The sequence below is a fragment of the Haliotis rubra genome, unplaced genomic scaffold, assembly GCF_003918875.1.
Source record: "Haliotis rubra isolate DU_JTF1 unplaced genomic scaffold, ASM391887v1 Scf11, whole genome shotgun sequence".
Classification (NCBI taxonomy): domain Eukaryota; kingdom Metazoa; phylum Mollusca; class Gastropoda; order Lepetellida; family Haliotidae; genus Haliotis; species Haliotis rubra.
This window is the reverse complement of record NW_025765003.1, coordinates 2,428,268-2,485,241: the sequence shown is the minus strand read 5'-3', so window position 1 is coordinate 2,485,241 and position 56,974 is coordinate 2,428,268. Positions and strand designations below refer to the sequence as shown.

General features: G+C 40.5%; 2 protein-coding genes and 2 long non-coding RNA genes across 4 annotated transcripts; 1 reads left to right on the top strand and 3 right to left on the bottom strand.

The window, feature by feature from the left end:
- Positions 1-14,265: 14,265 nt before the first annotated feature.
- On the bottom strand, positions 14,266-17,656 carry LOC124285655. The gene is made up of 3 exons (XM_046721922.1): positions 17,412-17,656; positions 15,179-16,072; positions 14,266-14,438 (listed from the first exon to the last, which is right to left on the bottom strand). Exons 1-3 carry the CDS (start codon positions 17,446-17,448, stop codon positions 14,374-14,376), a joined length of 996 nt encoding a protein of 331 aa, XP_046577878.1. The 5' UTR covers positions 17,449-17,656; the 3' UTR covers positions 14,266-14,373.
- A 5,139-nt stretch (positions 17,657-22,795) lies between these two features.
- On the bottom strand, positions 22,796-23,733 carry LOC124284489. The gene is made up of 2 exons (XR_006900568.1): positions 23,659-23,733; positions 22,796-22,843 (listed from the first exon to the last, which is right to left on the bottom strand). It is a non-coding gene; the product is annotated as an uncharacterized LOC124284489 (long non-coding RNA).
- A 95-nt stretch (positions 23,734-23,828) lies between these two features.
- On the bottom strand, positions 23,829-56,243 carry LOC124284475 (vacuolar protein sorting-associated protein 4A-like). The gene is made up of 12 exons (XM_046720557.1): positions 55,901-56,243; positions 53,926-54,064; positions 52,117-52,216; positions 50,344-50,414; positions 48,940-49,056; positions 45,202-45,239; positions 41,005-41,123; positions 38,863-39,069; positions 37,308-37,445; positions 36,179-36,275; positions 26,437-26,562; positions 23,829-24,998 (listed from the first exon to the last, which is right to left on the bottom strand). Exons 1-12 carry the CDS (start codon positions 56,141-56,143, stop codon positions 24,900-24,902), a joined length of 1,494 nt encoding a protein of 497 aa, XP_046576513.1. The 5' UTR covers positions 56,144-56,243; the 3' UTR covers positions 23,829-24,899.
- On the top strand, positions 26,814-45,616 carry LOC124284495. Its single transcript, XR_006900569.1, has 3 exons — positions 26,814-26,828; positions 31,075-31,077; positions 45,400-45,616. It is a non-coding gene; the product is annotated as an uncharacterized LOC124284495 (long non-coding RNA).
- Positions 56,244-56,974: the final 731 nt, after the last annotated feature.

Genomic DNA, 56,974 nt, shown 5'->3' with positions numbered 1-56,974 from the left:
CACGAACCATGAAAACAGGTTAACCCCATCCTGAACCAAAACAGGTGACATTCGTCACAAACATATTCAATTCAATGGCAAAAGACACGGGAACATTTGGTACAGATCAAAATTGAAATTCAGGAGACAACTATTTGTCAGTGGTGTGTTATATTTTGAAATGTTCTCCACATGTGTTCCACAATCAGCTTTGGAAACGGTTCTGAGGCTTTGAGTGGTTAAAGCGTTGGCTCGTCACGCCGAAGACCCGGGTTCGAATCCCCATATGGGTACAATGTGTGAAGCCCATTTCTGGTGTCCCCCCGCCGTAATGTTGCTGGAATATTGCTAAAAGCGGCGTAAAACCAGAACTCAGTCAGTCTGAGGCTTTGGGAGTTGTAACACTGCGTGTTGTGACCCTGAGTTGTGACCCTCATCACTATTGAGCAAGACACGTGTGTCACTTATTACAATCTGCGTTGAAAGAATGTGCTCGCGATTGTTTTATCTCAAAAGTTGTGAATTGTGGACATCTATGGCCAGAGCTGATGGAATAGTGGTCGACATTTTGAAAAGCTGAAATCATCCCTCAGACCGTACAGTTTTCCTTTACAGATAAACTGTTTTTGTCACACCTGATCTTTGCCTGTTGAAGTATGCGAAAGCAGGGTAGCCTTATGGATAAGACCTACGCTCGTCACACCGATGAACCGAGCTTTCCGCACATATTTCCAACACAATATGTGAAGCCCATTTCTGGTATCCACAGCAGTGATATTGCTGGAATATCGCTAAAGACTGTGTAAATCTCTACCCACTCACTCACTCATTGTTGAGGTTAACCGCAGTATATCTGATAGGAATGTCCATCTTGTTTTTCTTAATAAGTCGTTCACTGTCCCAAATCCAAATCAGGTCATGGGACAAAAACAAGCTGTTTTGTTATCTACGTACACACTGTAGATGTGGTTATTGAATTACTGCCTGAATAACTGCTGATAAGTGAAGGATGGTCTGTCTGACTCCAAGCAGTCTTCAGTTTCCGCCATTGCAGCCTGTGCCAAATAGATGCTAAGAATGACGTATTTGATACAAATTAATGAGTAGTATTCATATCAACTTTAAAACACAGACGCACACGCCACTACCACACACACTACCGCAACCACACGCACCCGCACACTAACACATACGCTCCACGCCGCCACCACACTCACACTACCACAACCACACACTCACGCACACTAACACATACGCTCCACATTACCACCACATAAACACTAACGCAACCACACGCACCCGCACACTAACACATACGCTCCACACCACTACCACACACACACTACCGCAACAACTCGCTCCCGCACACTAACACATACACATCCACACCACCACCACACACACACTACCGCAACGGCACACGCACCCGCACACTAACACATACGCTCCACACCACCACCACACCACCACACACATACACTCCACTCCACCACACACACGCACCCGCACCACCAACACATACGCAACACCACCACCACCACACACACATACGCAACAGCAACGCACACACAAACATACGCTCAACCACCACACCCGCACACTAACACACACCACCACCACACACACACTACCGCAACCACACACACCCGCACACTAACACATACGCTCCACACCACCACCACACACACACTACCGCAACCACACACACCCGCACACTAACACATACACTCCACACCACCACCACACACACACTACCGCAACCACACACACCCGCACACTAACACATACGCTCCACACCACCACCACACACACACGCACACTAACACATACGCTCCACACCACCACCACACACACACTACTAACCGCACACTAACACATACGCTCCACACCACCACCACCACACAAACACTACCGCAACACACACCGCACACTAACACATACGCTCCACACCACCACCACCACACACTAAACAACCACACACACACACTAACACATACGCTCCACCACCACCACCACACACACACCACACACTACCACATACGCTCCACATACACCACCACACACCACTACCACAACTACCGCAACACACACCCGCACACTAACACATACGCTCCACACACCACCACACACACACACTACCGCAACCACACACACACCCGCACACTAACACATACGCTCCACCACCACACACACCGCAACCACACACGCCCGCACACTAACACATACGCTCACACACCACCACCACACAACCACACCACACTAACGCACTAACACATACACTCCACACTAACACATACGCTCCACACCACCACACACACACTACGCAACCACAAGTACCCGCACACTAACACATACACACAACACCAACACCACACACACAATACCGCAGCCACACGCAACCGCACACTAACACATACGCTCCACACCACCACACACACACACACACACACACTACTACAACCACACGCACCCGCACACTAACACATACGCTCCACACCACCACCACACACACTACCACAACCACCCGCACACTAACATACACACCACACTACCACCACACACACACTACCTCAACCACACGTACCCGCACACTAACACATACACACAACACCAAGTATCCACTTATTATTCATATTTGTGTACATATGGTTACCAATACGGTAACATATATTTTGTAACACCGGTACATTTGTGAAGTATGTTTCAGCTAACTTAGTATTTTAAAACCTATAAAACAAAAACAAATCTCGTTTAAACGCCACAGCCGGGAGGTGTGGTAGCCTAGTGGTTAAAGTGTCCGTTCGTCACACCGGAGCCCCAGGTTCGATTCCGCCCATATTTACAATGTGCGAAGCCCATTTTGGGTATCTCCCGACATGACATAGAAAACTGCGTAAAACCACACTCACTCAGAGATGACCACAATGGCCCACCAAAACGTGTACAATCCTCAGATGACCATGAGTATGTTTTGTGGACCAGCCAACAATGTCAACCTATATTGATTTATTTTTACACTGCATTTTAACAATTACATTGAAAGTCCTTAATATCTCCTGGATATTCACTTTAATATTACATATTTTGAGGGAGCACGGTAGCTAATTATATAAGTAGTCCATCAGATATCGGCCTTTCCATCAGTACGACGAAACCAAACTCAGATACGGCAGCCTTACACCAAACTCTCCTAGTATATTACGTGTGTATATCAATTGCGGCGACAATCACGTACGTTTCAAAATATACAATCAATTGGATACATTTCATTTATTCCCGACATGTGGCAGGCACGTGATGTTTAAATCTTTAGTAGGGGTGGTGACATGTTGCAAAAATGCAAAAGAATCAACTAAAAAGGAAAGCCAGGAAAACACAGAGCGCGGCGGCACAAATGCGCCCTTTTATTGAGAATGAGTGTTTATAGGAATCGAATGATACACTGACTACGAACATACGTTTGTAAAGACATGGGTGTAGCTTCGTTGATCTTTATTTCTTTCTAAATAGTTTTGTATATCTCTGTTCAGATGTAGACTGAGAATCATGTTGCAACAACACTCTACTATAAACTTGTTTGTCAGCTTCGTGGATGGAGCTCACATAATCAAAGATACACTTACGAGTAATGTAATAATTTAATTATATTTTTTCCATAAACTGTTTTCATTGGGTCCGACCTGAAGTCCACTTAATGAATTTAAGTGGCATACGATGTTTGGATACCAAGGAAAGAAGGCTCTTGTTTAATATCTCTCCGCTGATACCTGTATCACCTGACAACGCACAAACACGAGGGACGGGAGGCTAGGAGGCTTGTGTCGGTCGTTAAATGAATGTGTCACTGAGATGATGTACGAGTTCCACTAAGCCTTGTACAAATAGGTGGTACATCGGTCATATTGGTGTACGGATATTACAAGTATGCTATACGCAGTAGAAAGTTATTTGATTTTTGTACTGACTCTGTTGACATATCTAAAGAATGATAATCATAGTAATGTACATGGGCATAGTTTATACATTACGTTTGTATTACACAGTCAATGGATCAGCGAGAACTTGGGGTTTTTTTCCTAGCTGCCCAGTAAACAACATACGAGGTGATAGAATATTAACAGTCACATTGCCATCTCATCCTACCGGGTACCCATTCATTGCTGGGTTAATAAAGGCATATTTCAAACACAAAGCCACTTGCCTTATTGGAGACGCCACATGCGAATGTAACATGTGCTTAGGTGTGTGTGTTTGTTGTTTAACGCCACACTCAGCAATATTCCAGCTATATAGCGGAGGTCTGTAAATAATCGTGTCTGGACCAGACATTAAAGTGATCAACATCATGAGCATCGATCTACGCAATTGGGATATGATGAGAAGTGGCAACCAAGTCGGCGAGCCTGACCACCCGATCGTGGGTTAGGTGTGGGGCGGCATCGAAGCCTCGGAAACTTTCAGCAGGTGCCAAGCTTCAGACCACGGTCACCCACCAAACTACTCTCCGCGGCGACCAACGTTGGTTAACGCACCTGATTTGTGATCTGTACTTTACACACGAGGCCAAGTGCCGCCAGGTTTTGATTTCACGCGTCATACCCATGTGAGGAATGGAACCCGGGTCTTTGGCATGAAGAGCAAACGCCTTAACTATTAGGCTACCTTCCTCACTCACTCCTTCGAAGGAAGTTTCTTTTGTCTGGCGTTTCAATGGAATCCTTCCCGACAGACCGTTAATGGCTAATATTACGATTAACTATTTAGGTCACTGCGTGAGATAATACGAACGCGAAGGCAAACCGTCTTGGAAAAATAATTCTGCACAAGGGTTTTGTTGCCATGACCACAGTTGATGCTTTAAACTCAATGAACATTTCCTTATTCAACAGAATGGCACCGTGAGATGTCACTAAACCTTAAAACAGGGGGGCCGGGGGTAGTCAAGTGGTTAAAGCGTTGGCTCGTCACGCCGAAGACCCGGGTTCGAATCCCCACATGGGTACAATGAGTGAAGCCCATTTCTGGTGTCCCCCGCCGTGATATTGCTGGAATATTGCTAAAAGCGGCGTAAAACCAAACTCAGTCAGTCAGTCTTGAAACAGGACTTTCCGTAAGGGACATTATGTAAGGACCATGGCCTCTTATCATGCGTTGGACATTTTACTCCACCAGGACGACATGCGTGGCCTTCAGAACGGATTGTGTCGAAATATAAATGGCAACCAAATCGTCGATAAACTGAGAACATTTCAGCGTCTAAAAGCCTAGAAGTATAAAGAAGGATCAGGGCCCCGTTCCTCAAAGCGATCGTAGCGCTACGACAGTCGTAAGCCTATGTTAAAGTATGGGAGTTACAATCATCTTAGCTCTACGATCGCTTTGAGGAACGGGGCCCAGAGCGAATATCGGGTTCGGGCCAACGGTCGCAGCTTTCTGTCACGCATCAAGGGACGTAACTCTACAAGTTAGATTGCTGGGCTTTAGAGAACTGTGCCAGCATTGGTCCCATCCCGGTACAGTACATACCAGCATCCATTGGGAACGAGACACCATCTTTGTCACCTCTTGCAACCTCCGTCATCTGAGTTCACTGTTTAACGACTTCTGCGCACCACCCACAGGGATATTCAAAAGAGATAGCAATAACACCCAAGTCTATATAGGACACATATATACAAGATGTCAGATACGGGGTTATAAATGGCATTGGTCATATCCAAATAGGGGAGGCGGTGAATGTGGACTATTTTAGCTATGATTCAGCAATATTACAACGTGGACAATATCAATGGACTTCAGCATTGCAGCATTGTTTCAGGTCTAAAGCGTAACGACAGAACGATTTAACATCCATGCTGCCTCCATGCTCCGCAGTAAGAAGGGAGCCCGAACACTTTTATCATCCCAAACTGTGTTCCACTAACAGGAGATATTGCTTTTGGGAGATCATACGATATCTCCTAGGACATATCATTTTGACAGTAGATTTTGTACAATGCCCTGACAATGCTATGACGTCTTGCACTACAAGTCTAATGGTAGTACCGTGTTCAGAGATATACATTTTTCATTAAAAACTAATGAAGAGTGATTTTTTATGATAAATAGAATCTCACCCTCGTGTCTACTGATATCAATTATATCAACACTCGTTGATAAAAGTAAAAATATCCTCGACAAGCTTCGGATATTTGTAACTTTATCAACGAGTGATTTTTATGATAAATAGAATATCACCCTCGTGTCTACTGATTACAATTATATCAACACTTGTTGATAAAAGTAAAATATCATTTTCGTGTTGATTGATTAATTATATCAACACTCGTTGATAGTAAAATATCCTCGGCAAGCCTCGGATATTTGTAACTTTATCAACGAGTGTTGATATAATTGTATTCAGTAGACACGAGGGTGATATTCTATTTATATCACAGAGATCGCATTTAGTCTGGGATCTTTCTTCCCAACATCGTACAGCTGTAATGCTGCTGAAACAAATATATACTCATCCTCGATAATCTCCAGGGTATACGTTCCGATAAATGCCCGAACGTATACCCTGGAGATTATCGAGGATGAGTCACAATTGTCACAATCGACTCTGCTTTTAGCAGAGATTTCTTATGGATGTGGAAAGGGTTTTGTCGCTTCTATTCTTTAAAATCCCGAAGCATGTCACTCCACAATTTCAAGATTAGTTAATTCATAAAATCTAAGGGACAGCCAAAGGCCATGACAGCTAATTGTATAATCTTAATAATCATACATATATACAGCATGGTATGCTGAAAAAGAGCAATTTAAAAGTTTAAAGAACATTGGTTTATGGAAATATGTCTTAAAACGTCATTCCTGGTTATTGATGAATTAAATTTAATCTGCATTCGAACATGAATTTGGAAATACTCTATCAGAGGTTACAAGTCGCAGTAACCGCGTCGATTACTGCAATTTCCTAAAGTCGGTCAGTTTCCAGGAGGTAAAACACCCGGGCTCAGTTTACTGACTTATCACAGCGAAACAGTTTGTACCTATGACCCAAAGTGACCAGTCTTTGAATATTGTCTCACCTGTAAATACCAATCCCTAAAAGCAATCCAACGCAATGGTTCCCCTTGTACAGGAAATTCAAATTCATAACTTACTCCATCCCTGATAGCAATGTTGGGCCAACATTGGCCAACGTAGGCCCAATGATGGCCAATGTTGGTCCAACATTGGCCCAACGGACATTGCTATCTGGGATGTAGTTCGCTATTGCCCTGTAGGAAATCATGACAGTCTAACGTCTATCATAAAGTTTGCTTGTTGTTTAACGCCGCACTCGGTGATATTCCAGCTATATGACGGCGGTCTGTAAAAATATGTGCAATAATCTTGAACGTGGGGTAAACCATAATTTTACCCAAAACTGAACACAACGAGGCTCTGAAAGAACTGTGACTGTGGTAACAACCAGAAGATATAAACTGCTTCTATAAAAAAACGCCACTTTTCCGTGACAACAATTTATTCGGTTATTTAAGTTTTTGAGTTCATTTTGTATGCGATTACCTGTATAATAGGCAAATAGGCCTCTGATGTAGTTGGTGTGTTATCAAGCCACGCTGTTATGGTCTTAGCTATGGAATCCTGGAAGGGACATTGTCGCGTTGGCGCCCTCTCAAAAACAAGCAAATGCGACAAGGCGACAACGCGACATTTCGGTCATTTGTCGCATTGTCGCGATGTCGCAAGTTGCGTTTTGAATAATATTTTTCTATTCCTCCAAAGAGCGACAATGCGACATAGCGACAATTTTTAAGGTCAAAATATCTCGCGTTGTCGCGCATGTTTAGGTTTTTTTACACATCTTAAATGGGGCGACAACGCGTCATATTTTGACCTTGAACATTGTCGATTTGTCGTCCTTTGGAGGAATAGAAAAACATTATTCAAAACGCGACATGCGACAAATGACCGATATGTCGCGTTGTCGCATTGTCGCGCTTTGGTTAATTTTGCCTCATTTTGCTTGTTTTTGAGAGGGTGACAACGCGACAACGCGACAATGTCACTTCCAGGATTCCATACTTAGCACAGGCGGTTGTAACTTTGTGCTACCTGATTAATTCCTAAACTGTTGATCCAGATATACCGCACATGATGACTCCACTGTACACTGTTGCTACTATTTCTTAAAACTCACGGATGTTCTGGTGCATTTTGTACGTTTTGCATGTGTCACAGAAGAATCTTTAACTCGAATATATACTAACGGAAAAAAGTAACTGAGCATATAACATAAAATTGCACAAAATGAAAGCTATTTGAACAGTTCTTTAAAACAAATCCTAAATAAACATGTAGCTAAGCACTTTGCATGAAATTTGATGTGCATGAAAATTATTGCGCGTGGCACGTGCACTTTGTGCGCAGTGAACTTACTCACTTTTTGTATGCTTTTTCACACACCTGATATTGAAAACTGAAGGACGGCTGATTATTTTCTAGCCTCTGAATGTTTTATAAACACGTTAATTTCAACCTAAGTTGCGCGTACGTCATGTCACGGCTTACAGAAAGTCAGCGTCTCCACGCCGTGGGTGTGCTGGAGGCTGGAATAGCCCAAAACAAAGTGGCCAGGCACTTTGGTGCCGATCGAAACACGATCTCATCTCTACATTTTCAGCATAATGGGAACGCGAGAGGTTTGCCTCGGACCGGCCGTCCACGCTTGACGTCACGTCAGCAAGACAACCACATTCGGCTGACCCAGGTAAGGAATCGATTCCAGACTGCCAGTTTGACCACCCTGGCTTACGCCCAATCAGTTCCAGGACCGACTGAGGGAGCACAACATCCGACCCCAACGGCCTGCAATACTTCCAATTTTGCCCCAACGTCATCGACAGGCACGTCTAGCCTGGTACTACGCATCTACGGTACCGGAGACAAGATTGGGATAGTGTTTTTGTTCACTGACGAGTCAAGATTTCACCTGGACACTTCAGATGGCATGGCGGGAAAGGCTAATCCTCGTGTTGAACGAGAAGTCCTGAAGACTGCAGACGCTCTTGCTTGCAACAGCATGTGGTGTGATTGGTTGGTTAAAATAATCAATAGAACAAAATGCATGTTGAGTTAATTCAACATAATCTACGTCACCCAAATAAACTGCAGGACAAAACAGTATACACTTTGAATATGATTTGATCAAAAGATTACAAATCAAAACTTTACTCCGCAAAAATAGTTACTGAAAAAAACTGCTACAGTATCCAAACACACAACGAAGGTATCCGTCTACCTTATTTGTTTTAGCTTATGGGGAAGATAGTATGTTTTCGACTGTAAGTGTAAAGATATTCTGGAAATTGTTATCACAGTTAGGGAACTGAATGTCAATAATAACAGATAATTTCAGCGAATAAAAAATGTTAATGTTAAGAAACATCAGCAATATTACAGCTACACCAAGGGCGCCAAAAACGATGTAGTTCAAACGTGTTATTATTTTAAGTGCTCACGTACGACAATCCTGTTTTGCGTAAAATACTTTCGGAAATGGAAATAGCGGTAACACATGCTTATCAAAGTTATATACGTACTTTATCTTGATTTCCACACTATTCAATATATCTCCATGGAAACGTGCGAAAACAGCACGTGTTCGTAAACTTCCTGACATAAGCTTGCCTGCTGGTGTCAAGTGACTGTGACCTTTATTCAGAATGGACATCTCTCTGATTTCTTCTGAGAATACAGCGTTCAAGAATTTTTGTGATGAACATATCCTTTGTAGATTTAAAGCTTAGATTTGATATAAGAGATACACATTTAGATCTTGGATATGTTATATATGTTTTACCTGAACCTTGGAAGAAGACTATAAAGGAATATGGATACATAAACATCAATGATCTCGATATAAATTCTCTCCAACAAGATTTCATATCCCCAAGGAAAGGTTCAAGATTATTCTATGATAAATTGTTATCTGAAAATGTTAAACCTCATATTTGCCCAAAATGGGAAACATCATTTGATTGTATTGATTGGCATATGATTTTTTATATTTCCAGAAAGAATTTAAGAGTTGTGACACTGTTAGATTTTCAATATTAATTTCTACACGGAATTGTTTATACCAAAAAAGAAATGCCTATATATAATGAATCTTGTTGACAATACAATGTGTTCTATTTGTAATATTTCTAGTGAGACTTTATGCCATGTATATTGGGAATGTGGCGAAACCAAAACTTTTTGGAAGAAACACGAACAGTTGAATACGGAACGTATTCAGGAACTTAATTTGATAAAACTTTGATTTGGTTTGGCATTTTAGGTAAGAACCCATAACTGAATTACATAATCGTCTATGCTAAAAGATATATTTACACTTGCTCTTTGAAAAAAACTCCAAAAATTCCAAAAGTTGATAATTACTTAAGGATATTGAAAGATATATTCACCACTGAAACATTCATTTCCAGAAGAAATACTAATTTTGAAAGCTTTTCAGCCAAATGGTTTCCTCTCATCCCAGAATGTAATCCTGAACTATTTAACCAAACCATATTGCGGTTGATATTGATATTGAATGTATTATATCTCTATTGAACCCACAAGCTGTACACATATTTTTGTGTATGCTTGTATTCAACCTATTGGGAACAATAAAAAAGTGACTGTGACATCGTTACATTGTTTCGGGTCAGAGAAACTATTTTAAAAAATAATAAAACATTAACATCTATTGCATAATATATTCTAGAAATACAGCTGGGAGTTTGCATCTTGTCAGAAATGGAAGGTAATGCAATTTTTAGGATCATCTTATATAATCTTTACCACAGTAAATATTGACATTTCGTTCAAATGCCGGTTAATTTTGAATATGTAGAACAATAAAGGCAGTGGCGCATTAGTTTATATACAGTACAACCAGAAATTATTGAGAATTTAAAGATTGTAATTTTTTTATTTTTTTCACTCATTACTCACGTATTAAATGTGAATATTAGCAGAACATAACTCCAGATTCAAAGACAGGTGAACAGTTAGTATTTTGTCAAGTCACCATGGGCAGCAATGCAGGCTTCAATGCGGCGGGGCATACTACTGATCAAAGAAGTTAGAAAGTCGTGGTCCATGCTGTCCCATTATCGGACCACCTCTTCTTTCATTTCAGCAATATTTGTCAGATTTTTCTTATTGACACTTTCCTTCATAAGTCCCCAAACATTTTCTATTGGATTTAGGTAAGGGCTATAGCTTGGCAATTTTAAAGTCATATTTTGGGTCCGAAACCAGGCCTGTGAATGCTTTGAACGATGTTTTGGGTCGTTGTCCTGCTGGAAAATCAAAAAATTTCCATAGAACACGTGAGCAGATGGAAGTAAATGTCCCTCGAGAATATCTGTGTACCGCTCACTGTTCATATTCCCTTCAAATACACAAAGGGGCGTTGCCCCTAGCACAGATATGCCACCCCACACGTTAAATTTCGGACTGTAGTTTGGGCGCTGATACAAAGGTTTTTCAGTTTGTTTGGTCCAGAATGTCAGTGTATTAGGAAACAGCCACACAGAACTTTCATCTGAGAAAATCACATTGTCCCAGTTAAAATTTCTATGCTGTAAGCACCAGTTCAACCTTCGCTCCTTTTGTTCAGGTTTCATGATCGGTGATGGAATTCCTCGACTTTTCTGCCAACCCATTGCATGCAGCTCAGTTCTAATTGTCTCCTTACAGACAGCCACAGTTTCTCTATCAATCATAACCAGCCTTAAGTTTTCTAAACTCCTTCGTTTGTTTTTAGAAACAAGAATACCAAGCCGCCTCCTGTCACCGACAGTCAATTTTCTGGGCCTACATGCGCCTCCCTGGTGCTCAATGCCATATCCATTTGCAATATTTTTCAAAACACGATAAACAGTGGACAAAGGGATGCCTGTTCTACTTGAAATCACTTTAGCTGATCTGATGTCCTTGTTATAATACTCTAAAATCAACTTCCTCTTCTTTAAATCATCCATACTGAGGATCACTGAAAATGGCGTCTGCTACCAAGTAAACAAAGGGGGATAACTCTTCACAAACTAATGGAAAAGGATTAACGGTGTTGTCTCTCTTGAATGACACCAAGCACTTGATAGCTGGTCAAGGTTGTTTATAATAGAAATCCAATTAAACATATTCCTAAAATTCTCAATATTTTCTGGTCATACTATATATAAAAAATCAAAATTGTATATGTTTGTATTGTTGACTTTATTTTACATTACGAGAATCTTTCTATAAACATAAAACAACAATCACATAAGATAAACCAGCATCTAATGCTGTGTTGTTGGGCAATGAGTTGTTGCTGTGGTATTGTCGGCCATACTGCGGTCGTTCTTTATGACCTCTCTGTTGATGAGGGGCGATGGGGTAGCCTAGTGGTTAAAGCGTTCGCTCGTCACACCGAAGACCCGGGTTCGATTGTCCACATGGGTACATTGTGTGAAGCCCCTATTTCTGGTATCCCCGTCGTGATATTGCTGGAATATTGCTAAAAGCGGGGTAAAACCATACTCACTCACTCACTCACTCGTTCGTGTGGAGAGTGGTACTGATGTGTCGCTTCTCCATTGTCCATACGTCACAGGCTTGTACATGCTATGTCCAATACAGTCCATCAGCTCTTTGCGGGTTTTTTTTAAACCAAACTACCTCCTTCATTCAGTGGCGATCTGCTACAGATAAGGACTTAAGGTTATTTCAAGAAGTGTGGAGTACTTTCATAACGACACGCGAGTGGGTTGCACTTTTGTAAACAACTTGTGAGGTGTGTCTGACAAAACCAGGAAACAAAGCAATGGATCATTCATTCTATATTTCAATCGATGTACCAACAGATAATGTCAGCAATGTTTATAAAAAAGTCATTTGAAATTGGACGTAAAATATTTTTCTTCACATCAATGAATACATAGACATCTCCATGAATCCTATGTATTGTTACCAGAAATTATGTTCATTTCTGTAAATGGTTTCTGTCCGATTAAAGATTGGACTTGAATCCATTTTTCAATCTCGTGCATGTTTAGTCTTTCACCACTAGCTGGCCCAAACTCTGTAGTTCTTACCAAAACAATTAAACTTTCACATTTTCGTGAAAAGCGTAAAATCATTCACAACTTGTTTTAGAAATATGTAGCCCGGATAGTCTACTTCTACATGTATTTCAGGAATAAACTACATCTAGCACATGCCATAAATGGAGAATAGAGATCGTTACCTCTCGTCATTTGTCTTTGGAAAACTTCAACATCCTGTGGAGCTAGGCACAGGGACGATAAACCATTGCGATCAATCGAATGAAGCAAAATGTGAAATGCCAATATTGGGTAATTGCAGTTGAGCTCTCCACTTCCGGGTCTGAGTCGTTGACAGTTTCTAGAACGCTTGATCCACCTGCTTGTAAATAACAGCGAGATGAACGACTCGACGATGTCTACGATCTGATTTGTGACGTACCTACATTCCAGTGCGGACGGGATACCTACCAGGAAGGATAGATATTACTGTCCGCTTCAAACACTTTCCTGGAGTCAGGAACGGTGCACATGCGTCTTTGAGTGAGTGAGTGAGTTAAGTTTTACGCCGCTTTTAACCATATTCCAGCTATATCACGGCGGGGGACCACCAGAAATGGGCTTCACACATTGTACCCATGTGAGGAATCGAACCCGGGTCTTCGGCGTGACGAGCGAAAGCTTTAACCACTAGGCTACCCCACCGCCCCTGTGTCTTTGAAAACATTCCAAATATTCTGGATATTCGTGAAAACACTGATTTGACTTCTTGCAGCTGCGACGTTTTTGACTCTTTGCATTGCCCTCGTTGGTTTGATTTGTTGGATACAGGTAGTGACCACTCTGCTGAGTATGTATTCACTGGTATATATACCATTAAAAAAGGATTGGATATTCCATTTTTCGAGCATACCACTAGCTAATGCATATGAGAAAAAGTAATATATATCCATACAGATGAAACATTTCCAAAGGAATGGAATAAATTGTCACATTTTCCCTTAATTTCTCTTCATCCTCTGTTTCCTCCTTGGCTTCATCATTTGTATTTTACTAATCTTGTAAATCCAATATCCCTACTTTTTTTGAATGGTATATCAGCCCGTGTTGTATTGACGACGTTGATGTATTGAAACTTAGTGAATGACAGATTGTGCGACACGGTTAGAATCCTACTCGTATCATATCAAAGCTTTGTTGTACTCAACTCAAGGCAATATATTGTATTGTTTTATTTCGCTTACATTGATGAAAATATGACATGTTCACGCATATTATTCTCACTTCCTTCATACGAAGTCTATGAGTTCGCCGAATGTTCGACTTATCCAAGCAATCGGTTCATCACTTCTATACCCTCTGTAATCAGATGCAGGACGGCATCGCGAGCTGAAACAGATGCGTCAGTGTCATTTCATAATAGAATATTTCCTACGAATATTGTCGGCCTTTTTAGATAATATTGAAACACATTTAATGTTGTCTGATTGCAATAAATGTGAGTATATTTTAACATATTTCGATTATGTTCAGTTCCAAACATCTTTTGTATATCTTACGATTACTATAAAAAAACAATATCAGCCAAGCCAGGGACGGTGAGGTAGCCTAGCTATCGTCACGGCAAAGACCCGGGTCCGATCCCTTGAATGTGTCTTATGCGTGAAGCCGATATCCGTGAAATTGCTAAAACTCACTCAGCCAAGCTAAATCGTGAGTGTATCAGAGTGTATTCCAAGCATCACTGAATATTTGACAAGAGTAAGACGTTTACCACTGTGATAATAACCCATGAGCACGGATGTGGGGTGCCGACAAACCTAGAAACATTATCAGGGTGAATTGATTCTTAATATACTGAGAGAAACAAATAAAAGAACACAGGAAAATTCAAGCATCCCTTTAATATTTTCCAGTTTTCATCACCCGTTTTGAATAGCGCTGTGGGAGGAAATCTGAGAATAAATACAGGAACGCTGCCATGAAGTGGTGTTCTCTTATTTGTTTTCCTCAGTATCCGTTTCTGCCAAGGATTGCACAGCGTATTCCGGTTCCTCCATGACACACCTTTCACCCTGAAAATCCATCTGGATTTGAAACACATCAGGAAAAGACGGGTGTACTCTTACCTTCAGCGTTACCATTCGGGCTGGCAAACGTATCGTGCATGCTTGGGTATTTCACTCGGACTTCTTGAAGGACGTGAATAATGTCAGCATCATCGTCAGAGTCGAAGCTAGAAGTGGATTCGTTCACATCCGAGTGCTTCGCCTTGTTGTCTGTTATCATGTACTTCTTATTGTTCAGCTTTGGCGCATTGTCCATAGCAAACCGGAAAGATGAGAAGTCAAGGCCTAGGAAGTACTGCATGACCTTTACAAAGTTGATGGGGAAGTTGGACATCGTCCGGAAGGCTTTCTCCAATGGTCGCCAGTTGGCAACGAAGAATTCAAACAATTCCAGCAAATGCCTGTTCTTTCGTTTGGAACTTCCAGCAACAGCATATTTGTCGGTGTCCAGGATATCGCCAGTGTCCAGCTTCTTCCCAGTAATCATATTCCAGATGTTGGTTATGTTTGGATGTGGTTCCTTCATCTTGTCCTTAATCAACTGGGCCTGTTTGTTAGCGGTAGCAGCATTGTCCACAGCATTGAACATGTTCTCCGACTTCATGGTGGCAAGTTTAAACAGGTCGAAGAGATTTGGAGTCTGTCCTTTGGCAAGAGCAAGGACGATCCTGAGTTCTACGTTTGTCTTGGCCGCGTCATCAATGATTTGTCCACATATTGGGCAGAGTTTGAAGACATTCTGTACGAGCTGGCCAATGAGGTTCTGCTCTCCCAGTAAGTGCTGAAGCTCTGTGAAGTCGAGGCCGGATTTCTCTACCATGCTCTTCAGGATTGGAATGTTCTCGAACGTTTTGAGTAGGTTCGACACCATAACGTTACCCCCGTTGTTGGCATCATCATCCAGAGCAGGAAGGACACTTTGCTTTATGGGAGAAGCTTGGATGCCACTGCATACTGTAAGATATGAGAGATATTAAGAGAAAACGGTTTTCAAAATCACCAAACCAAGATGTTCAATTTTTAATCATCTTTGCATGTTCCATCTTTTATACTAAAATACTAGACCCATTTTCATCCACAGCTTTGTTCTCATAGCTAAGAGAAGAACTCGCACAGAAATCTTTTGGGAAGTTGAATTGATAACCATCTTAGCGTCGTACTCAAGATGGAGTTTTAGTAGCGAATAGGTCTATTTTATGTACTATAGGAGACTGAAACCACATGCTGTGTGATCGGGGATATTGTTATATTACAGAAAAAGATACTTTTCAAATCAGAATAAGACTGAGACTGAGTGAGTTTGATTATACGCCGCTTTTAGCAATATTCCAGCAATATCACGGCGGGGAACACCAGAAATGGGCTTAACACGTTTTGCCCATGTGGGGAATCGAACCCGGGTCCTCGGCGTGACGAGCGAACGCTTTAACCACTAGGCTACCCCAACGCCCCAATCAGAATAAGAAGCAACAGGCTCCATGGGTCGAATGTTTGATGGATTGTTCACTAGGGCTACTGGGATATACTAGAGGTGAGGTGAGGTGAAATTGGGTTTAACGTCGTGCTTGAGAATATTTCGTTCATATGACGACGTGCATGCGTTTGTATGTGTATGTGCGGCTGCTTGTACTAGCCAAGACTGAAGCTGGTTTTATAGTGCTAGCCCACTGAGATACCATGCCGCAGTGAAGCATGAATACCCCACTCAGACACATTATACTGACTCCGAGCCGACCAGTCCTTGATGTACCCATTAATGCCGAGTGCCAGGCAGGGACCAACAAGTACCATATTTCAACGTCTTTTGGTATGACGCGGTCGGGGATCGAACCCGCGACCTTCCGCTCTCCGGGCGGACGCTCTAACCACTACACCACGAAGGCGGTCAGATATACTAGAAACTGAAGTACTGTCTACAGCGATGAGAAGCCCACGATGACAAGGATCAGTGGCATCAGGTGAAACAGACGGAAACGTGGATCGCAAACCAAGGATGATAGTCGGGATTTACTAAAATCTGTGATTCAAACCCATTAAAAAGCACATCCAGCACTATTAAGGAACGCAACTCGCAGATTGAACAGCGGCCTGTCATACCACTGGACCATTCATGCATCAAGAACATGCAGGGAACAAACACATAAATGACTAAGTGCTGCGATTAATTGCATTGAACAATATATAATGTACGGCCTTGTAAAACTATGGACATACATTATTCAAAATCATTTAATCCTTGTCAATAGAGACATGTGAGCTTGCACTGAACACAGCCACTTCAAGATATACATACCGATCAAGCAAACAAGTGACACCTGAAAGAACCCCATCCTGGAGGGACAAGATCAATGTCCAAATGGAAGCAAAAAGTTCCAAGGCTTAGTTAAATGTAAGTGACATCCAAGGTTAAGGTTAATCTATCAAGGTGGGTGACCCGTGTCTTTATCGCGTAACACCTGATCACTTCCCATAAAAAGGTTTTTATGTGTTTTAGTGGAATTTCGAGAATATAATGCGGTGCAAGTTGTCTGCTTTGAAACCATGACGAACTCACGGTGTTGCTGTAGCAGTTCATACAAAGCCATTAACTCACGGCCCATTTGGAACATGCATGTAACCGTCGCCGCTGGAGGGCATTATGCAAAACTAGAGAGACATTATACACCAACCAGAACATGGTTTAGGGAGAGAAAACACTTGTATCTGTATACAGATTCCGGTATGAACAGAATAAATTGAACATTGATAACTCGATTATTTATTCGTTAATATACCACGCCGAGTCGACAAATACACTTAAGTTTTTCACTTTACGTAAAATCCTGCTGTTGTCATCGCCTGCACGGTTTATGAAGGCCACGTGGTCGTATGCCCACCAATTCAAATAGAGAACGTCAATGCTAACGAATACCCAATCCTGGAAAAAAATAGCAGTGAACATTATATGAATGGATAACTAAAACTGAATGGATAACTGAAACTTAGCGATGACGCAAAGTGATCGTGAAAATCTCAACGCAAGATGAGTTAACTAAATATGAAACAGGTATTATTCCAAGGAAAAAGCATAACCGCAACTTGAAAGTCTGGCAGTTGCCCAGGTTGCCCGATCGCCAATAGAGCTGAGTGACGTCCTTTGTGGTTGCTGCGATCCGTCTGTCCAGAGTTGCCTGCCTTTGGAGTGCCAGAAGCCGGGTTCAAATCTCAGATTTGCCCTGATCACGTGGGATTCACCAAAGCAGTAACTATCTATTTGCCAGCTTTAATTGTGACCCACAGAGTAAAAGAAGCACATTGGCTTACGGAATATTTGATTGCACTTGAATTTACCGTTACCATGGGATCATAGCTTGTGACATCATGTTTGCAACTGTTTGCAGCCGTGACCCTAATCGCCATCACACAAAGTCAGCTATCTAAAAATACAGCCACCGCGGCTTTGTGCGCTCGCGATTATTCTGACTGAGTGAGTTTGGTTTTACGCCGCTTTTTAGCAATATTCCAGCAACATCACGGCGGGGGACACCAGAAATGGGCTTACATACATACATACATACAAATATTTGTAAAGCGCTTTTTATCAATCTAATTGCTCAAAAGCGCTATCTGAGTCCACTTTATCCATGTGCAGAGGTGAATAGGTGCGTCTTGAGTCCACTTTTAAAATTTGACAGTTCTGTTGGAAGGGTCCTGCTCTAGAGAAAGACCTGTCCCCATATGACTTAGTTCTAGTTTGTGGTATTTCAAGGAGAGACTGGTCCCTTGAGCGGAGTGATCTAGTTGGGTGATATGGTGTAAGGAGATCCGAGAGGTATTTTGGAGCTAGACCGTTTAGACACTTGAAAACAAGGAGCAGGATTTTGTAGTCGATTCTGGAAGCGGATTGGAAGCCAATGTAGGGTTTTGAGGGGCAGGAGAGATGTGTTCAGTCCTTTTAATTTGACAGATCAATCGTGCGGCGGAATTTTGTACCTTCTGTAGCCTGTAGAGGACTTGTTTTGGCACACCAGACAGCAAAGAGTTACAATAATCCAAGCGGGATGTTACATATGCTTGAACTACAGCTTTGTGCAGATTTCACATCAAGTATCGACGGATCAAACCAATGTTGCGCAGATGGAAATAACATTGGCGACAGACATTGCGAACATGGGGTTCCATGCTGAGGGCAGAGTCAAAGATTACACCAAGATTGCGAACATGTGGCCGAATTTTTATTGCAGATTCACCGATGCAAAACTGTGGAAGCAGAAGCTTTTTCTGAAGTCGAAGAGGGTGGAACACAATGAGCTCAGTTTTATCATCATTTAATTTAAGATATTTCGATGACATCCAACTCTTGATACAATCAACACATTCTTCTACTCTTGAAAAGGAGAACTTGGTTGAAGATGCGTCAGATGGCTTGAAGGATAAGTAGACTTGCGTGTCATCAGCATAGAGGTGCATACTCAAGTTGTAGGACCTTACAATATCACCGAGGGAAGATGTGTAGCATGTGAAAAGTAGGGGCCTAGGACGGAGCCCCTGAGGCACTCAAACTTCAAGTACGTTGCCTCTGACCTTTCACCCTGGATGACAACTGCGTGCCTCCGGTCTGTTAAGTAGGAGACAAAACCACCTCAATGCAAGATCTTTGACATTGAACCTGTTTTCAAGGGTAGAGAGTAGCACAGAATGGTCAACAGTGTCAAAAGCAGCTGAGAGATCCAGCAATACAAGAATGACCGCTCCATCGGTGTCTATGCCTCTTAGGATGTCGTTCTGAACCTGCAGCAACGCAGCAGTTTCCGTGCTGTGGAAGGATCGGTAGGCAGATTGGCACTCTTCATAGAAGCTGTTTCTGCTCATATGGTCTCTGAATTGAGAAGCAACAATGCGCTCAATCAGCTTAGAAATGAATGTCAAATTGGATATTGGTCTGTAGTGTTTTAACAATTCGTGATCGAGATTCTTCTTCTTTATGAGGGGAGTGATAATTGCTGTCTTCAGTTGATCAGGCATTACACCTTGGCTTAGCGAACTGTTGGTGATATACGTCCAGATAGGAAGAAGAGATTGAATGGTTTGTTTCAAGACCCACGTTGGTGATGGGTCAAGCAAACATGATTTCGCTGGACATTTGGAGACAAGTTTGGACATTTCATCTTCCATCACAGATCTAAACGAGGACAAAGGAAGGGAGTTCGTGATTACTGGAACTTCACACATTCTGCCCATGTGGGATTCGAACCCGGGTCTTCGGCGTGACGAGCCAACGCTTTAACCTTTAGGCTATCCCACCGCCCCGCTCGCGATTAGATGACTGACTGAGAGTGAGGGTTCGAATCCTGGATGAGACTCAACCCAACAAAAGAACTAGAATCTGTACTTTACTGAGAAAGTGTAATCCCAAATATAACATCCGTCCAGCACTGGTGGTGTTCGTGAAGATGCTGACAGTTCTGTTCTGTTGACATGCCTACCAACTAAATGATTATTGGTTTTAAAATGGCGAATAATTTAGACTTGAATATTTTTTAAATCATGAACATGAGTACAAAATGCACACGTACGTAACATCTGACTGAGTGATGCACCTCTTCTTTCTATCACAGCCCACCACTGACCGACATCACAGGTGGACATGTTTGGATGGCTGAAGACACGTCAACTGGACGGGTTATAGCTGAAACGCCCCCAAATTGGCTAAAACGGCCCCAAATGTTTTGGCTGAAATGGCCCCATGACTAAACGGCTCCAAGTGAAAACGGCCCTATATTTGCCAAAATGGCCCCAAAATAATCAGTTTTATATTAATGTGTGTCCTTAGTCATAAATGATAGATCAAAACACATATTTTTCAATTACTTATTAAATTAATTAACTTTGACATTTTCATCATGATTTTCTTCTGTTTAACTGGCCATGAGGCCAATAATACATGTGGAAGATATGAATCAAACGAATTGAATACTGTACAGATCGTCTAACAATATTCACTAGAATTTAAGTTTGACAAATAAAACATTAGATTTCAGAATCAGAATTCAAATTGTTAAAAACACATCCATACCATGAAGTCACACATACAGTCATTAAAACAACATTGAAGTAGCAGTTGCCTTGTCGAGTGAATCCTGACAGCGCTGGTGTTTTGACAAACATTAGCAATAGTACATAAATGAATATGATAAAATATAAGTCTATGAACTCAAGACTATGGCATTGTGTTCTCTGTGTCAATGATATACAGTACTTATTGATGGGGATAGCTGGTTACTGTACATTCACAATGACACAACGCTGTGTGGTTTGCAATAAGACCATCCGGAAAAAAACATGCTCTAAAATCCATGCAACTATAAGGACAGTTACTTCAACGTAAACATTCAAAGCAATGGACAGTTTCAACACAACTCCATATGAAATGTACAGTTTGATTTTTCGACGATAACTGAAAAAATACTGACGCATTAAAGCCTAAACTCTAAATGAAGGCCTAAAACAACTATTTCTAAGAAAAAAGTCGTGTTTGCTGATGAGGTTGTCATATTTCGTGTTGAAACAATCATTTCCCGCGATCTTGATTAGACACTCAGGAGGGGTGCCCTCGCTTAACACACAATTGCAGTAAATAGAGAGGGTGTCAAGCAATTACAGAAAGAACCATTGGAAGTTTATTGTCTGTGTCTTTATTCTATTTAATACCCATTATGTAACTTCATATTACACTAAGATTGAAAACAAATACATGGTCAAGCACGTTAATGGTACTGCTGTGTGTGCCGCAAGGAGTGTATTGTTAGGACTTTTTTCTGTTTTCAATATGTTACATGTCAATATAAATGCTCAAATATATTTCACGTCTTTTTTTTGCAATTGTACAGGGTCATTTCAAGCAATCTCTGGCTGTTTTCACTTAGCAACATCGGGGCCGTTTTGCACAGGGGCCGTTTTAGCCAATTTGGGGCCGTTTTAGCCAAGCAAAATTGGGGCCGTTTTGCAATGGGGCCATTTTAGCCTGATCTCTGTATAGATGTATATATATATATATGGTTACATCAAAAGATGAATTTCTCCAACAACTTCGGGAACCAACTGCAAACTTTATGCAGATAAATTGCACGAGGATCATGCATCAAATTGCTGAAAAGCATGTGCAAATATTGTGCATGTGAACAGCTGCGTTTTGGTGTAATATTTTGCTTAGAATTCGCCAATTTTCACTCAGTTTCATCATTTATTAATTGAACTCATGACAATAATCTTTTCAACGTTAGGAATTTGTTTTACAATACATCAGTTCATGTGTAATCAGTACCTTTAAACAGTATGGAATATTTTGCAAATCTAGTTCAGAACAGTTGACTGCAGTAAGTGGCTACATTTACACTGAGTCTAAACTTTTGATGGGAAGTATATAACTCAACTCCACATTGTATCAGTTGTTGACACATGAGCAAACAAGGTATCCTGTTGCAGTGATATGTGACAGTGTTACCATCTGGGATGAGGCTTACAAGAGGTCGGGGTGTGAGCATCTACATCAACAACACATTACCAAACAAGGTATCCTGTTGCAGTGATATGTGACAGTGTTACCATCTGGGATGAGGCTTACAAGAGGTCGGGGTGTGAGCATCTACATCAACAACACATTACCAAACAAGGTATCCTGTTGCAGTGATATGTGACAGTGTTACCATCTGGGATGAGGCTTACAAGAGGTCGGGGTGTGAGCATCTACATCAACAACACATTACCAAACAAGGTATCCTGTTGCAGTGATATGTGACAGTGTTACCATCTGGGATGAGGCTTAAAAGTGGTCGATGGTGTGAGCACCTACATCAACAACACATCACCAAACAAGGTTTCATGTTGCAGTGATATCTCACAGTGTTACCATCTGGGAAGAGGCATAAAAGTGGTCAAAGGTGTGAGCATCTACATCAACAACACATCACCAAACAAGGTTTCATGTTGCAGTGATATCTCACAGTGTTACCATCAGGGAAGAGGCATAAAAGTGGTCGAAGGTGTGAGCTACATCAACAACACATCACCAAACGAGGTTTCATGTTGCAGTGATATCTCACAGTGTTACCATCAGGGAAGAGGCATAAAAGTGGTCGAAGGTGTGAGCACCTACATCAACAACACATCACCAAACAAGGTTTCATGTTGCAGTGATATCTCACAGTGTTACCATCAGGGAAGAGGCTTTAAAGTGGTCGAAGGTGTGAGCATCTACATCACCAACACATCACCAAACAAGGTTTCATGTTGCAGTGATATCTCACAGTGTTACCATCTGGGAAGAGGCATAAAAGTGGTCGATGGTGTGAGCACCTACATCAACAACACATCACCAAACAAGGTTTCATGTTGCAGTGATATCTCACAGTGTTACCATCAGGGAAGAGGCTTTAAAGTGGTCGAAGGTGTGAGCATCTACATCACCAACACATCACCAAACAAGGTTTCATGTTGCAGTGATATCTCACAGTGTTACCATCTGGGAAGAGGCATAAAAGTGAATTAGATGGTGTGAGCACCTACATCAACAACACATCACCAAACAAGGTTTCATGTTGCAGTGATATCTCACAGTGTTACCATCTGGGAAGAGGGCATAAAGGAGTGGTCGAAGGTGTGAGCACCTACATCAACAACACATCACCAAACAAAGGTTTCATGTTGCAGTGATATCTCACAGTGTTACCATCAGGGAAGAGGCATAAAAGTGGTCGAAGGTGTGAGCTACATCAACAACACATCACCAAACGAGGTTTCATGTTGCAGTGATATCTCACAGTGTTACCATCAGGGAAGAGGCATAAAAGTGGTCGATGGTGTGAGCACCTACATCAACAACACATCACCAAACAAGGTTTCATGTTGCAGTGATATCTCACAGTGTTGCCATCAGGGAAGAGGCATAAAAGTGGTCGATGGTGTGAGCACCTACATCAACAACACATCACCAAACAAGGTTTCATGTTGCAGTGATATCTCACAGTGTTACCATCTGGGAAGAGGCTTAAAAGTGGTCGATGGTGTGAGCACCTACATCAACAACACATCACCAAACAAGGTTTCATGTTGCAGTGATATCTCACAGTGTTACCATCAGGGAAGAGGCTTAAAAGTGGTCGAAGGTGTGAGAATCTACATCATCCAGGTAGGATGATAAAATTAATCCGCAACAACTTACAACAACTGTCAGAAGTTGCTGAGCATCACATCCAGATACTAGTACTTGGGCCAACTGAGCGTACAAGGTTTTGAGTTGCAGTGAAATATCAAAGTGTTACCACCAGTGAAGAAAGAGGCTTACAAGAGGTCGGGCCGTGAGCATCTACATCACCCAGGTAGGATGATAAACTCAATCCGCAACAATTGTCAGAAGTAGCTGTGCATTACATCCATATAACTGGTACAAAGGTTTTGAGTTGCAGTGATATCAAAGTGCTACCACCAGTGAAGAAAGAGGCACAAGTTGTTGAAGGTGTGAGCATCTACATCCCTTAGGTAGGATGACAAACTCGATCTGCAACAACTGCAGATTTTAGTAGTCCCTGACTTGTGCATCACATCCATAGTGGGGACCACTGTGACCATCTGATCACCAGTGTAGTCAACATGTGACAGTACTGCCTGTAGTCCTGAGTATTTACCTGTGGTAAATGGTATTTACAGGATCACTATTCACCTTGTTAAATACAGAGAAATACACTGAAGCACAGGCTTCCAAGGCTTGAATAGTTCTGTCTGGTCTGCTGATTCCAAATGTTTATCAGATTTCAGTGTACGTGCTCCGCCACTCAAACATATTTCTTTCTCTATCTGGATCAGCTGTTCCCATTGTGCTTGCCAGGGCGAGAAGAACATCGCTCTGAAACATAGGAGAACATCAAACACTGGAACGTCAAGCAGGAAAACATCACAGATGGAATTTTTTCTGAAACAAAGGACACCTAAAACACAGGAGAACTTTTCAATGAATCACACCACAGGAGAACAACACACAGAACATCACTCTAAAACACAAACGAATCACACAGGAGAACATCCTCTGAAACAGTAGAGAACATCACACAGAAGAACATTCCTCTAAAACAGAAGAGTACATCACACAGGAGAACATCCCTCTAAAACAGAAGAGAACATCACACCGAACATCTGCCTGAAACAGAAGAGAACATCACACAGGAGAACATTCCTCCGAAACAGAAGAGAACATCACACCGAACATTTGTCTGAAACACAAGAGAACATCACACAGAAGAACATCCCTCTGAAACAGAAGAGAACATCACACCGAACATTTGTCTGAAACACAAGAGAACATCACACAGAAGAACATTCCTCTGAAACAGAAGAGAACATCACACCGAACATTTGTCTGAAACACAAGAGAACATCACACAGAAGAACATCCCTCTGAAACAGAAGAGAACATCACACCGAACATTTGTCTGAAACACAAGAGAACATCACACAGGAGAACATCCCTCTGAAACAGAAGAGAACATCACACCAAACATTTGTCTGCAACAGAAGAGAACATCACACAGGAGAACATCCCTCTGAAACAGAAGAGAACATCACACAGGAGAACATTTGTCTGAAACACAAGAGAACATCACACAGGAGAACATCCCTCTGAAACAGAAGAGAACATCACCCAAACATTTGTCTGAAACACAAGAGAACATCACACAGGAGAACATCCCTCTGAAACAGAAGAGAACATCACACCGAACATTTGTCTGAAACACAAGAGAACATCACACAGGAGAACATTCCTCTGACACAGAAGAGAACATCACACAGGAGAACATTCCTCTGACACAGAAGAGAACATCACACAGAAGAACATTCCTCTGAAACAGAAGGGAACATCACACCGAACATCTGCCTGAAACAGAAGAGAACATCACACAGAAGAACATTCCTCTGAAACAGAAGGGAACATCACACCGAACATTTGTCTGAAACAGAAGAGAACATCACACAGGAGAACATTCCTCTACAGAAGAGAACATCACACAGGGGAACATTCTTCTGAAACAGTAGAGAACATCACACAGGAGAACATTCCTCTACAGAAGAGAACATCACACAGGAGAACATCCCTCTGAATCGGAAGAGAACATCACACAGGGAAATATTCTTCTGAAACAGTAGAGAACATCACACAGGAGAACATTCCTCTGAATCAGAAGAGAACATCACACAGAACATCAAATTCAACCACACGCAAATACCACTCTCAAACACAAAATCTCACTGAGAACATCGTAAAGCAGAACATCACAGAGTAAACCTACCATTTCAATGTCCGGCTCCAACAATTTCTTGGCATCCACGTCCATCCAATTCATCTGTACAGCTCCTTCATCATCATGGTGACATGGCATCCAGTAATCTTCAATCTTAGTCACTGGGTGTGTCATCTGAATGGAAATAACCTTTCATTGTTTTGGGGTTTTTTTCACTTTATTTCTTTCTTGCATTGGCACAGTTATATCCTTCATACACAACACTATTCAAATACATAGCACAATTAAAACAAGCATAAGTGAGATCATATAGATTATGTAAATAGGTTGTGGCATGATGACCAAAAAGTCGTGAACTTGCTATATTTTCATACAGAGTATGCAGTGTTCACGAATGGTGTTTCAAAGAAACAGGACATTGGGTCCTGTAAGTTTAAGATGTCTGTCTGACCCACTGAAAATTCACAGGACCCATGGAATAAAATTAAACACACATTTCATATTTAACATTTCTTATAATTGGCATTGAAATTATTAACAAACATAAGAAAAATTAAGATAACATAAACAGCAAACAAGTGTCACATCTCACATATAACAACTTCAGTCAAAGTCATTGTGAAATATACAGTCGGACACTGGGGCCGGTGGGTTGTAGACTTCTATCAGACCATTGGCGAATCTGCCGGATTTGTCAGAGGGTCAGACACTATTCGCGAACACTGAGTATGCATTGTATTGATGGAGATGGTAACTGTGGTTTAATTTGGCTTTGAGACTTTCAAGGATTCGACGTATATTTGCTTGTTTTCTGGAATATATAATGTAATTTTCTGACTAAAATTGATATTTTATACTTATCCTGACTCATGCTAATTATGCTTGTCTCCTTCCTCTTGAGAATGATAGTGGAACACTTGAAATCCCTTGAAGTTCCCTTTAAAAAAGCGGACGTAAAATCACTCACCCAGAGTAGCGTCCCTTTCCTCTCTTTGGCGCCCTTTTGGTCACCCGACAGACCATGCCTTGTCACTCTCCGTATGAATGCCCGACACCCGGGATTTACAGGGAAATCCAGAGTGCCATAAGAGTGGAGGTTGGGAGGGCTAACCTCATGAGTCAGGATAAGTATAAAATATCATATTTAGTCAGAAAATTACATATTTTTCCTTATCCTGACTTATGCTAATTATGCTTTCAAAATCCGTCGGAAACGTTGGTGGGTCAGGCCATGTTCTGGATTCACTAGTTGTAGATTTACGTCCTGTATTACCCCCCATGGGAACTTATGACGGCACTGTTGAAGATTCTGTTCTTTCAACTTTTCTCTGATGAGTCTGGGGGGATTTCGTGTGGATTTAGATATACTCATATTCCATTAGTTATCTATTGCAACTCCATCTCTTGATGCGCGCATCAAGTAGAGATGCGACCCTTCTTCATGTACGAGTATGTCCTATACAAGTACAGGGTCTATCACTCATGCTAGTCTGTCCTAGACGTGTGCATGACAATGCTGCCTGTGGTCACTGAAATGGTATTTACAGGATCATTATTCACCTTGTTAAACACAGAGCACTCTTGTTAGATAAAGAGCACTGAAATGCAGGCTTCCAAGGCTTGAATAGTTCTTAGAGATTTACTAGCCATCCTTAAGTACTGTCAGAAATGCTAGAAAAATGCTTTTTAGCCTTAATATCTTTATAAAGGTGATAAATATACTATGTTGTCAATATATCAACTCGCCTATAGTATACCTAATTTTTATTTCAATCGATTTAACATTCCCATGCATTTAAAGGGCAGTTTACAGGACAGAATTTGGTACCAAAACAGCAACTTTAAGATTTTTTCAGAGTTCAACAACAGAAATCTGAAATAGTCTTTACATTTATGCTAATAATACAGGTGGTGTAAAAATATAAATTAACGTTTTTCTTAAACAAATAAATGTTGAATGTTTGTGTTACTTTACTTAATTATCATTTCTTTATTGAAGAAATATTAATATAAATGATAAGTCTTGATAAATAAGTTTCCCGTCATGCATGCACATCTTTATCACGTACAGCGTCCACTATGGCCAACGATTTGCAGTCGATTATTGCAAAGGTTTATAAGTTTTTACTGCTTGAAAAAGACAGAGGTAAACCTTTCATTAGTTTAGAAAGGGTTTATTACAGAACTTGTAGAGCTGTTGGTATGTCTTACCAACGAGTTTACAATATTGTAAACAAATCAGACAAGACAGGGGCCGTCTCAAAAGCAAAACCGGGACGTAAAACCATCCTTGACAACTTTGACAAGGGAGTGCTTAGACGGGCGGTCTACAAACTTTATGAGAAGAAGAATATATATATTCTAAAGAAGCTACACCAGTGACTTCGTTAAATCTTTGGCCAATGTTCACAACTAGATTAAACTGACCGAATTACATCCATATTTTTTCAATGAAATATACTGTTGACATGCAAAACATTTATTAAAACGTTCCACATTTCTACAATCAATCGATAAGATAACACAAGTGATAGGATTCTTTCCAATGTACAGTAATTCGTATGTTTATTTCAAAACAAACACACATACACATAACCAATACGTATACTATACGTACACATATTCAACATTTTGCAGAAAACATCTATTGAGATGGCCCCTCCCCCGAGCGTGTGCTCAGGTGTCAATTTCACCTGTCGATACCGTGCATGCTGATGATGTAACACAGGCAGTTAATGTTTGTATCAAAAAACGTCCCACTACCCCTTATTTTTCTAAGTTTTTGATATTTTCATCAGTAAAAACACATTTTACAGCATGTCTCAAATTTTATTCCCTCGGTCTACATTAGGTAGATGTTTCTTGAAGTGATATTTGTTATTCAAATAACTGTAATACCTCTGAATTTTAAATATAAGTCAAAAAGCATTTTTCTAGCATTTCCGACAGTACTTTAGTTCAGTGAGCAGCCTGATGGTGAAGTCTAATTGCAGTCTGAGTTGACTGGGATCTTGATAAGCTTGAATCCCGTCGTCCAGGTAGATTGCACTGCGTAGACCTCGAAGATGTAAATATGTGACGATGGGCTGGGTCACTCAAGTAAACAACCAGGGGGCCGACGATTTTCCAAACAGTAGAACCTTCCACTGGAAGTGATGTCCGTTGAACAGGAATCGTAGGTATTTCCTTGAGTCTGGATGTATCAGATGTGGAGGTACGCATCTTGCAGATCTATGCTGGAGAGGTAGTCTGCTGGACGAAAGAGATGTCGGAGCTGAGGAAGATGTAACATCTTGAATTTTGCTGGTCTGCGTAGATACACCTGGTTGAACTTCCTCGTGTTGTAAATGAGCTGAAATTTCTCCTTGGAATTCTTCTTCTGTACCAGGAAAATTGGGGAGTAGAAACCGGGCATGATGAGATCTTGATCTATCTCTTCTACTGCCTCTTTCTTGAGCAGGGTCTTGATAGCGTCGTCCAGTTTCTCTACCTGGTCGGCTGCATAGTTGAAGGCCATCGGGTTGCTTGGGAGCGGCGGGGTGGCTTCCAACTGTATCTTGTACCCTCTGCGTAGTATCTGGGACACATAGTCGTCTTGTAGAATTCCCCAATTTTCCCAGTATCGTTGAAGACGTCCACCCACTGTTGAAGGTTGTACAGGAACGGCTGGAGGTGGAAGACTCCAGTCGTTCCGAACCTGGCCTTCAGCACTTGATTCCTCTTGCACCCCTAGGTGCTCGGCCTCTTCCGGGGTTACCTCTAGGAGCTCCGGTTGGGCGACGAAAGGAGCCTTTCCTCCTTTCATGCTGGAATACTTCTTTTATCTGGCTCTCTGAACTCCTGCAAACTTGGATTTGTTGGAGTACTGTTGGGATGTCTGACAAATCACATTAGCCAAGGTGTCGATGGATTTAATCATCATAACCTCCCTCGAGTCGTGAGAGACTTCTCTGGCTTATCGGAGAATATGCCTTCACCTTCTTCTTCTGATTTGGACATCTCTCGCTCTAAGGATCCACGATGACTTGAGTCTCTATGAGATGATCTGTATGAGGAGCTTCACGCAGGCGAGCGATCCTGATGCGATCGTGTATCCTTTCTGGAGTCTTGAGATGATTCTCTAGGTCTTCGTGAAGGTGGGTTTCTGGACGTAGCTTCCCCTCTGTAGGAGTGCCTTCGTGCAGCTTCTCGATGGGCGTCAGAGTCCGATGGAGATGAAGACTCATATCTGCGATATCTATGGGGTTCAGGAGAACGCCTCGATTTCTTCCTGCGGGTGGTGACTTCTAAGCAGCAATCTCTGGAGCGTCTACAGCTGAACTGACGTTGGTAGCGGCGTGTCCAGACTACTCACTTCAGATGGGGAAGATCGTCGTGTCCGTGAGCCTTCGCGCAGGCTTCCCTTGTCATCCGGATGCGGTGGAGAGAGTGTAGAACCTTCACTCAATCTAGTAGTCGTTGTAGAGGTCTTCATAGCAGCCTTCTCCTGAGCGAAGCGACGTTCCACAGCATCATCTGGTCTGTACACTGTTGCATGAACAGTCCCAGGTTGAAGTTCTGCGTTGTCTGAAGAGACTGCTGCAGGGATGATGCATCTGATACTGAAGAGACGTCATCTAAGGCTCACTACACTTGTGAAGAGTTGACGCTGCTGCTATCTCCGGTACCCGATGTCTGCGTTGATAGAAGGTTTTCTGTCAATGTCTGCGTTGATAACAATGCCGATGTAGCTGTAGAAGCAGGCTTCGTCTTCTTACTGACGATGGAGACTTCCGGTATGAGGATGGGTGGATCATCATAAACATCTGCTTCTTCCGGAGGAACAACCTCGGCTGAGAAAGACCTCGTCTTCTGCGTAGAGCTGAGCATATACTTCGATGAAGTCTTCAAGGTAGTAGCCTTCTTCTTCTGCGTAGAAGATGATTTAGCTTTCTTCATCTGCGACGAGGTCAGCTCAGTAGGCGATGATATCTTATGGCCTCCGGCCTTCACCACTGGTACATCGAACTGCTCCCGAGAAACGTTCGGCAATTCACTGGAATTATGAATGTCTGCAGCAGCGGTTAACACACGGTTATCAGCTCAATCACTCGATTTAGACATGACTTGTGAATACCTACGTACCCAGTCCTTAGCACGTCTATGGATGGAAAAAAGGTTATTAGTAAATTCAACAGAGGTTAAATTTACACAAAACTTACAGCGAGAGCTGAATGAACATGAAATAGTGCATTTAGGACATAATAAATGAGGGTCAGCCGCAGACACTCTGTACCTACAACGAATACAGGTTTTCATCAAATGTAAACACAATGAAAACACAAGTCAAACATCGGAAAATTTAGATCAAATTTCAAACCATAATGTAGAATATAATCCTAAAAACCGTATACAGCAATAATTTTGATGTAAGGTCCGAAAATATAAAACGATATGTGCCGTATAGGGACCCAGGTGCTCTCACAACCGTCCTCAAGGGCGAAGAAGGAGAGAGTGACAAGGCATGGTCGGTCAGGTGACCAAAAGGGCGCCAAAGGGAGGAAAGGGACGCTACTCTGGGTGAGTGATTTTACATCCGCTTTTTTAAAGGGAACTTCAAGGGATTTCAAGTGTTCCACTATCATTCGCAAGGGGAAGGAGACAAGCATAATTAGCATGAGTCAGGATAAAGAAAAATTATTCCTTTGTTATGATAAATATCAAGTTCAAAACATCATTACGTTTTTCATGAAAGCCCAAAAGGACTGTTTTCGGATCCATGTTTATAGTAGTGTCTGTTTTATCTTCAATCCAATTTAAAAGGTCTTGCCACAGCCTATTTACGTATCTGCATTCAAACATCAAATGAACAATGGTTTCTTTTTCAGCCTTGCAAAAAGTACATAGTGGTGATTCTATTATATTATAATTGTATAGGTCTTTATTGGTTGTGAGAATTTTTCCTTAGTGTTATGAAAAGCTCTAAATGGTATAAAATGATAGGTATTTCATAAGTCAGGTAGAAAATTGTGATGAAGGTCTTTTTCCCCATTTACATTGATATCCTAAACTTGGAATAGATTTAACCTTGTTTAGTAGTGTTGCGTTGGAAATATTGCAGCCTTTCTTATTTTCATAGAGTATTTTTACATTCGAGTTAATAAAAGGTAAATGTCTTTGCTTTGTCAGTATGGTAGCTTCTTGTTTTGAATATTGTTTTATTGAAGATAATATTCCCGCATATTCTAAGAAATTTGTCTCTACTCTATACATCTGTTTAAACTCAGTGAAAGACAGAAAGGATTCATCATCTTTTAGTACGTCATTTAAGTAGTGTTCATATAATATAGATTTGTTTCCAATTTTCATATTGTTATTTGCCCAAATATAGTGTTTACAAAAGTCGGATTTCATATATGGGTACCGTTCTTGTAAATCAGGCCAAGCTTCCAGAACATCTTTCCAGAAAAGGTTTTTAAGTTTTGGGATGATGTGTGTTTTCAGGTAATTTGAGCCCATTTCTATTGGGTTTGTATTTTTTACCGTGTTATTTAGGATATTGTTGAATTTAGAGTTTGTTGTAAATAACCTTCTTATCCATGATATTTTTTTAGATTTTATAGTTTCTAGTATATATCTGGAACTTTCAAGCTGCCTTCTTCATAGTTTCTGATTATCTTTTAATTTTGTCTGGTTTGCCTCTCCAAATAAATCACGAAGATCTTTCTGGCGTTGATAGTAGGTCTTCTGTCAATGTCTGCGTTGATAACAATGCCGATGTAGCTGTAGAAGCAGGCCGTCTTCTTACTGACGATGGAGACTTCAGGTATGAGGATGGGTGGATCATCATAAACATCTGCTTCTTCGGAGGAACAACCTCGGCTGAAAGACCTGGCGTCTTCTGCGTAGAGAGCTGAGGCATATACTTCGATGAAGTCTTCAAGGTAGTAGCCCTTCTTCTGGCGTAGAAGATGATTTAGCTTTCTTCATCTGCGGCATTTAGGTCAGCTCAGTAAGGCGAAGATCTCTTATGGCCTCCGGCCTTCACCACTAATTTTTATCGAACTGCTCAGCGTTCGGCAATTCACTGGAATTATGAATGTCTGCAGCAGCGGCTAACACCACGGTTATCAGCTCAATCACTCGATTTAGACATGACTTGTGAATACCTCGTACCCAGTCCTTATGCGTCTATGGATGGAAAAAAGGTTATTAGTAAATTCAACAGAGGTTAAATTTACACAAAACTTTAGCGAGAGCTGAATGAACATGAAATAGTGCATTTAGGACATAATAAATGAGGGTCAGCCGCAGACACTCTGAACCTACAAGCGAATACAGGTTTTCATCAAATGTAAACACAATGAAAACACAAGTCAAACATAGGAAAATTTAGATCAAATTTCAAACCATAATGTAGAATATAATCCTAAAAACCGTTATGCAGCAATAATTTTGATGTAAGGTCCAAAAATATAAAACGATATGTGCCGTATAGGGACCCAGGTGCTCTCACAACCGTCCTCAAGGGCGAAGAAGGAGAGAGTAACAAGGCATGGTCGGTCAGGTGACCAAAAGGGCGCCAAAGGGAGGAAAGGAGGGACGCTACTCTGGGTGAGTGATTTTATGTCCGCGTTTTTAAAGGGAACTTCAAGGGATTTCAAGTGTTCCACTATCATTGGCAAGGGGAAGGAGACAAGCATAATTAGCATGAGTCAGGATAAAGAAAAATTATTCCTTTGTTATGATAAATATCAAGTTCAAAACATCATTCGTTTTCATGAAAGCCCAAAAGGACTGTTTTGGGATCCATGTTTATAGTAGTGTCTGTTTTATCTTCAATCCAATTTAAAAGGTCTTGCCACAGCCTATTTACGTATCTGCATTCAAACACCAAATGAACAATGGTTTCTTTTTCAGCCTTGCAAAAAGTACATAGTGGTGATTCTATTATATTATAATTGTATAGGTCTTTATTGGTTGTGAGAATCTTTCCTTAGTGTTGTGAAAAGCTCTAAATGGTATAAAATGATAGGTATTTCATAAGTCAGGTAGAAAATTGTGATGAAGGTCTTTTTCCCATTTACATTGATATCCTAAACTTGGAATAGATGTAACCTTGTTTAGTAGCGTTGTGTTGGAAATATTGCAGCCTTTCTTATTTTCATAGAGTATTTTTACATTCGGGTGAATAAAGGGTAAATGTCTTTGCTTTGTCAATATGGTAGCTTCTTGTTTTGAATATTGTTTTATTGAAGATAATATTCCCAAAGATATTCTAAGAAATTTGTCTCTACTCTATACATCTGTTTAAACTCAGTGAAAGACAGAAAGGATTCATCATCTCTTTTAGTGCGTCATTTTAAGTAGTGTTCATATAATATAGATTTGTTTCCAATTTTCATATTGTTATTTGCCCAAATATAGTGTTTGCAAAAGTCTGATTTCATATAAGAATTACCGTTCTTGTAAATCAGGCAAAGCTTCCAGAACATCTTTCCAGGAAAGGTTTTTAAGTTTTGGGATGATGTGTGTTTTCAGGTAATTTGAGCCCATTTCTATTGGGTTTGTATTTTTTACCGTGTTATTTAGGATATTGTTGAATTTAGAGTTTGTTGTAAATAACCTTCTTATCCATGATATTTTTTTAGATTTTATAGTTTCTAGTATATCTGGAACTTTCAAGCGCCTTCTTCATAGTTTCTGATTATCTTTTAATTTTGTCTGGTTTGCCTATCCAAATAAATGCGAAGATCTTTTTCTGGATTATTTGAATTATATTCATTTTGGGGTTTGGTAGTGAGGAAAATAGATGATTGAGTGTGGGCAATATTAGGCTTTTCAGGATAGTTATTCTGCCGAATGGTGTTATATCTCTTAGTAACCAAAGTTTATAGTTTGTTTCCACCATTTCTGCCTTATTATGTTGAAATAAGATACCTAGCGGTTTGAAAGGTTTTTGCATCCAGTCCAGATTATAGTCTCTGCAATACTGTGTACTTGAGAATTGTTTAGAACCTATCCACACTACTTTAGTTTTATCAATGTTTATTTTCAGACCAGAGAAGGATGCATATTGTTTAAGTACTTCTCATGTTGTTTGAAAAAAACGTTCAGACCCGTCTAAGATTATAGTTGTATCGTCTGCAAACTGTGTTAGCAAATATGCTAAGTCAAGCATTTTTATCCCTTTTATATTGTCATTTTGACGTAACATGTGAGCAAGCATTTCTGCGACTATGAGAAATAGATATGGCGATAGAGGATCACCTTGTCTACAGCCTCTAGTAATGTGGAAGAAGTCTAATGCATAACCATTTATTGAAACGCTAGAATTTATGTTATTGTAAAATGTTTAAATCCAGTGTTTGATTGATGATGGTCCAAAATTAAAAAAGTTAAGACATTTCTCAATAAAAGACCATTCCATGGAATCGAGAGCTTCTTGTATATTCATTGTTGTATTGTTCTAAGATGCTGATGTACCTCAAACATATAGTATCTTCAGTGGTCTTGTAGGAGAAATTTTACTTAAAGTACTAACAGCTCATAGATAGGACTTGACTGACTGAGTTTAGTTTTACGCCGCTTTTAGCAATATTCAAGCAATATCACGGCGGGGAACACCAGAAATTGGCTTCACACATTGTGCCCATGTGGGGAATCGAACCCGGGTCTTTGGCGTGACGAGCCAACGCTTTAACCACTAGGCTACCCCACCGCCCCTCATAGATAGGAAGATAGACAAAAGGCACAAACAATTGAAACTCATTACATGAAGGTGAGCATATAGAAGTTACAAAGCCTATACCTTTCTGAAATACTCTGCTTTTTGAATTCGGCGAATCATCTGCATTATGATGTCCCTGCTCAATACAACCATGTCAGCCTGTGTGAAGCGGTGTCCTCTGAAATATACAATCATTGGAATAATATACACAAAGAACTTAATCAAGCACCCCTGTATTTTTGTCATGATAGGTTTTCAAAACCTCCTTGTTGTGACAATGATGGAAAAACAGTTTTTCTGACCCGCATGATCCTTTGACCCACAGATTTGCTTACAAAACCATGTCTGTACAAGTATGTTCCTGGAATGTTTAATGTGAATTTATTGGTGAATGAGAAAATTCAAAATGTCATCTTGCATGTCTTACACAATTCAAAGTAAATACCCAGTGTAACCTCCAAGTGACTGTATGACAGCCAGCACTCTCCTCCTCATAACCCCTGTCAGCCTCCTGATCCTCTGAATGGGCAGTCTACGCCACACCTCATGTAAAGCAGCTTCCAATTGGGCCAGGTTCTGTACAGGAAGATCCCTTTGTTGCACACAACGCCCAATCATGTCCCAGATATGCTCCAAAGGGTTAAGATCGGAGGTCATTCAATCGTGAGATATGTCAGGGGTGCTTAACTAAGTTCTTTGTGTATATTATTAAACACTTCCTTGTACAAATTCCTTGTTCCCAGTAAACACAATCCTAAGGATATGTGTCCTTTACTAAACAGAGCTTGGGCCAATAGGCAGTCTTTGCAAGCTCATTCAAGACATGTGCCCTTGTGTGTGGTCAACTCTTGAACGCGTCATCCTGTGTGTGATCAACTCACTAACACATCATCTGTCTGTGATCAACACGCAAACATGTGCCCTTGTGTGTGGTCAACTCTTGAACGTGTCATCCTGTGAGTGATCAACTCACTAACACAACATCTGTCTGTGATCAACACGCAAACATATGCCCTGTGTGTGGTCAACTCTTGAACGTGTCATCGTGTGTGTGATCAACTCACTAACACATCATCTGTCTGTGATCAACACGCAAACATGTGTTCGTCTGTGGTTAACACATGTGAACCTGTTGCGTCAGGCTGTGTTGAACACACAAACATGTTCATCTGTGGCAGTTTCAGCAAACAGCGGTTCTTTATCCACCTACCCAACTGATGTAGTTCGGTTCCCTATCTTGTCAAAGTCTTCATAAGTCAGCTTGTGGTTAGTTTCCTCCAGTTGGGCTTTCAAAATATTAATCCGTTCTTCTTTTGTTGGCAGGTGAAAGTAACACCTCATGTAAAGCCTAATATAAGATAGAAAGCCTCATATAAGATAGATGACCAAACTATGCCATTACATATTTCAATATCTCTGTCCAGCACTGTCATTCCATAAATGAGAAAACCTTCCAACACTAAGCCCTTAGACCTATAAAATCATACTTTCGTTTTATCTGTAGTTTTAGACAGACAAATGGAAACATCAAACCCAAAACAAAAAGTCCTTTTCTGCCTCACTCAGCATTATTCCAGATGTGACAGGACAAATATTTGACATTACAGTCTGAAGGAGTCAGTGAGTATAGTTTTTACGCCGCTCTCAGCAATATTCCAGTAATATCATGGCAGGGGAACACCAGTAATATCATGGCAGGGGAACACCAGTAATATCATGGCAGGGGAACACCAGTAATATCATGGCAGGGGAACACCAGTAATATCATGGCGGGGGAACACCAGTAATATCATGGCGGGGGAACACCAGTAATATCATGGCAGGGAACACCAGTAATATCATGGCGCGGGGAACACCAGTAATATCATGGCGGGGAACACCAGTAATATCATGGTGGGGAACACCAGTAATATCATGGCGGGGAACACCAGTAATATCATGGCGGGGGAACACCAGTAATATCATGGCGGGGAACACCAGTAATATCATGGCAGGGGAACACCAGTAATATCATGGCGGGGAACACCAGTAATATATCATGAGGGGAACACCAGTAATATCATGGCGGGGAACACCAGTAATATCATGGCAGGGGAACACCAGTAATATCATGGCGGGGGAACACCAGTAATATCATGGCGGGGGAACACCAGTAATATCATGGCAGGGGAACACCAGTAATATCATGGCGGGGGAACACCAGTAATATCATGGCGGGGGAACACCAGTAATATCATGGCAGGGGAACACCAGTAATATCATGGCGGGGAACACCAGTAATATCATGGCGGGGAACACCAGTAATATCATGTAGGGGAACACCAGTAATATCATGGCGGGGGAACACCAGTAATATCATGGCAGGGGAACACCAGTAATATCATGGCGGGGGAACACCAGTAATATCATGGCGGGGGAACACCAGTAATATCATGGCAGGGGAACACCAGAAATCAGCTTCACACATTGAACCCATGTGGGAAATCGAACCCTGGTCTTCAGCATGACAAGCAAAGGGCTCAACCACTCGGCTACAGCACCGCCCTGCATTCTGTGGGAGCATGATGACACACCATAAAGCTGCCAAACCTGACCACCTGATCCACTTAGTTACCTGTGGTGATCATGATAGATTGATGGGGGTCAGTTATAAGTAAGAGACCCTATGCTATCAAGGATCAAGACATAAACTTATCTCTAGATTATATCAAACAGCACATCCAGTTAACAGAGATGAGTTTAGGCACAGTGCACCACACAGTTACCTTCTCCTTAATGATGACTGAAGATGCCAGGGAGTTTGTGTGATACACACAACCATCGTCTCACGTGGCTGAGACTCCATCTGCACCATCAGCTCACAGTGAATGCGCCTCAATCGGTCGTCTGAATGATATATCCTTTCAAAATCCTCAATGATGATGACACTGTCCTTTTTCTCACTTGCCATCCTGAAGAGTTCTTGAACATTCCTGCAAGAGGGAGTGAGTGATTGAGTGATTGAGTGAGTGAGTGAGGTTTTACGCTGCTATTAGCAATATTCCAGCAACATCACAGCTGGGGACACCAGAAATGTGCTTCACATATTAATTGTACCTATGTTGCAAATATATTAGCCCTGTCTTCAGCATGATGTAAACATTTGGCTACCCAGCCCACCTCATCGCAATCACTACACATTGGTCAATAATTCTGTGAACTCTAGCACATTTGCATATACCGACTGCTGAATCTAACTTAACACGGTATTTCTTAACATCTGCAATAACAATTGGTAAGCTGAAACATTTTTGCTCAAGACTGACTAGTATGCGCATGCGCGTCTCTCTCTCACGTAACCCCTAAGTCAGGAAGATGGTTCATGGAATTACACTCAAACTTCACCTTACAGGTAAGTCTTGCTTAATTTTGTAATTATACTGATTCTGAACTAGTTGGCATTAACAGCAATTAAGTGCATTCGGATATGTACAGTATCTAATCATGTTGTTACATGCCGATGGAGATTATTCAAAGTTTATTTGTAGTGATTATAAGTGGTAACAAATAACTTTGACAATAACGGGTCTGAGAATCGAAACGTCGCTCTATGCAATAAACAAGAAGTTGTCATCCATAAAGATGTATGCCTCATCTATGACTAGAATGCTCGTCTAATATATAAAGGTATATCACAGTTAGATTTAATAAGAACTGTTATTAGAGTTACCTCCCCTGGTTTACCAATTTTAACACGTTTCAGGTATGGACGGTTTCTTGAAGCTGTTTAGCGATATGAGAAAGAGTGAGTGAGGGAGTACTATTCTCAAAAATATACAAAAATCTCACAACTCTACAACGCATTGCACCACTTAGGAACAACTTACATCATGAAACTATGTACAATGTGTTGGAGAGAGCGAGTGATTATGGTTTGACGACACTTTTAGCAATATTCCAGCAATATCACGGCGGGGGACACCAGAAATGGGCTTCACACATTGTACCCATGTGGGGAATCGAACCCAAGTCTTCAGCGTGACGAGCCAACGCTTTAACCACTAGGCTACCCCACCACCCCCGTGAAGTTAGAAATAACGACGTAGCTGCTGAAGCTGTTTATTATTGTAAGGGGCAGAGTATGAGGTGGGTCTTTGGCGTTTATGAGCCAACACCTTAACCACCGGCCCTATAAGAAAAAGACATAGAGGAGATGCAAGTATTTTCACAACCTAACTTGCTTCTAATCTTATTGTCAAGTGTGGATTGGGTATCAGAAAATTTGAAATTCCTGTCACCTATATAAACTATTTAAGATTCAAGAAGGAAACACAGGCCTTAAGACATCCAACAGTGACAGATTCTGATCTGGATAATACTGGAACACATTACTGGACTTATTTCACCCGTTGTATTGCACTGCATCTAAAGAAGAGTGTCATAATATTATTGGTAAATCGCTCATTGATTTTGTATGGTGATTTCCTGGTTTCACAATTTGTATGCACAGATTTCTGGGTTCATCTTTGTAATGTTTTCCAACCTGGCCATTGAGCATGAGCACCTACCCGTGAAGGTCCGGGTTAGAATATTGGCCTTCAGTAACCCATGCTTGTCGTAAGAGGCGACTAACAGGATCGGGTGGTCAGGCTCGCCGACTTGGTTGACACATGTCATCGGTTCCCAACTGCGCAGATCGATGCTCATGCTGTTGATCACTGGATTGTCTGGTCCAGAGTCGAATATTTACAGACCGCCGCCATATAGCTGGAATATTGCTGAGTGCGGCGTAAAATTAAACTCACTCACTCACTCAGCATGAGCACCTAATTGATTTAGCTGCCTCTTATGACAAGCATAGATCATCATCATCAAATGAGATGAACACCAGCCTCATGACTAAAGGGGTGCATGGCTAACCTACATACCGTTCTTCATCAGGTGCGGACTTGGTCATGAAATCGTATACAGACAACTTGAAGAAAGTAACTTCCGGAATCATAGAGGCACAAGCTCTCAGTGCCATTGTTTTCCCCGTCCCTGGATGCTGAAACAATAAGCACTTCTAGATTCATGTTCCCCCATGCAACCACTTCGTAGATCCCTAGATTCTTCTAACAAACATTTACCCAATGCAACCACTTGTTAGATCCCTAGATTCTTCTAACACACATTTTCCCCATGCAACCACATCTTAGATCCCTAGATTCTTCCAACTCACATTTCCCGATTGCAACCACTTCTTAGATCTCTAGATTCTTCTAACACACATTTCCCGATTGCAACCACTTCTTAGATCCCTAGATTCTTCTAACACACATTTTCCTAATGCAATCACTTCTTAGATCCATAGATTCTTCTAACACACATTTTCCTAATGCAACCACTTCGTAGATCCCTAGATTCTTCTAACACACATTTCTTAATGCAACCACTTCGTAGATCTCAAGATTCTTCTAACACACATTTTCCTAATGCAATCACTTCTTAGATCCATAGATTCTTATAACACACATTTTCCCCATGCAACCACTTCGTAGATCCCTAGATTCTTCTAACACACATTTTCCTAATGCAATCACTTCTTAGATCCCTAGATTTTTCTAAAACACATTTTCCTAATGCAATCACTTCTTAGATTCCTAGATTCTTCTAACACACATTTTTCTCATGCAACCACTTCTTAGATCCCTAGATTCTTATAACACACATATCCGCAATGCAACCACTTCTTAGATCCCTAGATTCTTCTAACACACATATCCCCAATGCAACCACTTCTTAGATCCCTAGATTCTTCTAACACACATTTTTCCAATGCAACCACTTCTTAGATCCCTAGATTCTTATAACACACATTTCCCCAAAGCAACCACTTCTTATATCCCTAGATGCTTCTAACACACATTTTTCCAATGCAACCACTTCTTAGATCCATAGATTCTTCTAACACACATTTTCCCCATGCAACCACTTCGTAGATCCCTAGATTCTTCTAACACACATTTTCCCCATGCAACCACTTCGTAGATCCCTTGATTCTTCTAAAACACATTTTCCTAATGCAATCACTTCTTAGATCCCTAGATTCTTCTAACACACATTCCCCTAATGCAACCACTTCTTAGATCCCTAGATTCTTATAACACACGTATCCCCAATGCAACCACTTCTTAGATCCCTAGATTCTTCTAACACACATTTTTCCAATGCAACCACTTCTTAGATCCCTAGCTTCTTATAACACACATTTCCCCAAAGCAACCACTTCTTATATCCCTAGATTCTTCTAACATACATTTTTCTAATGCAACCACTTCTTAGATCCCTAGATTCTTATAACACACATATCCGCAATGCAACCACTTCTTAGATCCCTAGATTCTTCTAAAACACATTTTTCCAATGCAACCACTTCTTAGATCCCTAGATTCTTCCAACACACACTTCCCCAATGCAACCACTTCTTAGATCCCTAGATTCTTCTAACACACATTTTTCCAATGCAATAACTTCTTAGATCCATAGATTCTTATAACACACATATCCGCAATGCAACCACTTCTTAGATCCCTAGATTCTTATAACACACATTTTCCTAATGCAATCACTACTTAGATCCCTAGATTCTTTTAACACACATTTTCTTAATGCAACCACTTCTTAGATCCCTAGATTCTTCTAACACACATTTTCTTAATGCAACCACTTCTTAGATCCCTAGATTCTTCTAACACACATTTTCTTAATGCAACCACTTCTTAGATTCCTAGATTCTTCTAACACACATTTTTCTCATGCAACCACTTCTTAGATCCCTAGATTCTTCTAACACACATATCCGCAATGCAACCACTTCTTAGATCCCTAGATTCTTCTAACACACATTTTTCCAATGCAACCACTTCTTAGATCCCTAGCTTCTTATAACACACATTTCCCCAAAGCAACCACTTCTTATATCCCTAGATTCTTCTAACATACATTTTTCTAATGCAACCACTTCTTAGATCCCTAGATTCTTATAACACACATATCCGCAATGCAACCACTTCTTAGATCCCTAGATTCTTCTAAAACACATTTTTCCAATGCAACCACTTCTTAGATCCCTAGATTCTTCCAACACACACTTCCCCAATGCAACCACTTCTTAGATCCCTAGATTCTTCTAACACACATTTTTCCAATGCAATAACTTCTTAGATCCATAGATTCTTATAACACACATATCCGCAATGCAACCACTTCTTAGATCCCTAGATTCTTATAACACACATTTTCCTAATGCAATCACTACTTAGATCCCTAGATTCTTTTAACACACATTTTCTTAATGCAACCACTTCTTAGATCCCTAGATTCTTCTAACACACATTTTCTTAATGCAACCACTTCTTAGATCCCTAGATTCTTCTAACACACATTTTCTTAATGCAACCACTTCTTAGATTCCTAGATTCTTCTAACACACATTTTTCTCATGCAACCACTTCTTAGATCCCTAGATTCTTCTAACACACATATCCGCAATGCAACCACTTCTTAGATCCCTAGATTCTTCTAACACACATTTTTCCAATGCAATCACTTCTTAGATCCCTAGATTCTTCTAACACACATATCCCTAATGCAACCACTTCTTAGATCCCTAGATTTTTCTAACACACATTTTCCTAATGCAACCACTTCTTAGATCCCTAGATTCTTCTAACACACATTTTCCTAATGCAACCACTTCTTAGATCCTTAGATTCTTCTAACACACATTTTCTTAATGCAACCACTTCTTAGATTCCTAGATTTTTCTAATGCACATTTTCTTAATGCAACCACTTCTTAGATTCCTAGATTTTTCTAATGCACATTTTCTTAATGCAACCACTTCTTAGATTCCTAGATTTTTCTAATGCACATTTTCTTAATGCAACCACTTCTTAGATTCCTAGATTTTTCTAATGCACATTTTCTTAATGCAACCACTTCTTAGATTCCTAGATTTTTCTAACACACATTTTCTTAATGCAACCACTTCTTAGATTCCTAGATTTTTCTAATGCACATTTTCTTAATGCAGCCACTTCTTAGATTCCTAGATTTTTCTAACACACATTTTCTTAATGCAGCCACTTCTTAGATTCCTAGATTTTTCTAACACACATTTTCTTAATGCAACCACTTCTTAGATTCCTAGATTTTTCTAACACACATTTTCCTAATGCAGCCACTTCTTAGATTCCTAGATTTTTCTAACACACATTTTCTTAATGCAGCCACTTCTTAGATTCCTAGATTTTTCTAACACACATTTTCTTAATGCAGCCACTTCTTAGATTCCTAGATTTTCTAACACACATTTTCTTAATGCAGCCACTTCTTAGATTCCTAGATTTTTTCTAACACACATTTTCTTAATGCAGCCACTTCTTAGATTCCTAGATTTTCTAACACACATTTTTCTTAATGCAGCCACTTCTTAGATTCCTAGATTTTTCTAACACACATTTTCTTAATGCAGCCACTTCTTAGATTCCTAGATTTTTCTAACACACATTTTCTTAATGCAGCCACTTCGTAGATCCCTAGATTCTTCTAATGCACATTTCCCCCATGCAGCCACTTCTTAGATCCCTAGATTTTTCTAACACACATTTTCTTAATGCAGCCACTTCTTAGATCCCTAGATTTTTCTAACACACATTTTCTTAATGCAGCCACTTCTTAGATTCCTAGATTTTTCTAACACACATTTTCTTAATGCAGCCACTTCTTAGATTCCTAGATTTTTCTAATGCACACATCCCTAATGCTGCTATGATCCCTAGATTCTCCTGAAACATGTGTTATATAAGAATAACTATCAAATTGTGACAGACACCAGGCAATCCTGAAAAAGGTTAGAGTATCCTGCTTCACTGGTGGCACCCACAAATGCAAAGGCAAGTGAGTAAGAAACTAGGGTCCCTTTCCTCAAAGCGATCGTAGCACTACGACAGTCGTAAGCCTATGTTAAAGTATGGGAGTTACGTTCACCTTTGCGCTACGATCGTTTTGTGGAACGGGGCCTAGGTTACTAGGAGTTGTTTACCAAGTAAATAAGAACAGTTCAGTATTTGGTCACTTACCCCAAAAATCAGCAGATGCCTTGGCATCCGATAACGCTCTGAAATGTCACAATATTAAATCACAACATTGATAATATCAAGGTCCAAGTCAAAATAGGGATTTCACATGGTATACATGATAAATTTGTTTTCTCTTGTTCATTCACGCAAAGCAAAACAATTACATGTACTTTTTTTACTACCTGAACCAAAAATGAGCTAACCCCTTTCTACAGACAGCCTTTTTAGGTCCTCAAAATTTGGCTTATTTACAGTCATATATACACTTATATAAACAATGGTGTTTTTAATAGCTACGTTATTGGTCTCACTTTCGAAATCCTGTGATTACCTTGGCAAATGCATTTTGCATGTGCTTCTCCAGGTGCCGGTGGAAGTGGGGTCGCCCAGTGGTTAAAGTGTTTACTCTTCACTCGGGTTCAATTCCCCACATGGATACAATGAGTGAAACCCATGGTGTCCCCTGCTGTGATATTGCTGGAATATTGCTAAAAGCTGGGTCAAACTCTCACTCTCTCTCGAGGTGAGGTGAGGTGAGGTGAAATTGGGTTTAACGTCGTGCTTGAGAATATTTCGCTCACATGACGACGTGCATGCGTGTGTATGTGTGTGTGCGGCTGCTTGTACTAGCCCAGACTGAAGCTGGTTTTATAGTGCCAGCCCACTGAGATACCATGCCGCAGTGAAGCATGAATACCCCACTCAGACACATTATACTGACTCCGAGCCGACCAGTCCTTGTTGTACCAATTAATGCCGAGCGCCAGGCAGGGACCAACAAGAACCATATTTTAACGTCTTTTGGTATGACGCGGTCGGGGATCGAACCCGCGACCTTCCGCTCTCCGGGCGGACGCTCTAACCACTACACCACGGAGGCGGTCCTTCTCTCGAGATGCAGAAGAACATACATGAGAGTATTGTAAAAGTAATCCTATCTTGTCAAATGCCTGAATTAAGTATTTGAGAGAGTGTTTGTCCTTCTACCTACTGATTTGTCTCATTTCTAATCTGATTGTATGCACTTTTGCAAACATTATTCCCATGATTACCTAACGAATCAATGATCATATCTACATTTCATGCATGCATGCATGGTTGAATAATACTGTCCCCAAAATGTACGATGGGAAACAGTAGCTTGGACTTCATTAGTTTCAAACTGATGATCCAAATTTCAATTTTGTCATTTTTCAGTTTGAGGATGTTAGTTATCATCAAACTTTAAATGTTGATTTCTCGAAACAAACTTAAGTTTTTACTCAAATTTCAAACTGAGTTTGACAATTTAAAACAGCTGAATTTTAACTCAGCTGCATTTTTAAAATTAAAAAGGCCCAAACAACTTCAGTATTCTATTCACCAAACTCAAATTGTCTACTATGTTTGACTTTAATATCGATTTCAGTTCATTCTGGGAAATGCGTTTTCTCAAATTTGAGTAAAAACTATAACTTGAGTCTCAAAACTCAAGACTTAAGTTTCGTTTCAAGAAATCGGGGCCAGATTGTGATTCTCAGGAATGTCTCCTTAACTGAGGATGGTGGCTGTAGTTTGAATCCAACAGAGGTGTGAATCATCAGCATACAGATGAAAACTGAGATTATGAGATTTGCAATTCTTTAAATAGGCAGGGTGTGTATACAGGGGGCACTGGGGTAGCCTAGTGGTTAAAGTGTTCGCTTATCATGTCGAAGACCCAGGTTCGATTCCCCACATGGGTACAATGTGTGAAGGTCATTTCTGGTGTACCCTGGAATATTACCAAAAGCCGCGTAAAATTAAACTCACTCACTCATATAGGGAAAAGCACTGGGTCAAGAACAGATCCCTGTGGTACTCTATTTCATGCCTGATACCAAGTAGTATGGATCAATCAAATAGATAAATATTCATTTTCATTTTTGCTTGATTTTTTGTTTGTTGTTAAAGCCAAACTGAAAAACATGTAATTGTGGCTTGTATATATTGAAGTCTGAAACTTCTCGGAATCTTCTCCTAACTCTGAAGATATTTCAGGAACATAGAAGACTTGAATGTATAGATGCAGATGCACATATCCACTGTCAGTGTATATTAAGGCTGAGACGGGTCCAAATTTTCTACCCAGGAACCCCACCCCCTGTTACCCTATCCTACCCTGATACCCATATGTAAATTCCTGACATCAAATTTGTAATAAATGGCAATATATTCTTCAGCTTAGAGGCTAAAATTGGGTGCAACGTTTTATGAGATATCGTGTTTCCTGACATTAAATTTGTAATAAATGGCAATATATTCTTCAGCTTAGAGGCTAAAATTGGGTGCAACGTTTTATGAGATATCGTGTTTACGTCAGGTTGACAAGTGGTCAAAGTGTCATGGTGACTTTGAAGATAAGGTCAAGATCACCCAATTCGACTAGTGTCTGTGTAATCCACCAATGTAGGCTGTCACCAAGTTTGAAGACATTGGGTACGACAGTTCATGAGATATCATGTTAACAAGAATCAGGATGTACGTATGGAAGCTGCTGTCAGAATACATACTACCCAGGGACAATTACTGATCATTCCAGATCTTCTACAGAGGAGTTGACCTGTGAAGATGCGGGTTAGAATTGGTCTTCAGCAATCCACTCTTGTCGTAAGAGGCGACTAACAGGATCGTGTGGTCAGCTGGCTCGCTGGATTGGTTGACACATGTCATCGTATCCCTACTGCTTAGATCGATTCTCATGCTGTTAATCACAAGAATGTCTGGTCAAGACTCCATTATTTACAGACCGCTGCCATATAGCTAGAATATTGCTGAGTACAGCATTAAACACCAACCAACCCACTATGAAGGAGATGTTACATTCACACACAGAGAAGTGTAATATCAGACAAAGAGATCCGACTTTGATAGGATTAGAACAGGGCCCACTTGCACAGAGCAACCTTAGTTACAATCAATCTTATGTCCCTAGAATCAACTGTACAATCACCATACAATTGCCCTAATCCATTTGCACAAAGCCGATCTTAGCTCGATTGTAAGACGGCATGGATTTAAGATCACGATCTTAACTAAGATCGAACTCTTCAACGGTGGAGGTACGAATTTCTTAAACTCGATTCCTGTCTACAGTTGTCGGCAAGTGCGCATAGCATTCTGCGCAAATAAAAAGTGGAACTGGTTACTGCACACATAGACTAAGACTAGCATTAACTAAAATTAGCTGCCCTTGAGTTATTGAAAAGGTCATGGCCATTGTTAATCGCTTGCAGACACAGATAGTTACAATCCTTTCCTTGATTATCAAAAAGGTATGTTGTTTCACACTTCTTTCACCACTGACCCGGGTGGGAATAGTACTTTATGATATTGACTCGATAGTTATGCAGTTCACTACCGCAAATAACAATGTTTCTGACGTTAAATCGGTGGTGCATTCTCCGTGTTGTTGAAGTGTCGAGGCGAATCATACAGTTTTATGCAATATAAAAGCAATCTCCAAACATAAAGCTGACACTAACTTGAACGCCATTTTGTCACAGACTACAATGATCTTAGCTCGATTGTAACTTACAATGATCTTAGCCTACAATCGCTTTGTGCAAGTGAATGGCGACAGAAGCGAAGCCTAAGATCGCGACCTTAAGGATTTACAATAATTGTAGCGCTAAGATTGCTCTGTGCAAGTGGGTCTTTTATTACATGTCATCAAACATCAGGATCCCTGAAGCAACTAATACCAGAATCAATACTTACCAAATAATCTAGGAAATTTGTAAGGCAGAACGAGTTTTTCCATGAGCCAATTTAAAGCATCTTCTTGTCCAACAATACTGGACTTGTTCACTTTTTCATTTGGATCTTGTATGAACCCTGCAAAATATGACTCGAGAATCACTTCCATGTCAGAGTAGTGGACTGTGTCAGTGTACCTTCTACCATGTGTCAGTGTACCTTCTAGCAGGTGTCAGTGTACCTTCTAGCAGGTGTCAGTGTACCTTCTAGCAGGTGTCAGTGTACCTTCTAGCAGGTGTCAGTGTACCTTCTAACATGTCAGTGTGTCACTTCTAGCATGTGTCTTCTAGCAGGTGTCAGTGTACCTTCTAACATGTGTCAGTGTACCTTCTAGCAGGTGTCAGTGTATCTTCTAGCAGGTGTCAGTGTACCTTCTAACATGTGTCAGTGTACCTTCTAACATGTGTCAGTGTACCTTCTAGCAGGTGTCAGTGTACCTTCTAACATGTGTCAGTGTACCTTCTAGCAGGTGTCAGTGTACCTTCTAACATGTGTCAGTGTACCTTCTAGCAGGTGTCAGTGTACCTTCTAGCAGGTGTCAGTGCACCTTCTAGCAGGTGTCAGTGTACATTCTAGCATGAGTCAGTGTACCTTCTACCATGTGTCTTCGTACCTTCTAGCAGGTGTCAGTGTACCTTCTAGCATGTGTCAGTGTACCTTCTACCATGTGTCAGTGTACCTTCTAGCAGGTGTCAGTGTACCTTCTAGCATGTGTCAGTGTAACTTCTAGCAGGTGTCAGTGTACCTTGTAGCAGGTGTCAGTGTACCTTGTAGCAGGTGTCAGTGCAACTTTTAGCAGGTGTCTGTGTACCTATGAGTATGTGTCAGTGCACCTTCTAGCAGGTGTCAGTGTACCTTCTACCATGTGTACCTTCTAGCAGGTGTCTGTACTTTCTAGCAGGTGTCAGTGTACCTTCTAGCAGGTGTCAGTGTATCTGTGTACCTATGAGCAGGTGTCAGTGTACCTTCTAGCAGGTGTCAGTGTACCTTCTAGCATGTGTCAGTGTACCTTCTAGCAGGTGTCAGTGTACCTTCTAGCAGGTGTCAGTGTACCTTCTAGCAGGTGTCAGTGTACCTTCTAGCAGGTGTCAGTGTACCTTCTAGCAGGTGTCAGTGCACCTTCTAGCAGGTGTCAGTGTACCTTCTACCATGTGTCTTCATACCTTCTAGCAGGGGTCAGTGTACCTCGATGCAGGAGTCAGTGTACCTCTGTGCAGGGGTCAGTGTACCCACCAACAGGTGTCAATGTACCTAAAAGTAGGTGTCAATGTATCTACACTCAGTTGTCATTATACCCATCAGTAGGTGTCAGTGTACCTATGAGCAGGTGTCAGTGTACCTACAAGTAGGTGTCAGTGTGCCTACCTGCCAAGTATTCCCTCCTTTGTGTGACTTCATCTGTGACTCCTGACGACTGAGGAGCCTCACCAGCTTCTCTATAAAACATAATAAACAGAAGGGAAAAAATGTTAAACAATAATAACATTAATTCCAGGATTTATATGCCTTTATGCACTTAGAAACAATGAAAAAACTCTCCACTCCATGTAAATTATGGGCAAGTTTCACTTGAAGTTAAAGGAGTAAAAGTACAGTGGAAGCTGTCAAAACCGGCAGCTGTCCAATCCGGCAAGTTGTCAACACCGGCATAAAATCTCAGTCCACCCGTGGCTAGTACATTTTTCATCATTTAAAAGCTCTGCAATCCGGCAGCTGTCAATTCTGGATCTCGGCATGAAACGAGCCGACCGAATATGTGTTTATACAGTAATCAGAGCTTTCTAATCCAGCAAGTGGCAAGGAGTAAGTAATCCTGTGTTGAAACTACATGGTTGCTGACAAAGATAATTTAATCTTAGGTCAGTATGGGTGTACTTGTATATGTAATGAGGAGTTGAGAGAGAAATTGAGAGAACCACGTTATACAACAATGTATATGAGAGTGATAAAACTGGTTCAGTTCTAGTCGTAGGTAACCGTGTCAGCTCTACAATCTGGTATGCTGTCTAAACCGGATTATTTCTTCAGTCCCAATGTGTGCCGGTTTAGACAGCTTCCACTGTAGTTGTAATACTAGTAGCAGTTTTCCTAGTAGTAGAGGTAGTAGCAGTAGTAGCAGTAGCAGTAGCAGTAGCAGTAGCAGTAGCAGTAGCAGCAGCAGTAGTAGTAGTAGTAGGAGAAGTAGTAGTTGTAGATGGAGGAGGAACATAGGTAGTGGTGGTGGTGGAAGTAGAACTAGCAGCAGTTGTAGGAGTATGATAGATGGAGTAGTAGTAGTAGTAGTAGCGTGCCATGAAATTTATGAATGCCATGCTGGGATTCAAACCACGGACCTTCTGATCCAAAGTCCTACGCCTTGTCTGTGACAGGAGTAGTAGTAGTAAGTAGTAGTAGTAGTGACCATGAATTTCTGAATACCATGCAGGGATTCAAACCACGGACCTTCTGATCCAAAGTCCTACGCCTTGTCTGTGACAGGAGTAGTAGTAGTAGTAGTAGTAGTTGTAGATGGAGAAGGAACATAGGTAGTAGTGGTGGTGGGAGTAGAACTAGCAGCAGTTGTAGGAGTATGATAGAGGGAGTAGTAGTAGTAGTAGTAGTAGTAGTAGTAGTAGTAGTAGTAGTAGTAGTAGTAGTAGTAGTGGGTTCGAACCACGGACCTTCTGATCCGAAGTCCTATGCCTTGTCTATGTGACCAAAGAGGTTAACGCCGTCAGAAAGCAAGGAAGTCAGCTGTGACTCCACGCCCTGCTGCAGTAGTAGTAGTGGTTGTAGAAGGAGGAGGTAGTGGTGGTAGTAGACCTAGCAGCTGTTGTAGGAGTACGATAGAGAGCGTTGTAGGAGCAGTAGTAATTGTAGTGGTAGTGGTATTATTATCATTATTATTATTATTATTATTATTATTATTATTATATATTTATATAGCGCACTAGTGCATGCTCAAGGCACTGGTATTTGGAGGAGGGACAAAGGTAGTAGTAGTCGTAGCAACAGCTAATATAATGTGGCAATGGTGTAGTAGTAGTAGTAGGAGTAGCAGCAGAAGTAGTAGATGCTGGTGGTGGTTGTAGTGCTGTTAGTAGTAGGTGGTAGTCACAGTAGAACTTAGATGAAGTGATAGTAGCATGTTTCTCTCACCTTTCTCCTTTGATTTTGTCCTTTAAATGTTCTGCTTTGGTCAATAAGACTCGTATCTTAGTGTCCAATAAAGCTTTTATATTTCCCTTCTTGCCAATTTCTGAAAAATATACACAATAACAATATTGATTATAGAGTGTGCACAAAAAAGATCCATCAATATCATTGTATGCAACATTTGATATCTATTTTGACAAATTGGAGTTATGCAAATCTTAAAATGCATTGTCTGAAAATCTCATGATTTACATGAAACCACCTACTAGACCTAGGTGGTGCACCAAAGATGTTCAAGTTGGATAAGGGATGTTAATCCACTTGCACCAGGTCTAGAGATAAAAACCTAGTTGCAAGGCAGGTGTTATTATTGCAATATGTAAATCAGAAATATGCCATTGAATTAATTAGATGTTCTACAGAAGTTTACCCCTCTGACTTGCACCTGGTGATGTTCAACTAGGTTGTTGTTTACCCCATCAGAATCATGTAAAAGAATACAAGAACAGTGTACAAATCTACTTAGACAAGTCACAGCACAATAAACCAGGAGATCGTAATAATAATAATAATAATAATTTATTTATAAAGCGCCTAATATCCACCGTAGATCTGTTCAGTGGCGCTGTGACAATATCGGGGAAGGAAACATTGAACATATTGGATTTACAGAAAGGCAGCAGTGAACAGATGGGTCTTTGGCAGAGATTTAAAAGTTTCTTTCAATGAAGTGTTCCTGATTTCCTTTGTTATAAACAAATATTACAAGTTGTATCCTTTCCTAGCCACTCACCAGTTTCTTGAATGTTAATCAAGCAGTCGTTTTTTCATTTGAAACAGGATTAAACAGGAAGCTGAAAGTTGTATATTTTACATTTTCAACCTCAGGGCTCGATTTAAGGAAATGAAACCTACATACTTCCCCCCTGTGCAACATTAGGCAATAACCTCGTTGCACCAGACAAAATCAAATTGCGAAAAAAACCTGCTGCTCAATAAAATTACATATTATCCTTGAGTGTTAAACTGATGATCTAAAACATCATTATAACAAAATTAGTTGGGGTCTGATAAGATCACTTTAGGGACCGTTCATAATTTATGGCTAGGGGGTGATGATGATGATGATGATTTTATGATTATTGGGGAGCCATTTTGGGGAGGTCCATCAATTTTGTACACATGTACTAGGGGTCATCAATTTTGTACATAAAAATATTTGAAAATTTTGTGTGAAAAATATCTGAAGGGGAGGGGTCATTGATTTTGTACATGACAAGCAGGGGGCACTTACTTTGTACAATAAATTTTAGGGTGTTCAGTCACATTGTACATGCTTCTCCATAAAAATCATCATCACCCCCAGTCACGGTCCCGCTCAGCCATAAATTATGAACGGTCATCCAGTCATTGTACAGTTCATATAATGAAGCAGAAGTCTGTGTTCTTTCAACGGCAAACTATTAACATGTACTGGGTGAAAGTTGGTATAAACATGATAAATATGAGGTTGCACTTTATAGTTTTAGACTACTCCAGTGCAAGTTCTAAATGCTTAAAATTAAGCCCTGAAAAACTTTCACTGATTTTCAAGCCAAATTGTTTTGAAAATCAATTAATAATAAAAATATAGGAGTACTTTTCACATCAAACCTTAAAAGGGACTGAGGGGTAGTGGTTAAGCGCTCATTTGTCAAGTGAAAGGCCCAGGTTAAATTCTCACATATGTACAATGTGTGAAGATGTGTGTCCTCTCTGTGATATTCCTGGGATATTGCTAAAAGTAGTGTAAAACCCAACTCACTCACTCACCTATTTCCTTAGACGCATCATGCAGAATGTGAATTCCCTCCTTGTAGAGTCTGAAGGACTCTGGTAAGTCTGATTTCTTCTCTCTCTCAGCTGCTTGTGTCAGTATATCCACTGCTGCAGCTATCTTCTGACGAAGAGTCTATGAACGACACAAACTATTTTACAGCATGTTACACTGACCCAATCAAACATTATACACCATTTCAGCTTACTTTAACATAGTTTAACATCAACAAGACATGAAGAGATGTGATGTGACAGATTTTTTCAAATTGCACAGTGACATTTGTTATGATTTGTTGAAATAACACCTAACATATTGAACAGAGCTCCAGATAAGATTTAGCTCATGTGGGTACTGTACCCACTGTATTTTTTTGGAGTGGGTATTATGAATGTTGAGTGGGTATTTCATTTTCCGTTACCCACTGCTTTCAAATATGTGCGTATTTCAGTCATTTTACTCACCGAAGTATTATGTGACTGAGTAAGTTTACTTAGCAGGTATGTTCTGCCTTATGTCAAACCTAATCAAAACCAACATAAACATAATGGAAATGATTTCATAAAAAATCGCTCATCCTATACTGACAGTACAACACTTGTCCTGTACTAAGAGTACAACTTGATAGCAATCGATGTCTTTTTCATTACGCAAGCGATTTTTATAAATATATTCCATATGCATTTGTTTTAAACTTTTTGCCTATCTAACATTTTAAATGCGTAATTGGTACGCAACAATTATTTTTCAATGCGAAATTGGAAATTTCACATGCGTATTTTACCTGGATATGCAGCTTATCTGGGCCTCTGTTGAATAAATTATCTTTCAGGTGGTTGTAATGAGCTAATGATCATGCTTTAAATTCATGTACATTAACTATTTATTTGCTGACTGGTGATTAAAAAATGACTGATTTGCAAACTTTTAGCTATTCAAGGACACAATGCAAACCAAAAAACAAACAGTAAGGTAAACAATGGTAACAATGAACTGGAATTCTAGTTTTGCGCATTTTAACTATCAGATATTTTGAATCAATCTTATGAGTACTTCATGAGACTCGATCAATAACAAAATTGTGTTTTGAATAATTTTTATGCATCTCATTCATAACATAAGTACATCCACATTATATTTATGTTATAATTTTTTTTTTAATTTCAAATATTTATTCCTGTAAAGAAATTAGATAGTCAAGATGTGTGTATTGTACAGAAGAAAAGTAAAATATGAATGAATGAATGAATGAATGAACAAATAAATCTTTCACACATTCATACCCATGCATACACACCAACAAGTGAATAAAGTCATGGTTTTTCATTAACTAAATTTTCATACATTGACCATTTCCTTTAAAAGTCATTATACATACCTTTGTTGCAAAATCTTACTTTATCTAGCAAATAATAGTATTTCATTTCTTTCTTAAAGTGGTATAAGTGATTATAATTATCTCAATTATTAGGGCCATGGGTTAGCCTAGTGATTAAAGTGTCCGTTCATCATGCTGAAGTCCTGGGTTGAATTCCCCACATGGGCACAATGTGTGAAGCCCATTTCTGGTGTCCCCTGCTGTCATATTGCTGGAATATTGCTAAAAGTGGCGTTAAACCAAACTCACTCAGTGACACTCACTCACTAAATTTTTTTTTAGAGAGTTTCCCATACATTTGTTGAACATTGATGTCTAAAGCTTTCAAGGTGTGTCTTTCAATGTAACTTAATATCAGTACTCAGAATTTCCAAACATAGAATGAGAAACATACTTTCTTAAGTTGAATTTGATTGTTCATTTTTTTGTCTCCCAAACAAATTGATCATGCACGTGAGATTGATCGATTGACTGATTATTTGAATAATCACTGATCCAGCACTACCCCTGAATATGACCAAATACTGATTTCCAACATTTTACCTATTAAAGTGCAACAACAACTTTTCTGTAAATGAATATTGAGCACTAACATTATCTTTTGGTGTCTCCTGTTTGTCCTGTTGTTCCGCATCTCCACTGCCGGACTCGTCTCCATCAATGTGAGACGCGAGATCGTCTTCTGATCTACGTCCATCACCAGCATCACCACCGCACGCGCCTTCTACGACAGCACCACCACGACATTCAACATCGTTAACGGTGACATCTACAATGTCTGACAAATCAATGATACTTGTGTCTGTAACGTTGTTTTCACAACTACTAGATGCCATCTGTTGTTGGTATTAGTCGTTCCAACTTGTTGTTCCGTTTGTTGTTTGTTGTGAAGTCGAAGACTCCACTGTAGCACACTTTGTTATCAACGTCATCGGCAAAAGATTAACTAAACCATCCACAAGAATGACATTTCGCTGGGGATCAGGTAAACGATCAACAATCTACATGTTCTATTTATACGCCGTGACTACGGCTCGTGAGGCGACATTACTCAGAGTCAGCCGACACGGTTTGTTTACGTTTACCTGTGCGACCAACCACTTCCGGTGTTCATAAAACAGGTTAGACTTTGTGAAATATGCATCAGCTATATTTGACAGTCTTAAATATAGGCATTGTGATCTTTTGTATGACATTTTACTCATATTTATCTTCACGTAATCGAATGACAATGCAGTTTTAACGGTTATTTGCACCTTTAGGCATAGTTCGTGTGGTCTGCTCGAGAACAGATGGTTTTCTTACTTTAACCCTGAAGAGTTACTACTGAATTAGACTGGTCTTCTGTAATTGTGTCGCTGGGCGTACGGATACTGGGTAACCGTCTATTATGAAGCAGACATCAAATAACGGCTCTATGTGGAAGATGAGGGATCATTGCACAAAATATTAGGGGTGGGTATTGCCGAAAATTTTCATATTGCGATATATTGCGATGCGAAAGCATATATTGCGATATGTATTGCAATATATTGCAAGAATTCTTTTTAAAAAAACTACTTAAAATCGAGTTAATGCTTGATTTACAAAGCAAAAACACAACAAAATCACTATGCTTGATAAGGCTTTAATGAAAACTTTAAATCATGACAAAATAAAAATGCAAA

Excerpts from the sequence above, each read along its gene's own strand:
- LOC124285655 (XM_046721922.1), bottom strand. The coding sequence starts at position 17,448 with ATGGGGTTCTTTCAGGTGTCACTTGTTTGCTTGATCG. Across the intron at positions 16,073-17,411 it reads GTCACTTGTTTGCTTGATCG|TATGCAGTGGCATCCAAGCT; the intron begins GTATGTATATCT and ends CATATCTTACAG. Across the intron at positions 14,439-15,178 it reads CCCGAATGGTAACGCTGAAG|CTCGCGATGCCGTCCTGCAT; the intron begins GTAAGAGTACAC and ends CATCTGTTTCAG.
- LOC124284475 (XM_046720557.1), bottom strand. The coding sequence starts at position 56,143 with ATGGCATCTAGTAGTTGTGAAAACAACGTTACAGACACAAGTATCATT. Across the intron at positions 49,057-50,343 it reads AAGGAGGGAATACTTGGCAG|GGTTCATACAAGATCCAAAT; the intron begins GTAGGCACACTG and ends CATATTTTGCAG. Across the intron at positions 41,124-45,201 it reads GGCATCTGCTGATTTTTGGG|CATCCAGGGACGGGGAAAAC; the intron begins GTAAGTGACCAA and ends TTATTGTTTCAG.